We start from the raw sequence: 72,089 nt of genomic DNA, 5'->3' as shown, positions 1-72,089 counted from the left end.
ATGTAGTTTTTGGTAAGAATTTGCATTGTCGAATTGGAAAAACTTCAACAACAAAGGTCTGTTTACTGAACCATTCTTCTCTCCCTCTTTTGATGCCAGTGCGCCAACTCTTGCAAGCCTTACCATCCAAGCCTCTCACTCTCAGCAATGGTTATGTCCAGCAGAAACAGATGGGGGGATACCCTTCCTCCCCCTCTTCTCCCAAAAAGGAAGTGTTGCAGTCCATCAAAAGGTAAGACATCCGAATGTGTGGATCTAATACTGTTTTTCTTGGTATCCTTCTATTGTGCATTTCCAAGCCCAGCCTTAGGGTGGCAGTGTGGCGTTGAATCTACAGTCTGCACTGCAAACCTATGACCGGAGACATTTCATATCCCTCTCAATATCCTTGTTCACTCTTCACCCTCCCCCTCTTTCCACCTCTCGTCTTTTTCCTCTCCCTCTCACCTATTCTCCCCAACTAGGAAGAGCATGTCGACCGAGCGTCTGTCCACTGTCAGGAGAGAGATGGTGTCTGACAGCAGAAGCAGAACCACCTCGTCAAGCAGCTCCACATGTGGCAGGAGCAGGTGATTGTCTGATACAGCACAGACACCGCTAACCCCCTAAACACAGACACGGACACAGCAAACACTCCTGCTCCATCTGGCTAACTGAGAGAGCATAGAGCGTAGAGCATCCATGCATACCGTATACATCTGTGAAGTCTACCCAACATCTGAGAATGGGTATAGAGCTCATCTCTGATCTCTGAGGAAAATATCAAGACAGCTCGTCACGTCCTGAGCAGCCGTAACTGCCTCACTTGCCAGATAAAATACCCTTTCTATCTCCCTGTTCGATCAGACAGGTGACATATGGTGTGGGTCTGTGTTCTTCTCAGCTATTCCTCGGGCTGACATTGTATTCTGAGAGTAGAGGTGCCAAGGTCTCAGGGGTTTTTGTTGACGTCCAATTTAGGGCACTGATCAGTAGACCGATCGTTGTTTTTAACCCTCTCGCTGTTCAGATCAGATGACAAATGATCCTTAAAACAGTTGTGTAAATGCACCACTGATGCATTGCCGTGTAACACCGTGGTGTTGTATTTCTACGGAGAGAGCAGGTGAATGGACGCTGGATGTTTGACTGGCTTGAATCATTTAGACCCCTGTATGCGTAATGTCTAGGGAGGAGAGGAGACGGGTGGAGGTCATCTGACCTCTCTGTCTACATACATATAGAAATTCAGATCTACTGATGTGTTTAACTTGTACTTCCATAATTTTAGTCCGGTGCAGTGTTATGTAGGCTACTGTGTTTAACAGAATCAGTCGCTTAATAAAGGAAGATGGAACAGTGTATTCACAGTCAAATGCATGCATGGTTGCTTGTACCAAACAGAAACGCCCCACACCTGCTCATTGTTTGAATAGTAGATAACAAGATCTGATTGGTTTTATGGAGGTGCTATTAAGCTTTGAAAGACAGGTGGATACAGTCAGTCCATCCACTCCCTCTTCCCTCAATGAGCTCACTCTGCTGAGGGTGTCAAATTTAAGGGGCTTAGGTAACAGAGGTGTGGTTACTGAGCAGAAGGGAGGTCCAGCAGAGTCAGGAAGTGCCTCCCCATTGGTGGAAAAAGTGCCCAGACTCCGGACACAGCTAAAGTTAACTGAATCAACAAGGAAGCCTGTTAGTTGTCGACAGGGTTCTGTTGTGTGAACTGCGTTGCTGTTACCTAACGGAAAAGTTACCATGAAGAGATCACCCAGGTAAATTAATACGTAAACATTGTGCAGGTGATTGTTTGACAAGCCATTTTGGGGTCGATGGGTAGTTTAATCCAACAGGAAGCAGTAACTGTTTTTATCTTATGTAGGACCTTTTGATGAGTTATCTTTCAATGGGGTTTGGGGAGGGGCAGCAAAGAAACAAGGCCAGAATGATGCAAAGACCCATTTGTGATTTACAACAAACTAAAGCCATAACACATGACTACGAAATCAAAAGAAATGAAAGTAACGTTTCTTTCGTACTGTACAAAGACCTGTCTATTGTATCGTCTCTTTAAGAACATAAGTGTTTGCATGGGGGAGCTTTGCTCCTGGGAACCCAAGGGAGCATTCTGTCTTCTCCCTAGGGTTCTCAGCTGTAAGTATTGGCCATCAGCTGGGACCATGTGCACGGCAATTCCGACGCACTGTTTTAACGTTTAGAAACGTTAATTCTCGCTTGCGATACAGTTTCAGAAACTCTACTCTCACATCAAATTAATTTCACAAATACAAAAATATACACTTACTGTACGCTGTTTTAACCATTTGTAACAGTTGCAACCCACTGTATTTTTCAGTTCAAACACTATTCTGGCGTCCTCCTTCCGTTACTCACAGGTGTTCGGATGCGTGCTAGATAGCTAATTAGCGCAGGTAGTCGCCTCTGTCTTCCGGAAACAAGCGCCGTGTGGGAACCCTAGCCACAAAGGTGTGTAGTTAATTTAACCTTTTGTTTAAAATAATAATAATCTCACTGATATGAAAGATAAGGTCCTTATGCTTCCAAAACTGTACCGCAAGCGATGCATGCTAATGTTCAGACCGAGCGTCGAGGCTCTTGAAACCCTCCCTGAACGGAAGATACCGTTGTGAATATACACTAGGGTTAGCGTCTATGAATAGGCTAAAGGGAGCTATGTCCCATCCCAGTTTTAGGCAGATCCTTTATGAGTTTGCATTACGGATGTGTAAGTCAACAAACCAAAAAGAATGGCCATTTTTCTATCTGTGGTTGATTTCCCCCCCTTGCTGTTGCAATGTTTCATTGGGATTGTGGGTGGATGGGTAGTTTGTTTATCTGGATTACGAATTCCTCTTGCTCTGCAGAATGACTTGATTGGCACTCTTGCTCATCCACATGCATTAAACATCTCGACTGACGCACCCTGATTGCAGACTGGCTTGATGGGATAGCTGAGCCTGAGGACGAGGAACAGATTGCATGTATTTGAATGGCAAATTTGATTTGGGGGTCTGAGTGCATGCAAATTCTGATTGAGGAAGAGTGAATGATGGCCTGTTGGACCACTTTTCTATCTCTTGCTCTTTTTAAATGAGATGAAGCAGCAATCTGTACTGAAGTCGACTATGGATCTATTTGCATGTTTTTGTTCTCTGCATTCGGGTAGCACCTGGAATTTACTAGGTAGGCCTTATGATGGTAGGTTATAATGGGTACTATAGTATTTACTTCATAGATTTCAGCGGTAACGTTCTACCAAATGGTACAGAGTATTTCTTGTTTTGATGATTCTTAAAGAAATAAACTGCACTGTCAGAGGCTTTTCAAGCCACCCCATTATTTATCTCTCTGGCCTTCCTGTTTGCCAGTTGCCATCAAGCCTTGCTTTAATTAGTGGTTTTGGATCTTTCAGCGACTCCCATTGGACACAACAGGGCCTCTCCTCTTTTTGAAAATCCGCATGCAGGGAGACAAACAGGCCTTTATGTGGGTACTTTAAAGAGAGCCCTTCCCTGACTGTCTCTGTGGTTGGCCCACAAATACCCAGGCTCCAGATATAATACACTGTAGTGAATGAATGCTCAGCCAAAGACAGAAACATGAAAGCCTCTCTGTTTACTTGCACTTTATCCCTCATGTTTTCAGTCTGCCCTGCGATTAGCCAAACTGGTATTTGCCCAAATGTACTACTAATACGGTGTCCGTTTGAATAGCATGATTTATTGAAACAAGCTGTGAAAGAAAATAATCTGCAGCAGTATTGTAATTGTATCCAGTCTTCCTCCGAATAACCTACTGCTCTATACTCTCGGATTGGTTAAAATGCACAGATTGGCAATTCATGTTCCTCCTAGACTTTTCTCTTATCTTACGCACCATCACTCCTGTGACTATGTTGCCATGGTAATCTCAAACTGTCCTAGCTAGGCAACCTTTCAGTGGCTTTGACAGAAACTCATTGCTTTTCAGCTGATGTAGGGGAGTGCTGGAGAGGCCCCCCGACAGGATACTGACTGTCTGTGCTGTCTCAGTCACTCTCTCTTGCTCTTTATTTCATTCTCTATCACTCTCGTAACTGGCCTTATTTTCCATGTCATGGCACAGCACCAGTTGTATTTTCTATATCATGAATACAGTATTTTCCCGTCCGCATTGTTTGAATACTGTATTTAATGTTTGTTTTCTATATGCTCTACAGTATGAACTACTACTTTTAATATTGCAGACTATTTGGATAATGCTCACCGGGCATTGTGGCGCAGGTAGATGGGTTCTACTGTAGACAGAAAAGTTGGAGGCATGAAGGATGAGGTCACTGAATAATTTAGTCCATTGCAGCAATACCATGAGTTAAAAACGGCATCTCAGAAAATCACTCTTCTCTTCTTTCTTTTTTTTCTCATTTCAGCAAAGAATGCTCCGTCAATGCAGGTACGTCTTAGCACAGCAACAGGCCTGCGTGTGATTCCTTTACCATACCCGGCGCCCTTTTATACCCCACAGTTTGACTGAAGAATACAGTGTACAATATAATTCATTATATGCAAACAAAAACATAATTTCCAGGCACTGAGCATTTAGAAATACTACCCCCCCCCCCCCTCCCCGTAAAAAAAAAAAAGCATTGACCAGTGTACTACATGGGAATCCATGAAACATGTCCAATAAACAACAACCAATAGCCTGTCTGTTATTGTTGGGGCTATATTCATTTTTAACAAGCCAATTACCCTCATTTTCCCATGTCCTCTCTGAGTGCTTGGGTAGATGATTAGGGACCGCAGAGCTGCATGCTAAGAGCCAGAGAGGACAGCACACTGCTCCGTTAATGAGCTCAATTGACTCCCGTTATGACAGCAGCCGCGCACTATATAAACCATAACCGCAATTTGTTTTTAATATAACGTTATGTCATCCAAGAGAGACCGTATTATGGGGTACCCCCGAATTATTGTGGTGCCTCAATGTCATGTTTTTGTGCAAAGCTTCAGAACCGTTTGAAATAACATACATTATATCTTTTGCCATCATGCTTCAGTGATTCAACGCACAAATGCTTATGTTCAAAAGACTTACATTTCACTATCTACCGTTCATGCTAGCAAGGAGCGGTATAGATAGGAAGTGTTTCACCATTTAAAAAAAAATAAAAAATTCTCTCCCCCTCTCCTGTATCAGAGGATGGCTATGTGAGGATGTTCTTGAGGGGTCGGCCAGTCACCATGCACATGCCTGACCAGAAGAGGGACAGCTACAGACTGGACCACAAGGGGACGCTGCCTGAGCACAAGCTCAAACTGCAGTGGGTGTATCCTTCTGTCACTGACAAACAGAGAATAGTGCTGCAAGGCATACATACAGGTGTATTCACTACGAACCAAACGGAAAACAAACAGGGTGGAACCTACCTGAACTATTCCAATATAAGCTTGTTTTTGTTGCATTTTTCCCCCAGTTTCATAGGGTTGGAGTAAGGATTACACCCCAGATGAGGCAGGGAAAGCTTGTGGGGGACAATGGCTATAAAAGTATATTTAAGCAATAAGACATGGGGGGTGTATGTGTATATGACCAATATACCACGGCTAAGGACTGTTCTTAGGCACCACGCAACGCAGAGTTTGGCCATAAACCCCCGAGGTGCATTATTGCTATTATAAACTGGTTACCATTGTAATCTAACAGTAAAAATACATGTTTTGTCATACCTGTGGTGTACGGTCTGATATACCACAGCTTTCAGCCAATCAGTGTTCAGGGCTTGAACCACTCTGTTTTATAATGTGCATTTGTGAAAGAACATTTCAGTGTTGCAGTACTGTCATCACAAATGAATATAGTACACATTACTATTTTTTTTATAGTTGATTACTCGTGTGTGTGGCCTCTGGAGAGTAACTTCTTTGATTTGTGTTGTACTTACCTCCCATAAGTTCTGAGATGGCATCAGCCTCCTACTGTTCAACAGTATAATTGTTCAGACAGGATTACTGTTGTGGTCCTTAACCCTCGGTTGTCCAGGTATGGGTACAGGGGCAGAGACTGCCGTTCCAACCTCTACCTGCTCCCCACAGGGGAGATAGTCTACTTCAATGCCTCCGTGGTGGTGCTCTACAATGTGGAGGAACAGCAGCAGAGACATTACCTGGGCCACAACGACGATGTCAAATGGTAAGGCTAGTTGGTGTGCTTGGTTCAGCAGCTCCCACTACCATAACCTTTTTAGATGACTGGTGTAGGCATACAACTTTTCTTCTGAAATTTTTTCTTCTTCTTCTTAGCCTTAGCTTTGACTCCAGATGGTGACACCCCACTGCATTTAGTGCAGCAATGCACGTCATAAGCTTTGCAAAGGGCAAGATGTGTCATCTGGAATTGATTTAGCTAAATGTGATTGCACACTAGATGGCATTCACAGTTTTGTCTGATAATCATCAGCTATCACTTGATTTAAATCGGGGCAAGATAGCTTTGCATTTTCCAAAGGCTTACTGTGCCAAGAGAACTTCCTTAAATGACACATTAATTCAGAATAAACGTTATTTAAACGAGGTCTTGTTCGAGGCTCGGTGTCTCCTGTGCAAACAAAGGTTGGGCTGGTATATGTTAATGTCCTACTTGCACAGTATCATTTTCATACATGTTGGGCTATAGCTAACTCTGACATACCTGACCAGAATACTCTTTAATTTGTATTGTGGACTGTTTTAAGTGTGGCTATAAATTCTACATTATTATCTTCAAAATGTGCAAATGTGTTCATGAAAGTATTACTTATCATCACAACACTAATGCTTCAAGGGCTTTTCATACCAGAGTATTTGTTGTAGGGCCTGTTATTTGCTTTTTGAAGTATCATTGACAGTTTGTTTATTTCATGAGTCATTAAAGGGCTGAATAAATGAGTTGACTTTGACGGCATTTTAGCCCGTTGTATACAGAGACGGGGGGGGGGGGGAAACAAACAAGAATTCCCCAGAGGACAGTGGGAAAGGTTAGCTTGGCCTTATGACTCGCCACATCACTGTGACTGTTCTGTCTTCCCGACAGCTTAGGCATCCATCCAGACATGGTCACCATAGCCACTGGACAAGTCGCCGGAACCTCCAAAGATGGCAAGGTACATTTTTAAAATCAACAATCTTCTTCAATTCTGGAGGAATGACCTCTTATGGGAATCGTATTGTGGTTCACAGTAGTATGTATGTATGACTGCAGTGGTTCCAATTTCTCTCTCTCAGATCCACTCTTTCTCTCTCTTTCATTCATTTCATTATCAGCTGTTAGAGGGCAAGGTACATTTAAAATCAACAATTTCTGAAGAAATTACCTGTTATATCCTCTTATGGCCATCTTATATTGTATAATATTTATATTTAATTATAGCGCATGACTGCACTGTATCCAATTTCTTTCTCAAACCCACGCTCTCTCTCTCTCTCTCTCTCTCTCTCAGATGTTGCCTCCTCATGTGCGTGTGTGGGATTCGGTCAGTCTCAATACCCTGCATGTCATTGGGATGGGCGTGTTTGACCGGGCAGTCACCTGTGTGGCCTTCTCCAAGTCGGTAAGCCCTCCCCAACCTGCTTACAGACCGAACTTTGAGAAAGTCAGTCATTCATTAGTACTTTGAAAACATGTTCCATGACAATAGCCGGCATGTATATGTTAAATATCTATAAATTGTCTGAAACGAATAGAGCCATTTATTTACATGACACGTATGCCTCTGACTAACACCTGTCCTTCAACAGAATGGTGGTGCTCATCTCTGTGCCGTCGACGATGCCAATGACCACATCCTGTCTGTGTGGAACTGGCAGAAGGAGAAACAGCTGGCGGATGTGAAGGTGACGAGGCCTCAGACTAAACTACAGTATGCATGAGGAGAGCTGCTTTCCTTGGTATTGCATGGCATATAAAGACGAGTCATGATTGATCACTGATCATAAATAAAGAAAAGTGAAGGCGTTAGCAGTGTAGGCCTAGGTATGAATAAGTGTTGTAGTCTGTGGCGCAATCAGTCACCATCGTCTGCCAGTTCAGGGGTCTAATTCCTGCTGTCATCCCCTCCAGTGCTCTAATGACTCAGTGCTGGCCGCAGCCTTCCACCCCATGGACGCCAACCTGATCGTCACCTGTGGGAAGTCCCACTTGAACTTCTGGACCATGGACGGAAACACTCTCACCAAGCGCCAGGGGCTGTTTGAGGTCTGTGGATGAGCGAAAGACAACTTAACTTCTGCCTCCTGTTAACTTTTTAAAATTATAACGGAAGTGTTAAACCTTTTCTCCCAGAAAAACGAGAAGCCCAAGTACGTGCTGTGTGTGGCCTTTGCTGAGAACGGAGACGCCATCACAGGAGACTCCAGTGGAAACATCTACGTCTGGGCCAAAGGTCTGTTTAAAGACCGTAGCCTTCTCAGCCACTGTAACTCAGTGCTCTGCAACCAGTCGTTCAGTTCACACATCCATTTCTTATATGAAAGCAATTTATTAAGAAAAAAAAGCACACATCGCAGAAGTCCACCTCACATCCCTCCTTGAAGCATATTATTTGACAGTGGTTTGTGATTGACAGGTGGGAACCGGATCAGCCAGGTGGTGGCGAAGGCCCACGAGGGCGGGATCTTCTCCCTGTGTGTGCTGAAGGATGGTACACTGGTGTCCGGTGGAGGGAAGGACCGCAGGATGGTGCTCTGGGACCATGACTATAACAAGCAGAGTGAGATGGAGGTGAGAGAAGAGGGTGTGGATGACTCCGAAGGATGAGTAAACCTTATGCAGATAAGGACACGCTGTACTCTTTATGACTCAAAATCGAGACTGCTGAGCTCATAGCTTCCCTTGACTTTCCCCTTTAGCACATAACGGTTAGCAAGACCAAGCGTTTAACTGTATAGGTGTCCTTTGGGCAGCCGTAATTCTACCTGAGAATGACCGATGAGATGTATAGTTTTATGCTTGTTGCTGTCGTGTGTCCTCTCAGGTGCCTGAGGCGTTTGGGCCAGTGAGAGCCGTGACTGAGGGGAAGCAGGGGGAGCTGTTAGTGGGGACCACCAAGAACACCGTCCTTACAGGCTCTTTCCCTGAAACACTCAACCCTATAGTACAGGTACACCACCTGTAAATTGCCAATGGAACATATCAGTAGGAAGTATGGTTTTTACCTGTTTTATAACCCCCATATTTCTCTGCTCTCCCTTCCTCTTTTACCGTTCGTCCTCGTGTGTCTCCATTTTGCTTTTTCTGTACTTTCTCATCATCTCACCTCTCTCGCCTCCTCTTAATCTCTCAGGGTCACACAGATGAGCTGTGGGGCCTGGACATCCATCCTTCCATGGAGCAGTTTGTGACTTGTGGCCAGGACAAGCAGGTCCACCTATGGGACACCAACTCCCATCAGCCTCTCTGGAGCAAGACCACCGAGGTGCTCAATCTTCCAGCTCTTCTCTGTAGCTACTCTCCTTTTGAATATACACCAGCTTCAAGAAGAGAGTTGTACTTGGTCCAGATCCGCACTTGGTTACCTTGCTGTAATGACAAAGGCACTTGGAACATCTAGCTTAGTGAATTTTCATCAGTCCATAGTAGTTGTCTTGTATGCGATGGGCACCATGCAGCCCTGTTGATCCTCCATGTCTCCCTCCGTTCCTCCAGGACCCAGGGCGCTCTGCAGGGTTCCATCCCAGTGGAGCTGTGCTGGCAGTGGGGACCATGACAGGAAGGTACTTCAGATCCTCACGCACTGGCTTGACGATCATCTCTTATTGGACAGTGAAACGCTAACGGCACAATTAAATTGGACAGGATGAAGGATTTGCTATGTAATTTGATTACATGGTGTCAGTGTAATGACTCCATCCAATAACCTCTCCCTATACTTTCCTCATCCTGTCTGTAGGTGGTTAGTGCTGGACACGGACACACAAGACCTGGTGTACATGCACACTGATGGCAACGAGATCATCTCTAATGTCAAGTACTCCCCAGGTACCGTGCAAGAGTCCTTTCCGATATTACAAATCTCGCTTTAAATATACACGTTGTTTAATGGCGCCAATAAGGGAAATCTCAGAAAATGGCTGCCCATCTGTCTGAACTGAACGGTACAGGATTGTACAGTGTACTTATCCACCACCTCCTACAATCACAAATAACCTAACTCTCCTGCTCTCAGACGGCAACTTCCTAGCCGTGGGTTCCCATGACAACTTTGTTTACATCTATGCCGTGACGGAGAATGGCAAGAAGTACAGCCGCGTGGGGAAATGCACTGTAAGTAATAAAGACAATCCCATGGATGGGAAATTAAATCCCTGTTTTTAAAAACTATTACACTAACATTTTTGTTTATTTATTTTCCTCCTAGGGACACTCCAGTTTTGTCACCCACCTGGATTGGTCCGTCGACAGCCAATACATTGTAACCAACTCAGGAGACTACGAGATCCTATTCTGTGAGTCTGTTTTGTCCAAACGGGTAACTCTTGTCTGTAACTGTAGTGTTGTGGTACATTCTAGCTTATCTTCTGTTTGTGGTAAAGGGGAAGCTTCCAGCGGCAAACATGTGACCAGCATGGACCTAGTTCGTAATGTGGAGTGGGCAACCTCCACTTGTGTACTAGGCTTCAGCGTCTTTGGTGAGTCACCACTTCCTGTTTTCACTTGTGATATGGGGCAATGATGGCAAAACCAGACTGTAGCTTTATAAATCCAAGAAATGAAACTTCTATGCGCCAACTGTAACGGAGTTCTTTAAACAGTCGGTTCAGGTCACTCTAGCAATTGGTGATTGTGACAGCAGTCAATCATTTTAAAATGGAGCTGTTAGTCTTTGCAGTTGTATCAAGTGGGAGTCTATATTGTTTCCTGCCTCTGGTTTGGTTCTATCTGGTGGAGTAGTAGAGTGTTTACTTGCGTTTACCGTCTACCCACCTTTTGCGGAAGAATGCTTTGAAAGTATAAACACTTAAGCGTGACTTTTTTCTTCTTCACCACGACTGGCAATCAGTTTACCCAGCTATTGTTTCTTTACCACTACATCGCTGGTTCAATTTAGGTGTTTGGCCCGACGGTGCTGACGGCACAGACATCAACGCAGTGTGCAGGTCACATGACTCCTCCCTGCTGGCCTCTGCTGATGACTTTGGCAAAGTGCACTTGTTCTCCAACCCCTGCTCCCAGCCAAGGGTACGCTTGTTGTCATTTACATCTTATATGCTTTTATATTAGTGTTTTCTCATCCACTTAAATGAACTTGTTTGCATCTAAACAAAGTTAATCATTCAGGGGACATTTTTTACAGAAGTGGATGAATTATTAACCTTCTCTTTGTTTGTCTCCCTTCCTTGTCACGCCATGCAGGCCCCGAGCCATACCTACAGTGGCCACAGCAGCCATGTGACCAACGTTGCCTTTCTCCATGACGACAGTCACCTGATCTCCACCGGCGGGAAGGATACCAGCATCCTCCAGTGGGTGGTCGCCTAGACAACCCTGCTGCATCAGTCTCCACCGTCGCCTCCTGCCCACTAGAGGGCAGCACTTCTGTGCCTATAAAAACACCCACTTTAACCCTCTCCTCTCTGCACTCCTGTTTGTCTGATGGTACTGTCCTGAGGTGCCACAAGGTGGGGCACTGACTTCAGAGAATAAGCATGTCGAGCCTATTTAAGCCTATTTAAGACTATTTAAACACAGTTGTAGCTGCTATTTATGTTGCAAAGGTCTATAGAAGTATATCTGAGTGGCTGTGGTATTCTAATATTAACTGTAATGTGGTGTGGCACCTACAGTAGCACTTGAAACATATTTAGGACTGAGTTTAAGCTGTGCTTTGCCTTCATTTGTTTAATAAAGTTTCTAACCTGATCATGTTTGAATATTCTCTGATACTGTATTTAAAGAGCTATCTATCAGAGGCAGTGACTCAAACGGTGTACTCCGACTTTAAAAGGTAGCGCTAAAATAATCATGTTGAATGTAATGTAGAATTGCAAACATTTTGAGTTTTCTGACTTGCTTTGAAGCTACCGGTATGTAGTGGATCATCCACTACAGGCCTCCCGGTGGCGCAGTGGTTAAGGGCGCTGTACTGCAGTGCCAGCTGTGCCTTCAGAGTCCCTGGGTTCGCGCCCAGGCTCTGTCGTAACCGGCCGCGACCAGGTCCGTGGGGCGACGCACAATTGGCCTAGCGTCGTCCGGGTTAGGGAGGGATTGGTCGGTAGGGATCTCTTGTCTCATCGCGCACCAGCGACTCCTGTGGCGGGCGGGCGCAGTGCGCGCTAGCCAAGGTTGCCAGGTGCACAATGTAGCCTCCGACACATTGGTGCGGCTGGCTTCCGGGTTGGATGCGCGCTGTGTTAAGAAGCAGTACGGCTGGTTGGGTTGTGTATCAGAGGACGCATGACATTCAGCCTTCGTCTCTCCCGAGCCCGTACGGGAGTTGTAGCAATGAGACAAGATAGTAGCTACTACAACAATTGGATACCACGAAAACGGGTAAAAAATAAATAAAAATCATCCACTACAGTATACTCGAATCACTTCCTGTTCTCTGTAGACATGCTGACGACCATAACACCCATTTTAACCTATTTGAAGGCTCAAGGCCTAACCTGTTATTGGTCATGAGGCTGCTGTGGAGGTGACCTGTCAACACGTGCCTGATTAGCAAGGAAGAAGGTCATAGTAAACCTAAAACAGCATTAACGTCCTATTGTTTTGCCCTCTGGGGTTCAATCATGTGGCTGAAGTCGTGTTTTTTCCTGTAAATCCTAGGTAAACAGACAATGTCCTTGATAGTTGTCCATTTGCAATCCTATTTTACGCAGTACTTCAAAAAACTTAGTCATAGTTGGTGAATACACGTTCAGGTACTCTTTGGTGTTTTGCACCAAAAACCTCTGCACTCCTACTTACGCATCAAAGTAATTGCTGTCCCGCTTAAAATTAATCTGTCAGCTATTCAGAATACCTCATCATTTAACAAACATTGTGTGTTACTGAAAACAAACACAAATGGTGGTGCAAGTAGGTTGACTGTCTACATATAGCAAACGCTGCCGTACTGTATTATGTAAAACGGGTCTCTACAAACCCAAGCTCAAGCAGGGAGGTTAGTGGATTTTAATCTTCAAAGAGGAAGTGCATATCTTGGGTAATTGGTTGCTGGGCAACAGCTGGGTTGATGCTGCTGTGTTGAAGCCCTGGTGTGTGGGAACACTAATCTGCCTCTTTCCAGGCCGCCTCAAGCTGCTCCCTCCCTGGTGCTCACAGTCAGAGGTTGGGGGGTGGGGGTAATAATATCGACTTACTGGGGGGATATCAAAAGTTATACAAAATTACAAACATTCTTAGAGTGGAATTAGGCAGATGAGACTCCCAGCAGCTGTGCCAAGCAGCCACTTGTTGAGTGGCTTTTTTTGTGTTTTCACTCAAAGATTAAAGCCCAGGCTCAAAGTAGAACCACTTTAGTAATAGGAGGTCTAGATCTTTTACCCCACCTCTTCCCCTTGAAATTCCCTCTAAGATGGATGACAAAAATGTAATTCTTTGTGGTGTAAAGGATGATTGAGCAATTATGAGTCATTTGGTTACCATAAAGTAGGTCTAAATGTTTTGAAGTGATTGCTGCTTGTCAGAATCAAGTCAATCGAGACAATGAAGGTAAAATACATTGAAATAAGATTTAAATGACTTGTATTAAGCCTTTTTAAGGTTAAAAGAAGCCAAATGATCTACCAATGACGTTTAGATCATTTAGCTTGGCAAGAAAAGAAAAAACAAACGCGCAAAAAAAAAAAACAAGTGATGTATTACTCTATATAAGATTGCTTACATTTAACTTTTTGCAGTGTAAATAAATCTGAGTTGCTTTTCTCTACTGTCAGGACCATGGGCTCAGAAAGATTCATTAGCAACAAATATTTGTCCATATTAAGCTCTAAACAGTCTCTGATAAACACAAAATATTCCAGGTTTAGGCATGAATCCAAATCGTAAAAACTAACAGAGGAATACAAATATAAGAATGCAAATGTAATGCTACGCCTTTTTGTCTCAATTCACTGCAGTTGGCTTGTCCATGTTTCTTTTAAATTCTTTTGAAAAAGTGTATTCACAATTACACTGCAAGGTGCCTGGTGATGAAGAATTGATGGATTAACATTGGTAGACCTAAGAATGGCCACAAGGGGGTTATGTCTCCAGTCCAATATCTATAAAGTGTGGAGCCTGTAGGATGTCCAGTAGTAATTCAAGTCAGTAGCCAATTTGGAGGAGTCATTGATCAGGTTGTCTCTTGAAACATTCAAGACCAGAATATTTCTGATCTATATCTCTATATAAATGATTTATATCCCTGTATAAATAGAATTAGAATGAAATGAATCCTCTTAAAACAAAGTACATTTTATATTGGGAATAACTGTTTTGATGTTTACCCCTTAGAGATGGTGATTCAGGACAGAAAATAAGCAGATGGTCCAAAACAGATTCCAAGTAAAACCGCAGCGGGTGGAAGAGTTTGACTCCGGTCTCCCACAGAACATAAAATGACGCTAGACGTTATATGATTCTTTGACACACGTCTAGCCTGTGCTGAGTCTGTTTACCATACTTCTGATCACACTGTTCCCTTAGCCCACCACATGGAGAGAAGCCATCCCCCTTTCTCCTCTCAACAAGGACCATTTAATTGATCACTTTCCAATACACAAGACTGGGAAGGCTGATACTGCATGTCTTTCTCTCTGGTCTTGTGTGTAGTATTTATGTTGGCCAGCATGAATCAATCTCCAGCTGGATATGCAGAAGAGATACACTTTGATTCCTTTTCCATTTGTGGCTTGCATGTGAATTGTAGATACGCACTCACTTACTGTAGGTGCTCACTCACTTATAGCCCTGACATCCCATCAGACTGGATGAAAGACTAATTGGATCTCACACAATCACAGCATAAACTCATGTGGACAGATGCAGGGATGTAGGTTCTACAACACACCCTAGTGACCACTGATATGGAAAGTCTACAGTGGGGTCCGAAATTACTGACAGCCTTGATAAAGATGGGCAAAAATGACTGTTTAAAAGAAATCATTCAAATACTGAGTGATACCCTCAAAAATATTTGGGATTATATAATTCTATACTAATACAATTGCGCAGAGAAAGAGATTTTGTTTAACCTTTAACCTCTAAATTATTGTTAATCTAACTGCACTGTCCAATTTACAGTAGCTATTACAGTGAAATAATACCATGCTATTGTTTGAGGAGAGTGCACAATCATGAACTTGAAAATGTATGAATAAACCAATTAGGCACATTTGGGCAGTCTTGATACAACATTTTGAATAGCTATGCAATAGATCATTGGATCAGTCTAAAACTTTGCATATACACTGCTACCATCGAGTGGTCAAAGTCTAAATTGTGCCTGAATAATTCATTATGACCTTTCTTTTGCATTTCAAAGATGATGGTAAAAAAAAAAAAAAAGTTATTTATTTTATCGTTTACCAGATCTAATGTGTTATATTCTCCTACATTAATTTCACATTTCCACAAAATTCAAAGTGTTTCCTTTCAAATGGTATCAAGAATATGCATATCCGTGCTTCAGGTCCTGCGCTATAGGCAGTTAGATTTGGGTATGTCATTTTAGGCGACAATTGAAAAACAAGGGGGGGGGGGGGGGTCAGATCCTTAAGAGGTTTTAACAAGTGATATATTGTTTTTCTCAAAAAGGTAGGGGTCAAAATGATTGACACCCCTAAAGATTCTTATAAAATAAAGTAGTCAAAAGTTTAGTATTTCGTCCCATATCCCCACGCAATGACTACATCAAGATTGTGACTCAAACTTGTTGGATGCATTTGCAGTTCATTTTGGTTGTATTTCAAATGATTTTGTGCTCAATAGAAATACATGCTAAATAATATAGTGTGTTATTTTGAAGTCATTTTCATTGTAAATAAGAATATAATTTGTTACTAAACCCTTCTACATGAATGTGGATGCTACTATGATTAGGAATAATCCGGAATGAATCACGAATAATGATGAGTGAGAAGATTACAAGGGTCAAAGATCATACCCCCTAAAACACGAAGAGACACAAACACAGGCACAGACACATGCATACACACACACGATAACATACACACACGTACTCATGGATTTTGTGTTGTGGATATGTGGTAGTAGAGTAGTGGCCGGAGGGAACACAATTGTGTTGTGAAATCTGTTGCGAAGTACTGTAACATTTTAAAATTGTATAAACTGCTTTAATTTTGCTGGACCCCAAGAAGAGTAGCCGCTGCCTTGGCGCTACTTTTTTAAATGACGCTAACGTTTTATTCATCAATCATGACAGTCAGATTATGCTATGAAGTCATGGTCAGTATAGGCTGTTGTATCTCTGTACAAGATACTACAGCATCATTTCAACATGTGTTTTTTGTTGTTTATGATTACAGATGCTTGAAGGCATCTGGCTGATCTGAATCAAAGCATGGTAATGCAGCAGTGTGCTGTCCAACATGTTGTTTACAATTTGAGTGTGTTACTGGAAAACTGTACTCTTTTAACATGCCCAAAAAGAGCCTGGTTTTGGCCTGAGTCAAACCCCAGGCCTGAAAACAAAAAGACACAGCTAGGAATGTATGTCTAAAACAAAAAAATCACTGACACTACAGGGATCCATAAGTGCACAGGTGTGCTTTTGAAGTGGAATGTTGATGGGAGGAGCTCATATAGAATATGGAACATAACATTTATTTTTCTATGGTGGAAAAACTTGCATCAAGCAAACAAGCATCTGATCTGACGTGGAAATCTGCATAGGCTACAATGCATTTCTTCATAGGCTATTGTGGGTAGGTTACTATGACACCAGAACTGCATTTAACAAACCCCTTGCCGTTGTCTGTCTTGTAGATTCTAATTCTCTGGGCCCTGGCTATCTATCTCTGTGTCTCTTTGGAGGTTTGGTTGTATCAGAGCTGTTTGTGCTGTGCATTTGACACATTCCAGTTGCCACAGTAGTGGGTCGGCAGGGCAGCGTGGGGTACACACCTCCCGCTCTCTCTCTCTCTCTCTCTCTCTCTCTCTCTCTCCCGCTCTCTCTCTCTCTCTCTCTCTCTCTCTCTCTCTCTCTCTCTCTCTCTCTCTCTCTCTCTTTATCTCTTGAGTTCATCTGGTGTGGCACATGATGAATTTCTCTGAAATGGAGCTATGCACCGTAAAATGAGGAAGATGGCTCTTTTAATGGACTCTAATGACTGTTGTTGCTAGGATAGAAGCCTTTTAGTGTGATGTACGGAAAGAGGGGCCGTGATTTCAACATGTTTCGTTTCACATTGGATCCCTCTTTTGATGTTGACCATTACTTTACAATAATTGATGTCTTGTTCATGGCAGCAATTTAATCACTATCTCTCTCTCTCTCCCCGCCACCTCATTACATAAGTCTTGGGATAACAGCTTATTTTAAGTACCCCCCCCGTTGAATTGAACCTGTAAATATTCAAATATTATGAATATGTCAAGAATGTGAAGTACTGTTTTCATTTAAATCTATGCCCTGGGTTCCACCCTGAAACCCTATCTTGGCTGTGATGGTAACAGCTGATGTGTCCATGTTTAGTTGTTTTTTTCTCTGTTTATTTGAGGATTTTGTTCAGGGAACTTAAGAACTGAAACAATCGATGGCAATATATTTTGCCATATCGAGTCTTAAAATCAACCCAAACACTTTATAGTGTTAGAAATAAAAGCTAAAAGGTATTTCCAGCTCTCTAAAAACATCACACAGTGTAATTTCTCACCTCCACTGCTAGGATGGGGGCCTTTAAGTGGGATGTACAGACAGAGGGGCCATGATTTTAACACGTTTCATGGCAGCAATTGAATCTCTCTCTCGCACACACACACAATCTATCTCTCTCTCTCTCTCTCTCTCTCTCACACACACACACACACACACACACACACTCGAACCCACGCTCTCTCATATACGCACGCACTCTTTCTCGCGCTCTTTCTCTCTTCACTCTCCATTCTCGCTGTCAATAACTTTTTGGGGTTTTCCAGAGAAGTAAAAGAAATGTAATGTCCGATGATAAGCATCTGATGAAAAATATTAAGCATTCTGCCAGATAGAGACTACAGTGTGGCGATTGCAGACGCGTACCTTCAGTGCACTGTCCCAGTGGCGCCATCCACATGAGGTGAGCAAAGGAGAATTCGACACAGCGCTGTACTCAGAGGAGTGAGGATTACACAGTTTACTCAACGAATCAGTTGTACTATGGACAATATCGCGAATGTAAGTGTTTCACCGTGTATTTCATGTAAACTATAAATGCCAATTTAGACTTCAGAAGTGAGCGAGCCTGTTATCACCTGCATGACAAAGGATGAGCATTTATTTTAGGCGTATGTTTTGTACCATAACTACATTTATTGCCTTTTTTATTAAGCTCTCTGTTTTCTATCTATCTATCTATCTATCTATCTATCTATCTATCTATCTATCTATCTATCTATCTATCTATCTATCTAATCTAATCTATTTAGAGTAGACCTATCGAAAGTAACGTACGTAATAGTGTGAATTCCTGATAAGATAACATTTACAATTGTTGATGGGCCTAGTGAAATGTGAAAATGAAACTGCTATATTGGCAGCATTTATAGTAACTTCATTTAATTCAAGGTTTTACTATCTCTACCGCGCCCACTTATTTAACAGTAGCAAAGCAGATCATTGAATTGCTCTCCTGCTCATAAGAAAGACTATTCCAATGAGTTTTAATTGAGTCAATTCAATGCACATTGGGGGGGCGTTTTTTGTGAACATTCAGCGCAATGGAACGCATGTTCCCCCTTTCAGAATTTTCCCCATTGTCTGCATTGATGGTTGTAGTATTTACAGCATATAATCTCACCCTTTAAAGACTATCTGTATTGTGTTCAACTAATCCCCATTTCTGAACCAGTAGGAACGATCACTCTTTAACTGTTTGAGCTGCTGACCTTTAAGACTCACATATGACAATGTGGTTTGCTAAAAGCTCTGGAATTATGTACCCTGTCTTTTAGACAGTGTTTTCTTACCAAACTGCTGCAATTATCTGCGACTGCTCGCTTCCCTTGCTTTTTGTAAGCCATTTATTAAAACGTTCTAGGCCTGTAGAAGGGTATACTCTCCAGTAGTGGTGCGTGTGTAAAAACGGTGGGTAAGCCAAGCCAGAAAAAAAGCCACATTGCAACCTATGTGTTGTGATAATTGTGTTGTTTGCTCTAGAACCTGTTAGTTCATAAGCCTTGCAAGTTGCCACCTTGATATACAGGCCTAAGGCAGAGAATAAAAAGACACAGTGGCAGAATAAATTCAACCACACCTTTGTTTCATCACAAAACCGGAGAGCAACATCTGTCTGGTGGTGTCCACAAAGCATGCAGTTCCATGAAGCTTGCTGCAACCTGGTCTCAGAGCATTTTGTATTATTCTGTACGTAAATCTGTGATAATACATTTAGTATGCTTTGTTTCATTTAATATGGTATGTATTAATTTGTGGATGTCCATCGCCCATTTCACATGATATGTTACGAATGACAATTCAAAATATATGTTACAAATTTGCAAAAACATACTACAGTCGTGGCCAAACATTTTGAGAATGACACAAATTTTCATTTTCACAAAGTCTGCTGCCTCAGTTTGTATGATGCCAGTTTGCATATACTCCAGAATGTTATGAAGAGTGATCAGATGAATTGCAATTAATTGCAAGTCCCTCTTTGTCATGCAAATGTATTGAATCCCCAAAAAACATTTCCACTGCATTTCAGCCCTGCCACAAAAGGACCAGCTGACATCATGTCAGTGATTCTCTCGTTAACACAGGAGTGAGTGTTGACAAGGACAAGGCTGGAGATCACTCTGTCATTCTGATTGAGTTCGAATAACAGACTGAAAGCTTCAAAAGGAGGGTGGTGCTTGGAATCATTGTTCTTCCTCTGTCAATCATGGTTAACTGCAAAGAAACACGTGCCATCATCATTGCTTTGCACAAAAAGGGCTCCACAGGGAAGGATATTGCTGCCAGTAAGATTGCACCTAAATCAACCATTTATCGGATTATCAAGAATTTCAAGGAGAGCGGTTCAATTGTCGGGAAGAAGGCTTCAGGGCGCCCAAGAAAGTCCAGCAAGCGCCAGGACCGTCTTCTAAAGTTGATTCAGCTGCGGGATCGGGGCACCACCAGTACAGAGCTTGCTCAGGAATGGCAGCAGGCAGGTGTGAGTGCATCTGCACGCACAGTGAGGCGAAGACTTTTGGAGGATGGCCTGGTGTCAAGAAGGGCAGCAAAGACCCCACTTCTCTCCAGGAAAAACATCAGCGACAGACTGATATTCTGCAAAAGGTACAGGGATTGGACTGCTGAGGACTGGGTTAAAGTCATTTTCTCTGATGAATCCCCTTTCCGATTGTTTGGGGCATCCGGAAAAAAAAATGTCCGGAGATGACAAGGTGAGCGCTACCATCAGTCCTGTGTCATGCCAACAGTAAAGCATCCTGAGACCATTCATGTGTGGGGTTGCTTCTCAGCCAAGGGAGTGGGCTCACTCACAATTTTGCCTAAGAACACAGCCATGAATAAAGAATGGTACCAACACATCCTCCGAGAGCAACTTCTCCCAACCATCCAGGAACAGTTTGGTGATGAACAATGCCTTTTCTAGCATGATGGAGCACCTTGCCATAAGGCAAAGGTGATAACTAATTGGCTCGGGGAAAAAAACATCGATATTTTGGATCCATGGCCAGGAAACTCCTCAGACCTTAATCCCATTGAGAAATCTTTTTTTTGGGGTGCGCCAGGACCATTCACTGTTGAGCTCACTCAGTTTAGCTGAATGCTGATGGGATATTATTGTATAATTTTCTTATCAAGAGAGGCCAAATGCTCGCTGGCTTCCCTTGCATTCAATGCTACGGGCAGCAACAATATCATACTCTTTTTGACCAGACAGGATCAAATAGATACACATAGAGAGACAAAGGGGACAAAGGGGTGCTGTTTCGCTCATTCGGATGCTTTCTCCTCATTCAGCATCTTGTGAATTGAAGGACAATTTTGAAACACAGAGAGACAAACAATACATGATTTTCTTTTTTCTTTTATCTTGGTCAATTTTGTGGGAAAGCCTGGCTTCCCTGGGCATCCATGAATACACGCCACTAATACTCTCCGAAATACCTCATATTGTTTAATCGAGTACAGCCTTTCAAACCACAGGGATAGATCAGCGGTTTTGCTCATTTTTAAATTTGTTTCCTTACCTTGAAAGTGGTCTATGGACAACGAATGACTGCAATCCACAATGCAAACAATTAGCAACATGAGCATTGTGGGATTAATGTTGCAGTCACTCCTTGTCCATAGGCTGGAAACAAATATCTAAATATATAAAAATGCTATCCCTTTAAAGTACAGTACCCTTCTTATACACTCAATGTGTATTGGGTTGCATGCTGGCACCACCGTACCGTAGTGTAGTGTACTGGACCCACTGAACGGGAGCTATGGAGGGTTTTACTGTCTCATTGACTGCATTTTCATGGCATCATATTAAATCATGTCCACACACAATGGCTGGTGGATGATCTCTTCCAGGTCAACCACTCATGAGGGTTCAGTAGCAAGTCCTCCTGCCTCTGCATGCCAGCTTGCGCGCCTGTCTCTCTGGGCCTGGGTCCTCAGTATCCAGGGTCACTGAAGGGGGAAGCGCTCGCATGTTTAATCTAGCCGAGCTGGCGCCGCGTAATTGCTCACTGTCTCACACAGGGGATGTGTGATAAGCATGGACACTTAAAGCTGCAATATGTAACTTTTTGGGCGACCCAACCAATTTCACATCGAAATGTGTTTTATAGATATGTCATTCTCGTTGAAAGCAAGACTAAGAAGTGGTAGATATTTTCTATTTCTAGGTTTCCCGTTCTTAAGTTTCGTTTTTTGCGTCTTTTACTTTAGGTTTTGTACACCAGATTTTGTACACCAATATTTGTAGTAATGGAAAATATATTTCACAGCGGTTTAGATGGTACAATGATTCTACTCTACACTATACTTGCTTGTTTAGTCACATAAACTGAAATTAGGCAAACTATTAGAATTTTAGCAACCAGGAAATGGCGGAGCCATTTCTGCACAGTGCATCTTTAATATCCTGACAGGTGAAGTGGTTATAGCCCAATAATGAGCGGGGAGCCTCAGCCGACCCAACGACAGCTTGGTCTAATTGGATATTGTTTTCCAGGTAGAGCTGGATTGCCTGCTAAGGTGATGTCATTGGACTGTAGTCTCTAATTTGCTGTGCAAGTCACTGAGGTAGACGTTTCACTGAGAATATGCCATGAAAATACTTTTAGCATGTTTTTAGCTCTCTTGTGGAAGAAGTTGGATTTTCCGTTTAATGATGATGCATTGAAACCTTTCAATCCACATGCCTACTTGGCATCCTAACTATGAGCTCATATTTGCTGTACCCTCATAAAGCTAACTGAAATTTACATTGCAACAATCCATCTATTCACGTCTCCTGTGCTTATTTGCTTTACATTGGTAAGGCTACCAAGCAAATGTGTGTTTATTCAAATATCAAAGGACTAGCCTCCTTATGCTCATCTGGTTGAGGTGCATGTTTGCATTATGGCAGCTGTGACCAATACCATGCCATGTTTGACATTTTTAAGTCAGATCTTTCATATTAGATAAGTTATTAGGTTTCACTTGGTTTTCAGTCTTGATGATCTTTGCTGCTGTTTCTGACATTCTTGGTTTAACACCTTGGTAGGGGTCAATTCCATTTCAGCTCGCTCACTTTAGAAAAGTCATTAAGAACTGATTCAATTAACATTGGGATTAGGGATGTTAACGGTTAACTGTTAATCGGCCTGAAAATACATTTGACCGGTCATGCTTATCGGTTTATAGGTTCATTTGCATCATTTAGTGTCATTAAATTGTATTTTAGTTAGTCGTCATGTATCTTATTCATCACACGCGCACAACATACAGCATACATACAGAGCGTAGTTTGCGGAGAGGAATAGCCTATCACCTGCCAGACAGCACGAGAGTACCTTCTGAAAAAGATGGTACTGGAGTGAAACGTGCTTTTATAAGCCCAGTCATTGTACATTGTGCAACAAATAACTATTCTAAATGCAATCTTGTGTTAGAAACTGTTTTAATGGCCAGGATTAAAAAGAGCTACTTGTAATTCAAGCACACCTCCCATTCGCCATTCTAGTGTATAGTCAACAGTAGGCAGGCTATCCGCGCATCACCCACCACTTTGCAACGTGAGCTTGAGGAAAGGAAAGGGGGATACCTAGTCAGTTGTACAACTGAATGCATTCAACTGAAATGTGTCTTCCGCATTTTACCCAAACCCTCTGAATGAGAGGTACGGGGGGCTGCCTTAATCGACATCCACGTCATCGGTGCCCTGGGAACAGTGGGTTTAACTGCCTTGCTCAGGGGCAGAAGGACAGATATTTACCTTGTCAGCTCGGGAATCCAATCTAGCAATCTGCAGTATAATTGTTTGAAACCTGAACGATTTACTTTACTTCAAAGAATGAGGCATGTCTTACTTTGCTTCAAAGTAGCCTAGCGGAAATCAAACCTATAGAAACTTGGAGGCAATTATTTTATAAAGACTTCCTCATGCCATTAACCAGAATTTCTCTACTGTTCTATTGGTTTTCATATCAACTTTCTTTCATTGTCCCGAGGCACAATCCTAGCCATATTAGCAACCCATCCTAGTTGTTGCTATGAGATTGATTGGTGGAGTGCTGCAGAGATGGTTGTCTTTCTGGAAGGTTCTCCCATTTCCACAGAGGAACTGTGCTCTGTCAGAGTGGTCATCGGTTTCTTGGTCACCTCCCTGACCAAAGCCCATCTTACCCGATTGCTCAGTTCGGCCTGGGGGCAAGCTCTAGAAAGTTTTGGTGGTTCCAAACTTCTTCCATTTAAGAATGATGGAGGCCACTGTGATCTTGGTGACCTTCAATGCTGCAGACATTTTTTGGTACCCTTCCCCAGATCTGTTTGTGCCTCGACACAATCATGTCTCGGCGCTCTACGGACAAGTCCTTCGACCTCATGGCTTGGTTTTTGCTTTGACATGCACTGTCAACTGTGGGACCTTATGGCACACTTTGTGGCTACTTTGTGGGACAAACCTTACCAAACCGCACTCTGTCTGCACCTGCACCTTCCAAATCATGTCCAATGAATTTAATTTACCACAGGTGGACTCCAAACAAGTTGTAGAAACTTCTCAGGGGTGATCAATGATCGATACACCTGAGATCAATTTCGAGTGTCATTACAAAGGGCCATTTATGTAAATAAGGTATTTCTGTTTTGTTTAAATTTAAAAATCCTGTTTTCACTTTGTCATTATGAGGTATTGTGTGTAGATTGATAAGGATTTTTTTTAAATCAATTTTAGAATAAGGCAGTAGTGTAACAAAATGTGGAAAAAGTCAAGGGGTCTGAATACTTTCTGAATGCACTGTATATTGTTTGTATATACAGTGCCAGTCAAAAGTTTGGACACACCTACTCAAGGTTTTTCTTTATTTGTACTATTTTCTACATTGTAGAATAATATTGAAGACATCAAAACTATGAAATAACACATATGAATCATGTAGTAACCAAAAAAGTGTTAAAGAAATGTATTTTATATTTGAGATTCTTCAAAGTAGCCACCCTTTGCCTCGATGACAGCTTTGCACACTCTTGGCATTCTCTCAACCAGCTTCATGAGGTAGTCACCTGGAATGCATTTTAATTAACAGGTGTGCCTTGTTAAAAGTTGATTTGTGCAATTTATTTCCTTCTTAATGCGTTTGAGCCAATCAGTTGTGTTGTGACAAGGTAGGTGTGCTATGCAGAAGATAGCCCTATTTGGTAAAAGACCAGGTCCATATTATGGCAAGGACAGCTCAAATAAGCAAAGAGAAACGACAGTCCATCATTACTTTAAGACATGAAGGTCAGTCAAGCACTTGTCAGCACTTTCACACAGACATCACAGAGGGAATACAAGCCTCTGAGTGGTCTGCACTCTGTCTGCACCTGTTACCAGCACTTTGCCTAATCTGCAGGCCTTCGATTACTCAGCGCTCTGAAAACGTAAGTGCATGTGGATGAAATATCATATAGGAAGGAAGCCTTGGGGTTAGAAGAGGAAGATTTCTTCTTCTGTATTTGGAAAGTGCAGTCATAGCTCCAGGGTACTTTATCCATGAGCGCTGTTGTAACATACAAAATGATTTGTATTTTGAATGTGAGGGCCATTGGATTGGTATAGCAGATGGTTGGTTGAGTTTAGGTGAAAAAATAATAACTAAATCGAATTTAGAGACCATTTCTGTAGAGTCGAGGGCTATCCTTCCTGTCAGAGGTTGTTTTTATTTAATATTCATTGGCAGGGGGAACGCTGCTTGTAAACTGGAGGATTTCCTGACTTGGAGTGGTGTTTTAAACAACAGATGGGAAAAACACACAGAACAAAACATGCCAACTTGAGTTAGTACTGCCTCAGATTCCTTTACACTTCCCAGAAAACCTTTATGGTGGGCTAGGCCTCTTTCCTCCTTTTAAGCAGTAAAAAATGTGCCCTTTCTCACCCCTATTTTAACACAGTGAGGACAGAGGAAAGCTTGTTGGGGACTTGTTTTCTTGACCGTTAATGAAGTAATGTATGGTTAATTTGGGTACCCGTCCCGCATTTGGTAATAAAATCTCATTCTGCTTCGGAGCTTTCATGGGGATCACATAGCTTGTTACTAATACATACATACACACACACATACAAACTAGGGAGCACCATGCTCATCAACTCACAACGGAACCATAGTCTGTGTATTATGGTCGTGTCTCATTAGGTTTCATTCACAATACTGGTCACCAGCATTATGAGAAAGGACTGTCTTCACACAAACAGTATGAATTAGAGCTTTGATCTGCAATAATTTAGTTTGGTTTGACCTTTTATGACCTCATGGCAAGCTGCGTGTTTCCACCAGAAGAGTACTAATCAAGTAAAATAAACTAAGTTTGACAGAACAGGAAGTCACACAGGAACTGACAAATCCCAGCGGCACCCATACCTCCTCCACCCAGAGCCAGACCTCTCTTCATTGAAGTGATCTATTTGCACTCTGGCATTCACCTTGTAGCACTACCGTGTATTTCCTCTGGCAGGGCAGCTGTTTTTTTTGTTTAGGAAGTGTCAGTGGCATTCTTCCCCTGTGTACTCTGGGTCTGCTGCCACTTCAAGCCTGTCAACCAACAGGCTGATAAGAGTGACTAGTTGGACTTTGGCTCTGGGACTCTGCATAAAACTTCCTGGAGGATTGCGAAGCCTGAATTCAGACTCAGAAATAAAACAGACTGTCATAAAGTGCTGGTGTTTACAAAAATCCCACAGACCTTGTTTATCTATGGCAACTTGAATGCCCCAGTGTGTCCCTGGAGGTGACTGATACTTCAGCATCCTACCTCAGAGGGAGAGGGTGATACATCAGTTGTCTTGTAGGAACCTCGAAAGGGTCGACAGGTCAGTGTGGCCACTGTTCAACACTCATTCATTCATTTCCGGTGCAACAAGCTGATTGGGCCAAATTAAGGCTCAGCCAATAAAACCCTCCGGTGGGAATTTGAGTGGAAAATGTGGCACTTTTATTGAAGTCATTAATTTCCCCTGCAGGATGCCTGCCCTGGGCATTATAGAGACCCAAAGTTGGCTCTCCAGCCGAGCGTGAAATGAGCAGCCTGCTAGGCCAGGATTAAATACCTGCTCTTTGCTTAGGGCCAAGTGAAGGTTGCTTCGGCCGACACCGTACATGGGCTGGTCTCCCCCACATCAGTCACTGGCTGTATAAGTCACAGGGGTGATGCAGGGAGCTAAGGACACTGTGTGCTGCAATGGTTTGCAGTTCAGACGTGGAGGCCAAGGCCGATGGCAGTTGACCTTGCCCTTCATCTCATGGACAGTACAGTATTTCACATCATAATGTCTGTCGAATGGGATGCTAGAGCTAGTATAGGTAGTTGACCTCCACAATGTGTTTAAATTGCCAGTTTAAATTGCCAGACTTTGTCATGGTATGAAAGAACAGATTGCCACCAGCCAAATACAGGTTAGCATTCAAATAAAACCAAATGTTATTTTTCACGTGCTTTGTCAACAACAGGTGTAGACTAACAGTGAAATGATTACACTGGCCCTTCCCAACAATGCAGAGAGAAAGAAAATAGAGAAATTATAGAAAAGTAATAACATGTAATAATAAATACACAATGAGTAATGATAACTTGGCAATATACATGGGGTACCAGTACCGAGGTGCAGGGGTACGAGGTAATTGAGGTAGATATTGTTATGACTGTCCTGTGAGGATCACAGGTCAGATCAGCATGGCAAGGAATGGAAATGGTTGACAATAACCAGACATTCTCTCACCCACAGAAGAGGCCCAGGGAACTGGGCCAGTTTGATAGTTCACACCCTGTTATAAATTGCAGGAGAAGGGAGCTCTTTCTCCCCCTTCAGTAAAATCCACCAGAAGAATATCTTTGTTAACAGACTTTTCCCGCCGAAACTATAACACGTTCAAATGTGGATACTGGAACAATAATTCTAACATAAAAATGTGGGGAATGGTCAGTGGTGAGCTAAATAAAACTAATGTCATGTTGTTTTTTATTTTGTGATGTCATTAAAAAGGTTATGAAGGAAATACTGTAACTTGAAAAGTATTTTCAAAACACTAGTTGTGAAGTCTCCACCCTTAACGTTGTATATGAAATATTAAAAATGATGAAAGTATTTTAGTTAAGATATGAATGTGATTTTAGGAGGTATAAGAGAATCTATCTCCTATAAACTGTGCATAGTAAGTAGCCACACCTCGAGTGCGGTCGGAGAGTGTGTCAGACTGACGGAACCGTCCCATTTGGCCAGAGTGCATAAAAGGATTGCCCACAGAGAATAACATCGGACCAGGAAAGACGAGGAGTTGCAGCCCACATCTGAAGTGGTTTAAACGGTGAATCTCAGAGAACAGGAAACGTGAGCTACACGTTTGAAATGGTTGGAACTTTAAATCTCAACATGAGCCGATGAAATAAATAGGAATGCACAATATATTGGAGAACATATCGAAATCGGCCAATATTAGCTGAAAATGCCAACATCAGTATCGGCCCGATGTTTAGTTTAACGCCGATGTTAAAAACTGATGTCAAAGCTACCATGCATACCTATATAACGTAGGTACATGACGTAATAATGCCACATAAAATGTTGCGCTACACATGCTACACAGCATTCCTAACCTAACCCACAATGTCTGCTGTGTGGATCGAGCAGTCAACAAGTCGAGTAGTCATTTGAAAGAGTAAGACATTTTCAGTGAGACAACTCAAAGGCGAAATCCATTAAAGCCAAGATAATGGAATTCATGCCCTTGACGATCAACCGTTCTCTTTCGTGGGTGATGTTGGCTTTCTCCAACTGGTCGAGCACTGGTACACACTACAGAGTGAGCTATTTTTCAGATGTTGCCCTACCGATTTACACAGTAATAGCGTCACTGCTATTAGCTTCATGACATACCTACTATGGAACGCCGTTTGGGTCTTTGCGCGTCAAAAAAGATACGGTAGCACTGTCAAAGCTGTACAAAAAAAGTCTGCAAACAAGCAAACACCGGCCACGAACGATGTGTTTTACAACACCGCGTTGGTAATAAAGAATAATTTGTTTGATTACAACTTCTGGGGTAGCTAGCTTTAGCTTGGTACCTAGCTAGCACCAATACAACCAGCCTGAAAACAATGACCAGTAGAAACTGCAGTCATTTTCATTATTCTTAGCAATGATATAGGAATCATTGTGAGTAAGTGTTATCTAGGCGTCCACTTGTTGTTCGCCTATTGAAATTGAACTTCAGTTCATGAAAATAAATAGCTAGCCAGCTACTTAACCCAGTTGCCTAAAGCTAACATTATAAGTAACCAGCTAGCTTCATCAGTCTAGTGAGGCTCGACCAGACCGGGTTATGTGTTTTGATTTGATTTGATGATTTGACTATTGTACCTAATCCTTATTGTGGCTAGCTTCACATAAATGGGTCTGACCACCATTTATCAAATAAGAACTGTCTTATAAATTAGGGTTATTTTAGATGATGACACCTAGCTATATAGTTAGCTAGCTAACTATAATTACCGAAACAGATTATGCCATGTTATTTGACACGTCAAATAGTGTTATTTGATGTATATCTTTTTTGACACGCAAAGACCCAACGGCGTTACAATAGAAGTCCTGGTTGAGAATGAAACGACTGAACAAATGAAAAACAAAACAGCCCAGCAAGTAAGTGAAAGAAATAGATTTTGATGATGTTTTACTGGTAATGGGGACATACACATGTATGTGTCTGTGTGTGTGTGTGTGTGTGTGTGTAAAACCTTTATTTAACTAGGCAAGTCAGTTAAAGAACAAATTCTTATTTACAATGACGGCCCGGACAATGCTGGGCCAATTGTGTGCTGCCCTGTGGGACTCCCAATCACGGCCGGATGTGATACAGCCTGGATTCTAACCAGGGACGTTAGTGATGCCTCTTGCACTGAGATGCAGTGCCTTAGACAGCTGTGTCCATGTGTGTGTTAACTATTTAACTGTACTAGAATGCTTAAAAGGCTGCTAATATTTTAAATATCGATTATCGGTAAAGTTTTTTTTGGCAAGGAAAATATCGGATATCAGTATCGGCCAAACATGTAATATCGGTGCATCACTAGAAATAAACTCACCTTCCTTTAGACCAGAACATTGGCAGGTTGTAGCTGTGCATGTAAAGTGGTCTGAATACTGAACCCTCAATAATCAACATGAGGTGTAGGTGAGAAGCTCACCTCCCAGACAATCACTGGTATGGCGGATTAGCTGTCCTAAGTAAGATATCGAGAAAAGCTCATCTAAGTAAGACTATCCTACTACGCTCATCACCAATGGGAACCGTCGACACGGCTGGCTATCTCACAGCTGGCTATCTTCCAGAGTGAGTAGAAGAGACGGGCCGGACCATTCCGGAAAATCAGAGCTTTACAAGCGTCCCTCTGAAAGGCCAACCCACATCCTTCCTAAGAAGGCCTGGTTCCACCAGAGATAAATGGCAAACAAGGCACTCACACGTAAATACATTCATGATTTCTTATTCCAAATGGGCAGCAGTTCATGTGCAAAGTATATGATTAATGTGAGAAAAGTTCTAAAATGTATCCACGATTAGTGTTCCTTTTTCTCTCTCTCTATCTTCCCCACCCTTTTTCATTTATTGTGTACAAGCCGCCATATTTTATCACTCCACTAGGGACCTTTGTCTCATGTAAAGGGTGTATGTTTATTCTGTGTTATTATTTAGTTAGCTAATACATTTAGTTAGCTAATTAGTTAGCTAATTTGCATAGTACTGAATCATGAGTAAGGCTGGGTTTTTTGCAGATGCATGAGGTTACGACTGTTCAGAATGATGATATGATAAGAGGTAATGATTACTACATTGACTGTTTTTTGGATGTGATCGGTAAAGACCTTTAGAGTTTAATTTGGGAGATGGTAACTCTTTAAACAACCTCTTCCGTGGTGCCCCAAATCCTAATGAGTTAATTGTTACATGATTAATTTAATTGGGTAACAATTAAACATATTTAGTTGATTAAATTAATAACAGTCATCAGATTAATGAAAGTAATGTCATGACAGTATGTACATGAAACTAGGAATAAAGTGACTAGACAACAAGATAGATAAACAGTAGCAGCAGTGTACAGTGCCTTGCGAAAGTATTCGGCCCCCTTGAACTTTGCGACCTTTTGCCACATTTCAGGCTTCAAACATAAAGATATAAAACTGTATTTTTTTGTGAAGAATCAACAACAAGTGGGACACAATCATGAAGTGGAACGACATTTATTGGATATTTCAAACTTTTTTAACAAATCAAAAACTGAAAAATTGGGCGTGCAAAATGATTCAGCCCCTTTACTTTCAGTGCAGCAAACTCTCTCCAGAAGTTCAGTGAGGATCTCTGAATGATCCAATGTTGACCTAAATGACTAATGATGATAAATACAATCCACCTGTGTGTAATCAAGTCTCCGTATAAATGCACCTGCACTGTGATAGTCTCAGAGGTCCGTTAAAAGCGCAGAGAGCATCATGAAGAACAAGGAACACACCAGGCAGGTCCGAGATACTGTTGTGAAGAAGTTTAAAGCCGGATTTGGATACAAAAAGATTTCCCAAGCTTTAAACATCCCAAGGAGCACTGTGCAAGCGATAATATTGAAATGGAAGGAGTATCAGACCACTGCAAATCTACCAAGACCTGGCCATCCCTCTAAACTTTCAGCTCATACAAGGAGAAGACTGATCAGAGATGCAGCCAAGAGGCCCATGATCACTCTGGATGAACTGCAGAGATCTACAGCTGAGGTGGGAGACTCTGTCCATAGGACAACAATCAGTCGTATATTGCACAAATCTGGCCTTTATGGAAGAGCGGCAAGAAGAAGAAAAAGAAGAAGAAGAAGAAAGCCATTTCTTAAAGATATCCATAAAAAGTGTCGTTTAAAGTTTGCCACAAGCCACCTGGGAGACACACCAAACATGTGGAAGAATGTGCTCTGGTCAGATGAAACCAAAATTGAACTTTTTGGCAACAATGCTAAACGTTATGTTTGGCGTAAAAGCAACACAGCTCATCACCCTGAACACACCATCCACGCTGTCAAACATGGTGGTGGCAGCATCATGGTTTGGGCCTGCTTTTCCTCAGCAGGGACAGGGAAGATGGTTAAAATTGATGGGAAGATGGATGGAGCCAAATACAGGACCATTCTGGAAGAAAACCTGATGGAGTCTGCAAAAGACCTGAGACTGGGACGGAGATTTGTCTTCCAACAAGACAATGATCCAAAACATAAAGCAAAATCTACAATGGAAAGGTTCAAAAATAAACATATCCAGGTGTTAGAATGGCCAAGTCAAAGTCCAGACCTGAATCCAATCGAGAATCTGTGGAAAGAACTGAAAACTGCTGTTCACAAATGCTCTCCATCCAACCTCACTGAGCTCGAGCTGTTTTGCAAGGAGGAATGGGAAAAAATGTCAGTCTCTCGATGTGCAAAACTGATAGAGACATACCCCAAGCGACTTACAGCTGTAATCGCAGCAAAAGGTGGCGCTACAAAGTATTAACTTAAGGGAGCTGAATAATTTTGCACGCCCAATTTTTCAGTTTTTGACTTGTTAAAAAAGTTTGAAATATCCAATAAATGTCATTCCACTTCATGATTGTGTCCCACTTGTTGTTGATTCTTCACAAAAAAATACAGTTTTATATCTTTGTTTGAAGCCTGAAATGTGGCAAAAGGTCGCAAAGTTCAAGGGGGCCGAATACTTTCGCAAGGCACTGTATGTGATGAGTAAAAAACGTTAGTGCAAAAAGGGTCAATGCAGATACAAGGCAGATAGTTAACTATTTAGCTAACTATTTAGCAGTCTTATGGCTTGGGGGTGAAAGCTGTTCAGGCTCCTGTTGGTTCCAGACTTGGTGCAACAGTACTGTTTTTCGTGCGGTAGCAGAGAGAAGAAACTATGACTTGAGTGGCTGGAGTCTTTGACAATTTTTAGGGTTTTCCTCTGACACCGCCTGGTATAGAGGTCATGGATGGCAGGGAGCTCGGGCCGTACACACTACCCTCTGTAGCACCTTGTGGTCGGATGCCAACCAGTTGTCATACCAAGCGGTGATGCAGCCAGTCAAAATTCCCTTAATGGTGCAGCTGTATAACTTTTTGAGGATCAGAGGTCCCATGCCAAATCTTTTCAACCTCTTAAGGGGGAAGAGGTGTTGTCGTGCCTTCTTCACAACTGTTTTGGTTTGTGTGGACCATGATAGATCCTTAGTGATGTGAAATCTGTGGAACTTGAAGCTCTCGACCCTCTCCACTACAGCTCCATCGATGTGAATGTGGGCATGCTCGGTCCTCCGTTTCCTGTAGTCCATGATCAGTTCCTTTGTCTTCCTGAGGTTGAGGGAGAGGTTGTTGTCCTTCTCCCTGTAGGCTGTCTCATCGTTGTCTGTGATCAGGTCTACCACCATCGTGTCGTCAGCAAACTTAATGATGGTGTTGGAGTCTAGCACGGCCATGCAGTCATGGGTGAGTAGGGAGTACAGGAGGGGACTAAGCACGCACACCTGAGGGGCCCCCATGTTGAGAGTCAGCATATTTAAATCACAAGTCACCATTATGAACGTATAAAGGTTGGTCAAATAGATATAACTGTGAACAATAAATCACAGTTATATTTGATATGATCAAATAAATAGCTTACAGTGTTACTCCTGTAGCTTAGCTTCAGCTTCATCTGACCACTTCCGTATTGAGCTGGGACTGTACTTCCTGTTTGAGTTTTTCCTTGTAACCATTTGCCAAATGGAGGACAACGGGGAGCTTTGTATGCGTTTCTGTGTGTGGAGTAAAGGTGATCTAGAGTTTTGTCGACCTCTAGTTGCAAAGGTGGCATGCTGGTAGAAATTGGGTAAGACAGATTTCGGTTTCCCTGCATTCAAATGAATTCTGTTTCGTAGGTACGATAGTAGCCTAGGAGAGACAAATTGCGACAATGGTGAAGTAAGTTTGTGTGCTTGTGTGTGTGTGTGTGTGCGCTCTGCATAGGATATGTTTATGTTTGCTCTTAAGACCTTTACCAAGACAAAATCCCGACATAATCCTAATTAGGGGGCTAGGTGCATGTCGGCGACTGAGCACACCACATAGTCTAGACGGTGATAACTGCCCGTGACACCTCGACTACCCCTATGGTTAGCAAGGCTGTAATGGTCTACTGTGTGGTCATGCCTCCAACTCCCATTCTGAGCTGCTTTACATCGATGAACTAGGAACTGAAACCAGGGTGTCTGTTGAGCAGCAAGCATTTTGCTTTCTGAGATCTTATAACAGAGAAACAGGATCTCTTGCACCTGAAACACTTATGCTGACCCTATTGAGCCCACGTTTCAGCTGACCAGTTAATCGGATGAAACAAAAAGAAACAGATGAGACCATGATCAAAAGCCAGCCTCTGTAAAGTAGAGCGGGGCGTTGTTTTTGTCAGAAGATTAGAGACTGGCTGGGTAATGAATGTGTCCCTGACTTGGTCTTAGCGCCTCTTATCCATCTCCCTCTGTTCCTCGCTAAATTTAATTTTCTCGCTCCTGGTTGGGTTGGGGCACTTCTTATCTTGATATTTTCACCAACCACCTCATCTTTGATTGAAATTTCAAACACCCACATATTCACACACACACACACACACACACACACACACACACACACACACACACACACACACACACACACACAAAGCTTTGGTCTTATGACAGTCAACAACTCATACTTAAAGACAGTGCGGTCAGAGTGAGTGACGATAATTATGATTATCATATATCAAGCATGATAACTATCTCTTGCCCACTGTACTGGGTTTGGATTGCTGGTTTTGCTACTTATATTTTGGTCATGACTCTGTTATCATGCTTGTGGTTTTGTTTGGCCATGTACTGTACATTTTCAACAATCTCTCTTATGAGTGCATTTTTCAGTTCCAGCTAGTGTACAGTTGTGGCCAAAGGTTTTGAGAATGACACAAATATTAATTTTCACAAAGTCTGCTGCCTCAGTTTGTATGATGGCAATTTGCATATACTTCAGAATGTTATGAAGAGTGATCAGATGAATTGCAATTAATTGCAAGTCCCTCTTTGCCATGCAAATGAACTGAATCCCCCAAAAACATTTCCACAGTGTTGACGAGGACAAGGCTGGAGATCACTTTGTCATGCTGATTGAGTTCAAATAACAGACTAGAAGCTTCAAAAGGAGGGTGGTGCTTGGAATCATTGTTCTTCCTCTGTCACTCATGGTTACCTGCAAGGAAACACGTGCCATCATCATTGCTTTGCACAAAAAGGGCTTTACAGGCAAGGATATTGCTACCAGTAAGATTGCACCTAAATCAACCATTTATCGGATCATCAAGAACTTCAAGGAGAGCGGTTCAATTGTTGTGAAGAAGGCTTCAGGGCACCTAAGAAGGTCCAGCAAGCGCCAGGAACGTCTCCTAAAGTTGATTCAGCTGCGGGATCGGGGCACCACCAGTACAGAGCTTGCTCAGGAATGGCAGCAGGCAGGTGTGAGTGCATCTGCACGCACAGTGAGGCGAATACTTTTGGAGGATGGTCTGGTGTCAAGAAGGACAGCAAAGAAGACACTTCTCTCCAGGAAAAACATCAGGGACAGACTGATATTCTGCAAAAGATACAGGATTGGACTGCTGAGGACTGGGGTAAAGTCATTTTCTCTGATGAATCCCCTTTCCGATTGTCATCCGGAAAAAAGCTTGTCCAGGGAAGACAAGGTGAGCGCCACCATCAGTCCTGTGTCTTGCCAACAGTAAAACATCCTGAGACCATTCATGTGTGGGGTTGCTTCTCAGCCAAGGGAGTGGGCTCACTCACAATTTTGCCTAAGAACACAGCCATGAATAAAGAATGGTACCAACACATCCTCCGAGAGCAACTTCTCCCAACCATCCAGGAACAGTTTGGTAATGAACAATGCCTTTTCCAGCATGATGAAGCACCTTGCCATAAGGCAAAAGTGATAACTAAGTGGCTCGAGGAACAAAACATCAATATTCTGGGTCCATGGCCAGGAAACTCCCCAGACCTTAATCCCATTGAGAACTTGTGGTCAATCCTCAAGAGGCGGGTAGACAAACAAAAACCCACAAATTCTGACAAACTCCAAACATTGATTACGCAAGAATGGGCTGCCATCAGTCAGGATGTGGCCCAGAAGTTAATTGACAGCATGTCATGGCGGAACATCAGCGGTCTTGAAAAATAATATTCAACACTGCAAATATTGACTCTTTGCATCAACTTCATGTAATTGTCAATAACAGTCTTTCACACTTATGAAATGCTTGTAATTATACTTCAGTATTCCATAGTAACTTCTGACAAAAATATCTAAAGACACTGAAGCAGCAAACTTTGTGGAAATTAATATTTGTGTCATTCTCAAAACTTTTGGCCACGACTGTACATCTATATACAAGCACAGCTGGTAGGATCTAGGATGTATCCAAACACCTAGTTATCAGTCATCTAAAGGATGCATCATCAAGTATGTAAAGATGGTAGCCTAACACTTGAAATATATTCCTTGTCAGCTCTGGTATCCAGTTAGACTAGATGTGATAAGTCCATCATCACCTATACATTAAGAAAGGAATGCATTTGTGCTGGAGTCTGGCCTAGTGGTTAGTCCCCAGACTCTAAACCATATATTCACTGGCGATGTGGGTACAAATCCTGTCTCTGTCCTTCCTCTCTGTATCTGTCTCCCTTTTAGCCTACATTTCCCGACCATCACTGTCTATAAAACAATAAAATATGAAAACAATTCTGGATAACAGTTAAGTACCTTAGTGTAATTGTTTTCAATAAAAATTGAGATTAAAAAAAAATAGAAATAGCTTCTTAACACGGAATCCAAACCGGCTGCGAGCGTGTGCCATCGTGCATCATCGTGCATACATTTATTTTGTCCCCCCACACCAAATGCAATCACGACACGCAGGTTAAAATATCAAAACAAACTCTGAACCATTTACATTAATTTGGGGACAGGTCGAAAAGCATTAAACATGTATGGCAATTTAGCTAGCTAGCTTGCACATTCTAGCTAATTTGTCCTATTTAGCTAGCTTCCTGTTGCTAGCTAATTTGTTCTGGGATATAAACATTGAGTTGTTATGTTACCTGAAATGCACAAGGTCCTCTACTCCGACAATTAATACACACATAAAATGGTCAACCAAATTGTTTCTAGTCATCTCTCCTCCTTCCAGGCCTTTTCATCTTTGAACTTATATGGTGATTGGCATCAAAACTTTCATAGTATTATCACGACGACCGGCAAAACAGTTTGTCTTTCAATCACCCACGTGGGTATAACCAATGAGGACATGGCACGTGGGTACCTGCTTCTATAAACCAATGAGAAGATGGAAGAGGCAGGACTTGCAGCGCGATCTTCGTCAGAAATAGGAATGACTTCTATTTTAGCCCTTGGCAACGCAGACGCTCGTTGGCGGGCTATAATTGAATAACATGGATTTCTAAATGTATTTTGCAACTCTCGCTCAGTGTCCGGTCTGGTCAGCATGTTAGCAAAGAGCAATTTCTAAAGCAAGAATTTTGCCAGGACTGTCTGGGAGTGGTCTGAGTGGGCAGGGGAAACTGAAAACTATCTGTTATTGATAGAGAGGTTTGGAACTCTCTTTCTTATTAGTCTAACTAATTTACCCCCTGGTGATGTCACCAGACAGGCCAAAACTCCATCCCACCTAAACAGGTTGAAATTTCAGGTGGTCTTTTCAAACAGCTCCTACACTAAAACGGCATTATCATTTTCACAATTTCACAGTGTTATTAAATAAGCAATGCTCTTTTATATACAGTTCCAGTCAAAAGTTTGGACACACCTACTCATTCCAGGATTTTAAAAAAATGATTTGCTATTTTCAACATTGTAGAATAATAGTGAAAACATCAAAACTATGAAATATCACATGGAATCATGTAGTAACCAAACAATAATTTCTCTGCTTTTCTATTGGTTTTCATAACAACTTTCTTTCATTGTCCAGAAGTCAAAGGCATAATCCTAGCCATATTAGAAAACCATCCTAATTGTTGCTATGAAATTGATAGGTGAAGTGCTGCAGAGATGGTTGTCCTTCTGGAAGGTTCTCCCATCTCCACAGAGGAACTGTGCTCTGTCAGAGTGGTCATCGGTTTCTTGGTCACCTCCTTGACCAAGGCCCTTCTTACGCGATTGCTCAGTTTGGCCTGATGGCAAACTCTAGAAAGTTTTGGTGGCTCCGAACTTCTTCCATTTAAGAATGATGGAGGCCACTGTGTTCTTGGTGACCTTCAATGCTACAGACATTTTTTGGCACCCTTCCCCAGATCTGTGACTCGACACAATCATGTCTCAGCGCTCTACGGACAATTCCTTCGGCCTCATGGCTTGGTTTTTGCATTGACATGCACTGTGAACTGTGATCAATTTTGAGTGTCATTAGAAAGGGTCTGAACACTTATGTAAATAAGGTATTTCTGTTTTTTATTTTTAGTACATTCGCAAAAAAAAATTTAAATCCTGTTTTCGCTTTGTCATTAAGGGGTTTTGTGTGTAGATTGATAAGGATTTTTTAAAATCAATTTTAGAATAAGGCAGTAACATAACAAAATGTGGAAAAAGTCAAGGGGTCTGAATACTTTCTGAATGCACTGTATATTGTTTGTATATGCAGTGCCAGTCAAATGTTTGGACACACCTACTCAACGTTTTTCTTTATTTGTACTATTTTCTACATTGTAGAATAAGACATCAAAACTATGAAATAACACATATGGAATCATGTAGTAACCAGAAAAGTGTTAAAGAAATAACATTTAAAAAATAATTTGAGATTCTTCAAAGTAGCCACCCTTTGCCTTGATGACAGTTTTGCACACTCTTGGCATTCTCTCAACCAGCTTCATGAAGAATACTTTTCCAACAGTCTTGAAAGAGTTCCCACATATGCTGAGCACTTGTTGGATGCTTTTCCTTCACTCTGTGGTCCAACTCATCCCAAACCATCTTAATTGGGTTGAGGTTGGGTGATTGTGGAGGTCAGGTCATCTGATGCAGCACTCAAAGATTCTCGTTCTTGGTCAAATAGCCTTTACACAGCCGGTAGGTATGTTTTGGGTCACTGTTGAAAACCAAATGATAGTCCCACGAAGCACAAACCAGATGAGATGGGGTATTGCTGCAGAATTCTGTGGTTGCTATGCTGGTTAAGTGTGGCTTGAATTTGAAATAAATCACAGACAGTGTCACCAGCAAAGCACCCCCACACCATCACACCTCCTCCTCCATGCTTCATGGTGGGAACCACACATTCGGAGATCATCCGTTCGCCCACTCTGCATCTCACAAAGACACAGTGGTTAGAACAGAAAATCTCAAATTTGGACTCATCAGACAAAAACACTGATTTCCACCGGTCTAACGTCCATTGCTCGTGTTTCTTTGCCCAAGCAAGTCTCTTCTTATTATTTGTGTCCTTTAGTAGTTATTTATTTAGCAGCAATTCGACCATGACGTTCTGATTCACGCAGTCTCCTCTGAACTGTTGATGTTGAGATGTGTCCGTTACTTGAACTCTGTGAAGCATTTCTTTTGGCTGCAATTTCTGAGGCTTGTAACTCTAATGAACTTATCCTCTGCAGCAGAGGTAACTCTGGGTCTTCCATTCCTGTGGCGGTCCTCATGAGAGCTAGTTTCATCAAAGCGCTTTATGGTTTTTGTGACTGCACTTGAAGAAACTTTCAAAGTTCTTCAAATTTTCCAGATTGACTGACCTTCATGTCTTGAAGTAATGATGGACTTTTGTTTCTCTTTGCTTATTTGAGCTGTTCTTGCCATAATATGGACCTGGTCTTTTACCAAATAGGGCTATCTTCTGTATACTATGCCTACCTTGTCACAACACAACTGATTGGCTCAAACACATTAGGAATGAAAGAAATTACACAAATTAACTTTTAACAAGGCATACTTGCTAATTGAAATACATTCCAGGTGACTACCTCATGGAGCCGGTTGAGAGAATGCCAAGAGTGTGCAAAGCTGTCATCAAGGCAAAGGGTGGCTACTTTGAAGAATCTCAAATATAACATATATTTTGATTTGTCTAACACTTTTTTGGTTACTACATGATTCCATGTGACATTTCATAGTTTTGATGTCTTCACTATTATTCCACAATGAAAATAGTACAAATAAAAACAAAATATTTACAGTATATTTAAACACCAGGAAACCACATTTTTTGATTGCAGTGGGCCTTTTAAATGACTTATTTTGAGAATGAAAACATGAAGCATTATTTAATATACTTCCTGTTACCTAGTCACCTTACACTGTTCTGAAAAAGGCAAAGTCAAATTTGTCACTACATTAATAGTTTGAATGTGAACATTGTGAGGCTTGTATAGTTGTGCACTGCTCTGATTCCTTGTGAAAAACCAAACTACGTGCTGTGAGCAGTTCTTAATTTGAACAGATGTTGTGTTGACCATTACAAAAAGGAGAACATTAGATCACTTCAAAGCCATCACCAGGCCAGTGAGGCCACACAAAGTGCCTGTGTCTTCACATCTGAGTTTGGCCTCTGGCAAACATATTCCAAACAGTGGTGACAGGGACTCTTGAAAACAGATGCCCTCGACAGTCATCTAGCTCGGTTCAGTTGAGTTCGGTACAGGACATTGTGTGACACCAGAGACTCAGCACAGTGTGGCCTCTCCACCAGCTGGAAGAGCAGGATTCCCCGGAGAGCACAACAACATATGAACTCAAATGTGTTGAACCTAAAGAAGCTTTCAACTCTTATCCACATTCTGTAGATAGCATTGCTGTGTTATGGTACAGTACATTAAGAAATTAACAAATACAATCAAATGTATTTATATAGCCCTTCGTACATCAGCTGATATCTCAAAGTGCTGTACAGAAACCCAGCCTAAAACCCCAAACAGCAAGCAATGCAGGTGTAGAAGCACGGTGGCTAGGAAAAACTCCCTAGAAAGGCCAAAACCTAGGAAGAAACCTAGAGAGGAACCAGGCTATGAGGGGTGGCCAGTACTCTTCTGGCTGTGCCGGGTGGAGATTATAACAGAACATGGCCAAGATGTTCAAATGTTCATAAATTACCAGCATGGTCAAATAATAATAATCACAGTAGTTGTCGAGGGTGCAGCAAGACAGCACCTCAGGAGTAAATGTCAGTTGGCTTTTCATAGCCGATCATTAAGAGTATCTCTACCACTCCCGCTGTCTCTAGAGAGTTGAAAACAGCTGGTCAGGGACAGGTAGCACGTCCGGTGAACAGGTCAGGATTCCATAGCCGCAGGCAGAACAGTTGAAACTGGAGCAGCAGCACGGCCAGGTGGACTAGGGACAGCAAGGAGTCATCATGCCAGGTAGTCCTGAGGCATCGTCCTAGGGCTCAGGTCCTCCCGAGAGAGAGAAAGAAAGAGAGAAAGAGAGAATTAGAGAGAGCATACTTCAATTCACACAATACACCGGATAAGACAGGAGAAGTACTCCAGATATAACAAACTGACCCTAGCCCCCCGACACATAAACTACTGCAGCATAAATACTGGAGGCTGAGACAGGAGGGGTCAGGATACACTGTGGCCCCATCCGATGATATCCCCGGACACCCACCCACACATTCTTATGGCTCCTATACAATACATGTAATAGATACCAACAGTTTGACAGGCATGCTTCCCTTATCAGGGTTTCATCTTGTACAGTATATGTTGTGATGTCACAAGAACTATTTCCAATGGCAGTTGGACTTGAGATGGCCATGTGTTGCCCTCGTGTACAGCTGCATCCTGTGGGTTTAGAATCAGTGAAGCAAGTAATCCCTCTAAAGACAATTATTATCTTACGACTTTCAATTCTTTTGTTGAATAATATGTGTGATTCATAGCTAGGTGTATGAGTGGCAGCATCTGTATTATGTTGGTTAGATATTATTTTTCCACCCCACCAGTTATTTTGTCAGCAGCAGCTGCTAGCTTGAGATATCTAATGTCATTACCTACCCAGCCGGCACACACTGGTTGAATCAACGTCGTTTCAACGTAATTTGTCAATGTCTTGTGACGTGGAATCAATGTGGAAAATACATTGGATTTGAAAAAAGTTATCAACCAGCACTGTTTTCATCTGATTTCAACCTGTGTTGTAAACATTTAAATTGGGGTAAAACGTCAACTTAAGTATATTGACTTAACCTGACTAACATGTTGTTACATCATTCTAATTTCAACATAATCATCAGAACTATGTATACGTTGAAATTCCATGTAGAAACGTAAAAAATATTTTACATCCTATATTCAATATACACTGAGTATACAAAACATTAAGAACACCTGCTCTTTCCATGACATATACTGACCAGGTGAACCCAGGTGAATGCTATGATCTCCTTATTGATGTCACTTGTTAAATCCACCTCAATCAATGTAGTTAAAAAATGATTTTTAAGTCTTGACACAATTGAGACATGGATCATGTATGTGTGCCATTCAGAGGGTGGATGGGCAAGACAAAATATTTGAACGGGGTATGCTAGTAGGTGCAGGCGCACCGGTTTGTGTCAAGAATTGCAATGCTGCTGTTTTTTTTCACACTCAACAGTTTCCCGTGTGTATCAAGAATGGTCCACCACCAAAGGACATCCAGCCAACTTGACACAACTGTGGGAAGCATTGGAGTCAACATGGGCCAGCCTCCCTGTGGAACGCTTTCAACACTTCGTAGTGTTCATGCCCCGACGAATTGAGGTTGTTCTGAGGACAAAAGGGGGGTGCAGCTCAATATTAGGAAGGTGTTCCTAATGTTTGGTATACTCCGTGTATAATGAGATGGTTGGAAGTATGTAGAATTTCACATTTTATTAGACATATTTGATTTAAGTTAGAGGAGTAACTTTCAACGATTCAATGTTATTTAAGGAGTCTACGCAAATGAGTATGGAAGCTGATCAATTTCTAAACGTGTTGACATGATAGCTCAGCTTAATCAAACACACCTTGTTTCCATAGATAAGCAGGGTACATAGAGGAAGGCATCTGGATGGTGGACTAGTTCCCATTGAACTGCATTGCCAGTAGGAGTCAATGTTCAGGCTGGAATTGTTGAATTGTGTCTTCACATTTTATGTCAATATACAGTACCTTTTTATTTAGGTTGATGGCATGATGTTAAAACAATGACGTTGATTCAAACATAGCATTTTATTATCGACATCGAAACAAGATCAAATAATGTGTCTAATCAAAATAAAAAATTTAACACAATCTCAACCAATCTCAATCTCAATCTCAATAGGTTGACAAATTACATTGAAAACGTTGATTCAACCAGTGTGTGCCCAGTGGTATAGGCGCCTGAGCAATGGAGCAAACGAAGCAGCTGCACCCCCACTTTCAAAATGAACATGATCCAGTGGGTAATTTTTGTTATTTTTGAATGATTAGTAATGTTTTGAGCTAATCTGTTTTACAATAGATATGTCCATTTTATATATGATATAATAATGAACAGATTGCATTATGCACCCGTCGTCGCCTTACGATGAATGGTTTTGACCATTCTAAAGTTTTGCTTCGCTCCAGCGCGCCACTGTTTAAGTGCAGTTAGAAAGCACTAGTTTCATCACTGGTGTTTAAAATGAAAAGGCACCTGCCTACATATATATTTTGTTGTGCTGTTGTATCGTTGTTTAATTTTCCGATGCGCTCAGGGTGTTGTTACATATCATTTTAGTGGCGTGCACCAAAAGCAAATTCATTGTATCGTTTCACTTCGCCTGTAAGAACTATGATGAGCCTGGCAGCCTGGCATGTTTGATTAGGCTTCGCTGAATCGCTGCCTCTGACTCTGGGTAGCCTGCCCTTCCATCAGCCTACCAGAAAACTGCATGCTCAGTAGTTGGTGTCTGTATGCGCCTATGCACAAAAGGGAAAAGTACAGGATATTTGTATCTCTATAAAACAGCTCTTCTTGGCTTGGTAAGTAATATCGACCAAATTAGCCATTTCTATTCTCGTTGCATGAAATGTGTATGCTGCTGAGACAAGTTAATTTGAAACATTGTCATGGTGACACTGTAATGTGACAGCACTTCAAACAACAGCACAAAACAACGATGTCGGGGGGAGCAGGATGGTCATTTAATGTGCTTGCTGAGACTACCCTTTGGTTATTCCTCATACTTTTCATGATTATTCTGTTTCTTCACGATTTGTTGTCAACTATGTAGGCTACTGTGTTGTTTAAAAGGCCTTTATTAAACAGAATTACAATTAAAAAATAATTGGAGAATAATTTATAGTCCTGTAACTGCATGCTACATATTTGTTCAAATATAAAACCCTTTCATTTCCTCATCTTAAAATGGCAATATTTATAAGGTAGGCTACAGTAAAATTATTTTTGTTCAAATTGTGTGGTTTTAAGAACCAAAACACAATTACAGTATGCAGTGCTGTTCATTGTTTCTATTCATCAAATCAGGCCCACACAATAACAAAATATGCAGGCTGTATATGAGTAGCATGGTAAAAAAAAAAATGGTATGAGGTTGGTTGGAGACCCCTGCTCTAACCCAAACCGTTGACCCATATTGCCAGAACTTTATTATTTCTATTGCAGATTCAGGGCAGCAATTTGTGTATATATATATATCTGTTTAAAAAAAATCACATTTTATAATGATAAATTCATAATACGTTAAAAATAATATTACTATGTGACCAAATTTAAATGCAACCCTCTAGTTTGCATTTTAAAGTTGACAGTTCTTGTTCAATGCCCGACCAGATAACACTGTGTCACGTTCACTGTCTTCAAACTCCCTGTCATAGATGAGCCAAGGCGCAGCGTGCATATAATTCCACATCTTTAATAAAGTGAAACCTTTACTACAAAAAAAACCCAGGTAGACAGAAACCGAACGTGACGCAACCGTGGCACACACAGAAAATAATAATGACCCACAACATCAGGTGGGAAAAAGGCTGCCGAAGTATGATTCCCAATCAGAGACAACCATAGACAGCTGCCTCTGATTGGGAACCACACTCGGCCAAAAACAAAGAAATAGAAAACAGAATGCCCACCCAAATTTCACCCTGACCTAACCAAATAGAGAAATAAAACGTCAGGGCGTGACACACTGCCATATTGAGAAAGACACATTTTGAAAGATACATCAACATTCACATCTCTAATTGTACTACATTATTGTGATTGCATTATTTTGTGACAATAAGACAATGTGCAATTTAACAATGTATTTTCTTAAACTACCAAGTACAGTACATCATTCTAATTCTTATTGGGTAAAACATTGTTATTACTCCCATTTTCAATTTAATTTCCTCATTGTCTTGCGTTATCCTGACCACATTTTAACAGTTTGGACTGTCAATCTATTGCTGTGGGTGGGATTGTCAGGGAAGGAGCAGGATATTTGTGAGTCACAGGGTTGGTAGAGTTTCAGACCTGTCAATTAATTATGGAGGGTGGGATTTTCAGGGAAGGATTAGTAATCTAGTCATTAAAACGTTTTTTCAAAATAATTTTTTGGTCCCCCAGACCCCCTGCCTAACAAGTGGGTAATCAAGTATATATTTGGGGAATGAAATTACACATACCAGAATAATGTACATTTCATGTTTTTAAGATTTATATTTTTTGCACTTTGATTGATTATTTGAATGCTTATCATCTCACAATCATAACTATCTGATGAACCCATGTCTTAATCACAGCTGTGGAATGAATGCATTCCCATTAGAATACAAAGTCAAAGTTATTCAGAAACCAGAGTCAGGGAGGTGCAGTCAACATGATCCCTTTATCCCTTTGACCTTTCCCTGTGCCTTATGCATTCAGTTGAATACAAATACACCTTAGCTGACCCCTCTGTTTGTTACCTGTTTAGGAGACCTGCCAAGCCCTCTCGTACTGTAGTATCCTCTCACTAATCTGCCCTAATGAATGAATAATCAAGCAGCTCAATTTTAGACCCGTCATCCTATTTCGCTCTCTCTCTCTCTCGCTCGCTCTCTCTCGTTAAAGTGAGGGGGAAACAGAAGCGCCTCTCTCTCTCCCGGGCATTGCTGGTGGCTGATTTTTTAATCTGGATGCCAGGTTCGTGCTCACCACCCCCACTGTGTTTATTGTTATGAAACTGATTCAATAACTCAGGGTCTTTCCCACCAGACCTAAGGGAGTTGACAGTGAAGGGTCCTCGCAGAGGCCATCGGGAAGCCTATGTGTTTAGACTCATTATTAAACTGGGACCAACTGGGCCGTCCACTGGGACGCCTGTCCAAAACACAGACTTGCGAATGCCTGTGACACTGTCCAACTTGTAATGTCACTTGTCCAACTGGCTGTGTTACAGGAAGGGAACAACCCTCCTTACCATTGCTAATATTAAGTGATGTTGGGTCATTATGGTGACGGTATAGATTGCCTATCGGCACTTATCTGGAGTGAGGTCGATCTACTTTTGAGGTAAGGATTGGACTAGGAGAAATCTGATCATAGAATCATATATTACCTGGAGTGTATTCCCCATGTCACTTGTGCCAAACTAAGTATTCTTTAGACAGTACAGAAGTTTATCACAATCTCAAAGTTTCCTTATGAAAACAAGTCATAAGCGAAATAAATTGTTTATGAACTGTCTATTGTGGCGCTAGCTTCTCAATTGTCCGTTCACCATAGGGTTCACCAAAAGGGTTACTCTTTTGTCTGTCAGAAAAATAATCGTTTGAGTGGTTGCTGTGCGACTTGGACAGCCATCACCATGGGAGTTAGACCTGTCTGAAAGAGGCTCACATCATTGTGTGCTTCCCATCCCAATCCAAGCAGCACTGACAACTTCTCCCGGGCTGAAATAGATCAAATGATGATATTATGGTAACTGGTTTTCAGGCTTAACAGTGTTAGGCAGTTTTAAGTACAGTGCCTTGCGAAAGTATTCGGCCCCCTTGAACTTTGCGACCTTTTGCCACATTTCAGGCTTCAAACATAAAGATATAAAACTGTATTTTTTTGTGAAGAATCAACAACAAGTGGGACACAATCATGAAGTGGAACAACATTTATTGGATATTTAAAACTTTTTTAACAAATCAAAAACTGAAAAATTGGGCGTGCAAAATTATTCAGCCCACTTAAGTTAATACTTTGTAGCGCCACCTTTTGCTGCGATTACAGCTGTAAGTCGCTTGGGGTATGTCTCTATCAGTTTTGCACATCGAGAGACTGACATTTTTTCACATTCCTCCTTGCAAAACAGCTCGAGCTCAGTGAGGTTGGATGGAGAGCATTTGTGAACAGCAGTTTTCAGTTCTTTCCACAGATTCTCGATTGGATTCAGGTCTGGACTTTGACTTGGCCATTCTAACACCTGGATATGTTTATTTTGGAACCATTCCATTGTAGATTTTGCTTTATGTTTTGGATCATTGTCTTGTTGGAAGACAAATCTCCGTCCCAGTCTCAGGTCTTTTGCAGACTCCATCAGGTTTTCTTCCAGAATGGTCCTGTATTTGGCTCCATCCATCTTCCCATCAATTTTAACCATCTTCCCTGTCCCTGCTGAAGAAAAGCAGGCTCAAACCATGATGCTGCCACCACCATGTTTGACAGTGGGGATGGTGTGTTCAGCTGTGTTGCTTTTACGCCAAACATAACGTTTTGCATTGTTGCCAAAAAGTTCAATTTTGGTTTCATCTGACCAGAGCACCTTCTTCCACATGTTTGGTGTGTCTCCCAGGTGGCTTGTGGCAAACTTTAAACGACACTTTTTATGGATATCTTTAAGAAATGGCTTTCTTCTTGCCACTCTTCCATAAAGGCCAGATTTGTGCAATATACGACTGATTGTTGTCCTATGGACAGAGTCTCCCACCTCAGCTGTAGATCTCTGCAGTTCATCCAGAGTGATCATGGGCCTCTTGGCTGCATCTCTGATCAGTCTTCTCCTTGTATGAGCTGAAAGTTTAGAGGGACGGCCAGGTCTTGGTAGATTTGCAGTGGTCTGATACTCCTTCCATTTCAATATTATCGCTTGCACAGTGCTCCTTGGGATGTTTAAAGCTTGGGAAATCTTTTTGTATCCAAATCCGGCTTTAAACTTCTTCACAACAGTATCTCGGACCTGCCTGGTGTGTTCCTTGTTCTTCATGATGCTCTCTGCGCTTTTAACGGACCTCTGAGACTATCACAGTGCAGGTGCATTTATACGGAGACTTGATTACACACAGGTGGATTGTATTTATCATCATTAGTCATTTAGGTCAACATTGGATCATTCAGAGATCCTCACTGAACTTCTGGAGAGAGTTTGCTGCACTGAAAGTAAAGGGGCTGAATAATTTTGCATGCCCAATTTGTCAGTTTTTGATTTGTTAAAAAAGTTTGAAATATCCAATAAATGTCGTTTCACTTCATGATTGTGTCCCACTTGTTGTTGATTCTTCACAAAAAGATACAGTTTTATATCTTTATGTTTGAAGCCTGAAATGTGGCAAAAGGTCGCCAAGTTCAAGGGGGCCGAATACTTTCGCAAGGCACTGTATATGTGCCTTTTGAACATTGGCCAGGGGACCCTGCTAATTCAGTTGAACAAATGCACCTACAGTATTCATGTGCGGTAAAATGGGGATTGTTGTTGAATCTAAAGATCGCAAGTCACCATTATGAAACATTTGAAGGTTGGTCAAATAGATGTACAGTAACTGTGAACAATAAATCACAGTTATCTGATATGTTTAAAATAAATAACTCACAGGTGTTTGGAGGTTGCTGTTCTTCCGCTGTGTGAACCCTGACTAACCTGAAGCTAATGCTCCACTAACCTAAATTAACCAAGGAAACAAAGAAAGGCCAATGTGTTTAGTGAGTTCAATACTGTGCAATCTCTGTTTTCATTGGCATTAGGATTAGTTAAACTAAGCTAACCAAATAGATGCTAATCTCAATAGATGTATCCTAGTGTTTTTCCTATGGCTACATATCATGTTTAACTCTTTCATGATGGTACAGTATTGAGTCTAATGAGTTAAGATTAAGACGACTATGTCTAGGTCCCTTTGTCCTGGATTTACTTGTGTTGTTGTGTTTATGCATTGAATTATTAGGAGTAGCAGTGGTGATTTTAGCATGTAGGGCTTGGTGGGGCAAACAACCCATTTTTTAAGATGTGTGCCAGCAAAGCCACTGCACAACTCCAAACAATACATGAAATGCATTATAACTGTTACAAACAGCGACCACAAACATTTAGGGTCTACATCAAGCTGTCCCAAGAGTGGAGCTTATGGCTGACTTGCTTCAATAAATATGGATAAAAGCCGCATTCTCCTTCAATAATAATGAATGTCGACATGAGTTTTGATTTTTGAACCATACTCAAACATTATTACATTCACGTTCACAGTGTTCGTTCTGATATAATTAACACTTAGCTCTAAGTATAAGCAAGTGCAAGCAAACGAGCTGCGAAGAGTTAGGCCTATTCGTTCAGCAATTTCGAAATGGACAGCGACCAAAATTCAGATAGATGTTGAGGCCTTAACTTTACTCTTCTTTAAGTCACCAGAGAGAGAGAGAGAGACCCAGACTCGGCTATTAGCCTACCATTTGAAGTATTTTATTAGTCCTATGTGGTCTAAAGGAAGGACAATACAATCACAAGGATCCACTTTTGTAGACAACATATAGACGCACTGACAGCGTATTGCGCAAACAAAACAGCCCTCGCAATATGAACTGGAATGACATGGGTCTATTACTGAACTTTTTGCTGAACAAAAGTATTTGAATGGGAAGAGACTGTCACTGGCAACCATGGTTACAGGGAGGGGATACTGTAATATAATGCTGTTGGGTCTATAACTTACCACCCTCCTCGCGGAGAAAAGCACCAGAGCTAACTATAACACACAAAGTAAGAAAAACAATGAAATGCATCATTCTAACATAGTAATGAGATAGACCTATATAAGCAATATAACAATGCCGATGTACAAACTATGACGATAAGTGATTAAGAGACAAGCCGTAATTTCGATTAAGACGTGCGCAAGCTGAGACGGATGTAGCCTATATGCCACCTATTTGTTCAGCACTTTTGAAATGGACAGCGATATACAGTGCCTTGCGAAAGTATTCGGCCCCCTTGAACTTTGCGACCTTTTGCCACATTTCAGGCTTCAAACATAAAGATATAAAACTGTATTTTTTTGTGAAGAATCAACAACAAGTGGGACACAATCATGAAGTGGAACGACATTTATTGGATATTTCAAACTTTTTTAACAAATCAAAAACTGAAAAATTGGGCGTGCCAAATTATTCAGCCCCCTTAAGTTAATACTTTGTAGCGCCACCTTTTGCTGCGATTACAGCTGTAAGTCGCTTGGGGTATGTCTCTATCAGTTTTGCACATCGAGAGACTGACATTTTTTCCCATTCCTCCTTGCAAAACAGCTCGAGCTCAGTGAGGTTGGATGGAGAGCATTTGTGAACAGCAGTTTTCAGTTCTTTCCACAGATTCTCGATTGGATTCAGGTCTGGACTTTGACTTGGCCATTCTAACACCTGGATATGTTTATTTTGGAACCATTCCATTGTAGATTTTGCTTTATGTTTTGGATCATTGTCTTGTTGGAAGACAAATCTCCGTCCCAGTCTCAGGTCTTTTGCAGACTTCATCAGGTTTTCTTCCAGAATGGTCCTGTATTTGGCTCCATCCATCTTCCCATCAATTTTAACCATCTTCCCTGTCCCTGCTGAAGAAAAGCAGGCCCAAACCATGATGCTGCCACCACCATGTTTGACAGTCGGGATGGTGTGTTCAGGGTGATGAGCTGTGTTGCTTTTACGCCAAACATATCGTTTTGCATTGTTGCCAAAAAGTTCAATTTTGGTTTCATCTGACCAGAGCACCTTCTTCCACATGTTTGGTGTGTCTCCCAGGTGGCTTGTGGCAAACTTTAAACGACACTTTTTATGGATATCTTTAAGAAATGGCTTTCTTCTTGCCACTCTTCCATAAAGGCCAGATTTGTGCAATATACAACTGATTGTTGTCCTATGGACAGAGTCTCACACCTCAGCTGTAGATCTCTGCAGTTCATCCAGAGTGATCATGGGCCTCTTGGCTGCATCTCTGATCAGTCTTCTCCTTGTATGAGCTGAAAGTTTAGAGGGACGGCCAGGTCTTGGTAGATTTGCAGTGGTCTGATACTCCTTCCATTTCCATATTATCGCTTGCACAGTGCTCCTTGGGATGTTTAAAGCTTGGGAAATCATTTTGTATCCAAATCCGGCTTTAAACTTCTTCACAACAGTATCTCGGACCTGCCTGGTGTGTTCCTTGTTCTTCATGATGTTCTCTGCGCTTTTAACGGACCTCTGAGACTATCACAGTGCAGGTGCATTTATACGGAGACTTGATTACACACAGGTGGATTGTATTTATCATCATTAGTCATTTAGGTCAACATTGGATCATTCAGAGAACCTCACTGAACTTCTGGAGAGAGTTTGCTGCACTGAAATTAAAGGGGCTGAATAATTTTGCACGCCCAATTTTTCAGTTTTTGATTTGTTAAAAAAGTTTGAAATATCCAATAAATGTCGTTCCACTTCATGATTGTGTCCCACTTGTTGTTGATTCTTCACAAAAAAATACAGTTTTATATCTTTATGTTTGAAGCCTGAAATGTGGCAAAAGGTCGCAAAGTTCAAGGGGGCCGAATACTTTCGCAAGGCACTGTAATTCTGAATATGGGCTGTTCTTAGAGTATTCTGAATGTACACCAAGTCCGAACCGTAGGATAAATAACGGGGGCACATAGGGCAGACAATGAAAGCTATTACAATGGGGGCAGGTAAGCATGCAATGAAATCTGTTGCAATATTCAATGATGACATTTCTCTAAAACTAGCTATAGGCTAGATGTGCACCACCAAGTCAGAACAGTAGGCTAAGTTCGAAGGAGGGAAGGGACCAAATTCTTAGGGTGAGACACATAGGCTACTAACTACGTACTACGCAACATACTTAGTATTACTTTCTTAGCTACAGTATACATATCTCCCTGGCATATTACATCACTTATGTAGCAGCATACTAGACATATTTATGGACTCATCATTGTTGTGCTGTGCTGTCTTGAACAGGAAGTTGGCAAGGCGGTCCTTCTCGTGGGCAAACTTCTCAATTAGTTAGTCATCAAAGTCTGGCATTCTCTGGATGAAGTCATGCTGGTTTGACAGCATGGCCCAATGCATTTAACCTTTTCTCGCCCATGGAGTTGCGAGTTGTTTTGATCTTTTTAAGGGGGGAAAAGTTTCTCTCTGACTCGGCGGTTGTCATCGGTGGTGATGATGATTTTGAGAAGAGAGACCCATCTCAGACAAGGCCTCCTGCAGGTTGTTCTCGTTGAGTGATTTAAGTAAAGAAAGTGCTGTCTTTCCAGTGTGCAGCTCAGGATGCCGGTAGAGAGTGAACAGCTCCGTTTTCAACTTCTCCTGGTTGCCCAAAGGCCATAGATTGGTAGCACACTGGAGTTCTGCCGTCAGAAAGCAATAAACATACTGGGAGAAAAATGAGCTGTCCACCAACTTTGCTGCAATTAAGTAGTTCTTTTCAGAAAACCTTTCTTACACGAGCAGCGGTTGTGTCGCATGCCTCCTTCATCACGGGTGCAGGGTTAAGTTTGCTCCGCCTTGGCTCAGTGGCATCAACATGTCCTTTGACCAGTGCATTAGTTTGCTCGCAAATATTTTGAATGTTCACCTTGAAGTTATTGATTGCTCTGGCGATTCCTTCTGCATCAATGTTTCGTTTCTGCATTATGTTGTACAAAACGTCCATCTCTGGCATGACCAAGGAAAAGAACTCGAGCAGTTGCAGAAATGTGGGATTCTTGAGTTTCATGGGCAGGCCATAAGCCTCGCTGATGATGATCTCATCCCATCCAGGCTGCGTGTGGATGTCCTCCATGCACTGGGCCAGTGCCCCACGCTCCTCCCACACAGCATTGACGGTTCTGCTTTTGAAGTTCCATCGTGTACCCAGTGGCCTGGTGACCTGTTCGTTGATTCAGCGAGAGCAGAGAGTCTTTTGGGTGGAAAAGGAGGATTGGTCTGCCAAAAACACTAAGCACACTCACTCTCCCTGCACAAAGTTGCTGAAGTGCTAGATTCAGTTGGTGTGCCGAAAAAGTGCACAAATTACGCGTTTGGATAAGTCTCCTTCAGTAGCATTTGGACACCACGTACATTTGTGCAACCAGCTTCTCCTTGACATTCAGTGGCGCTAGGACTTCAAACTTCAAAAACCTCTCCACACACACTGTGGTCTGGTAACATGTAGCGCAGCACTATTACCATCTATGATTTACAGGAGACATCAGTGGTCTCGACTGCCTGTACAGACGCAAAATGAGTCTCAGACACCTCCTTAGCTATAGCTTCTCTGTACTCTTCATACATACAATCCAAAAGTGTGTTTTGGATCGTGCTTGATGTAACCTTAGAAATTGGTTGGTCGTCATAATGCCTTTGTAGCCTGTAATCTCCTTCACGCATGGTCTCAAAAATACACCTGAAAACGCCTGGGCTCAAGGAGCCGGCCGACTCGTCATGGCACCGTAATTGCCACACAATTTAATGCATGCTAGAATTCTGTCAAGCGTGTACCTATTCTCCTCCGTTTGTTGGTTGTGAAGGTTGATGGCTCGTTTATATGCAGTGTCTAGCTGAGCCACAACGTTTGATTTCCCTAGTAATCCCAGTTTAACAGCGTTGTTTATATGTGATGCACAATTCTCATGTTTTGAAACCCTTTCAGACAGACCTTTTTAAATCCTTAAACTCAGACTTGGACCAAACACCCTCTCCACTGAATAGCAGGCAGGGGAAGCAATGATTACTTTAAGATGCTTGCAGTTAGCCACTGCTTCCTTCCAAACCACTCATTGTTGAATTTGCGATTTCTGACTAGTTGTGTAATGTTTATGTACAACGGCCGATGAGCACCGAGACATTTTATATCTAATTTCTCTTCATATGACAAGGATTGAAAAGGATTTGCCAGTAGATTGTCGACTTGATTCTTGATGATGACAGCTAGCTTGCTAGCTAAGATTGATATATTGTAGATATCATTCTTGGATGGGCACAACTAATGCCTTCTTGGATGGGCACAACTAATGTAACTCTCTGGCAGCACCCAAAGGGCTTGAATTTTTGAGCTCTCCCCGCAGATTTTGCGGTGACGTAGTGTCCCCATGAGTGACAGAACACTGAGCCAATCACGGCGCAACTAGAACATTACCAAACCTACGCTCTGTATTTCCGCTGGCTGCCCCACCACCACAGAAAGCATTTAGCTTGTAACGGTATTCGTCGTCTGAAGAAGAGGAAGAGGACTCATCGGACCAAATCACAGCGTGGTAAGTGTTCATGCATTTTATTGGAACTGAACACTATAACAAACATAACAAAGAGAATAACCGAAGCCGTCCTGTAAGCTACAAAACACTAAACCGAAATTATCTACCCACAAAAACCATGTGGGAAAATGCTACCTAAGTATGGTTCCCAATCAGACAGCTGCCCCTGATTGAGAACCATACCCGGCCAAAACAAAGAAATACAAAAACATAGAAAATAGAACATAGAATGGCCGCCCAAATCACACCCTGACCAAACCAAAATAGAGACATAAAAAGCTCTAAGGTCAGGGCAAAAGGTGCGGACTCCGGCCGCAAAACCTGAACCTATAGGGGAGGGTCTGGGTGGGCATTTCTCCGCGGTGGCCAGGGAGTGACAGAGCTAGGCTGAAACACCTGCATTTTGGAGTTGCCTTACTCAAGATAGCAAAAAAGAGACCATGTTTGTATGCGGCTTTATTAACTAAATACATTGTTTGCAAACTTATATGTGACACGTATTATTACCAAAATAACATGCAAAACGTGAAATGACACTTCGCCACAGAGGAATAGTACTTTTACTCCAGTGTTTCACTGTCAACCTGAGTCTTTGGCTAACCACCACCCAGTTTCTGATGCTCCAGAAAACATTGTAATCTTGTGTCTGAGTGAGAGCTTTCTCCCTATGTTAGGTCCTTTAGCTTTTGTTTTCATGGTTAAACCACTCTACATCCAGAAATGCTCACTGGGAAGTTCTTGTAACGTTTGAACTCTTTGTTAGAGCACTTAACTCTTTGTTAGAGCAGTCTTTGTTAGAGCACTTAAATCTTTGTTAGAGCACTCTTTGTTAGATCAAATCAAATCAAATGTATTTATATAGCCCTTCGTACATCAGCTGATATCTCAAAGTGCTGTACAGAAACCCAGCCTAAAACCCCAAACAGCAAGCAATGCAGGTGTAGAAGCACTTAACTATTTGTTAGAGCACTCTTTGTTAGAGCACTTAACTCTTTGTTAGAGCACTTTGTTAGAGCAGTCTTTGTTAGAGCACTCTTTGTTAGAGCAGTCTTTGTTAGAGCACTCTTTGTTAGAGCAGTCTTTGTTAGAGCACTCTTTGTTAGAGCAGTCTTTGTTAGAGCACTCTTTGTTAGAGCAGTCTTTGTTAGAGCACTCTTTGTTAGAGCAGTCTTTGTTAGAGCACTCTTTGTTAGAGTACTTAATCACAGTGTGAGACCTGTGGTTCTATGGAAAAGTCTGGACTGTTATTCATTCATTATACAGGGTGACCTTCATGTGTCCCAATTACCAGTGTACAATGGCACAGACCAACAGCACTCTGTGTGAGTTAGGACATCATGATAACTTCTACACAAAGGTGACACCAAGATCGTGGTGGGGCTCACAATGACATTGTGAAATTAGACTTAGTTAAGTTGGGATCCATCGTTCATCAAGGATCCACATGAATGTTTTCAATTAGTTTCAGTTACACACTGTATTATGGTGTGAGAACACACTCTCACACAAACTATAGCTGAATATACACAGGGAAAGGCATCCTACATATACCCCCTTGACAATGGACACCTGTGACACAAAAACAAACGAGCTACAGACTAAAATCAGTTGAACGGAAATTACATTTGTAAGAGTGAGCAAAAAGTGTGAGCTAAGCACATTTATGGGAGCGGAGGGCAAATGCGTTGTGCGGGGCTGCTGGGTGCGACATCGGGGCTTCGATAATCAAACGCCACGCTTTTTTGCACGATGTGTTCCAGGTTAGCACAGGCTCCCCTAGTTCTCCCTGCTGCTCTCACTGGAATCTAAAGGCTGCATGGCCAACAACCAGTCCTCACAAACTACTGGCTAGTGTAACGTTCCAATATGGCACAGGTTTATCCAGAGCACAATTCCATGTGTCATCCAGCCAATCAGGTCTCTGGGCTTGACTGACCAGGTATGAGGACACAGGACAAAACACCCTTCTGATGAGTTACGTCATACAGGCTGAGGCTCATAAGCCAAAAGCGAGCTGTTGGCAGATGTTGAACCTGATGAATGTCATCAGTACGCCTGCAACCTTCAAAAGACTATCGCAGGTGTGCTGATAACATCAGTGTGGTCACTGAGCCATGAAGGAAGAGTTGTCAACACAGTCTAAGTAATATAATAATAACACAGTCTAAAATACAATAATAATCACCAGGGTGTGTAACCTACTGGCTTCATTAAAGAACATTAATAGAATAACCTGTGCATGATTAACTTCAAAGTCAACCAAACACTAAGCATGTTAAGTCCAGTTTGTCCCAGGGTCAGGTAGAGTTCACAACTACATTATATTGTAGTTGACATTGCAGTGTTACGATTCCTCCCTCGCATGCACAAACTGAGATAAGCATTTGAAATTGACTGTAGGCACAAACCACATTCTTTAGTGTCAGTGTTCATATTTGTTTCCTAGAAAGAAACCAGATCAACGTAAGCTTTAAATCTGTGAAAACTTTGAAACAAGACCTAAAATAACCCTAAAATAATGAATCGAACCTGTAAGGCCAACGAAACTCGCATGTTGACTAGCGTAAACATTCTAGGACACTGATTTCCCATGGAATAATCAAGCAATTTTAATTGGATGAACAGACAGACAGTGTACACAATGACTTCCCAAAAACCGCACATACAGCAACTAATTTGCATGACATCCAGGGATGCAAACTAGTCACCTTTCGGCGGAATTTGCCGTTTTGATTCCAAAATAGATGACCTACGTGATTCGTGTAGATCCGATGAGAAAAGTTTGGGTGAGTTGGGGATTTGGATCACTACTGGCTGTAAACGAGCGAGTGATGCATGTTTGGAGCAATGCTGGCTTAACGTAACAACAGAATGCAGCACACGGCTGCAGAAAGAAGAGACAACCAATTTATTAGTTACAGCATCAGCGCGCGCTCTGGAAATGAAGCTTGCCAGTTACAGCAGCCTGTTCCCTGAACGATAACGAAGGTGTAACATTAACTGAGAAGCCTGACCACAGAGGTGGGGGTGAGAATGTGATTAAGCGTACTTCATGAGCTGTAAATGAAAAACTACTGGTATTTTGAAAGTTTGAGGTGAGGGAGAAAGTGTGGTGGAACAAGTATTAACATTGTTAAGTATCTTGTTAGCTGGATCAAATTCTTTGTTAGCTAGCCAGAGAAATGTTAAGCAACATTAGCCAACCTATATGATCAAATAATTGAGTTCATGATGTAAAAATTTGCTTGCTAATAAAGTCCGACAGCTAGCTAACGTTACAACATCAGATGAGCTAACATTGGTAACATAACCAATTCACTTTAGTGTTAACTATAACTAATGCGTTACGTTGGTTGCTTACTGGATCCTGGCAATCTGTGTGAAATGTTAACTAGCAAACCAACTAACCTGTTAACTAATGTTTTCCCTCTACAGTATGTGGTTAATTTTCAGAATGAGAGAATTAGGTGTAAATGAGGCGTTGCTTGTGTAGCTGGAGCAGGGCCTGGCTTCAGATAGATGTCACTATAGAGGTGAAAGGAACACCACACACTATCCCTCTTTCTCACTTTTGCTGGCACATTGTAGAACAGATGTCCACAGGCAGAAAGTGTACAATGTAATAATGTGCAGTGTAGCCCAAATATATTGTTTTTGTTGTGTTGAACTTGACAGTAACACGTGTGTGTGTGTGTGTGAGTGTGGGGGGGGGGGGTATATATATTTTTAACTCGGTGAGCGTTATTTTTGCACACATGTAGCCTTGTGCACTTGATCGATGTCTATAGTGGCCAGTATAATAGAGCAAAAATAGAATGCCTGTTTGTTTCATTCTATTTCTACTTCCAGATGTTTTTTCCCCCAAGTGCAATATTCACGTGTGTGGTCACTAGTGTTCTGTTATAAAGGCTGTCATGGCTAACTGCAATATTAGTGTATTGTTTTTTTTCTCAAGACATGAGTGTCACTTGCAGTAAAGTCTAGGCAACAAATACCATTGGAATGCTTTCTTTACATTTTATTTTAGCTGTGACTTAGGTTCACATGAACCACTTTTTATTTTACACACAGACTGATCATGTCGATAATATTATTTGTTGTTGAATTAGTTCAAATCTGCATTTCCCCCTAGCAGGGATTTTTTTGCACGTTTCAGTGCAACAACAAAAAAGTGTCACCTTTTTAGGCCCTCAGCAGTTATCATCCCTGAACATTGTGTGATAGGCTGAGAGACTTTCAATTATGTAAAACATTACGTTACCCCCTTCTTAAACTGAACACACCCTGTTTAATAACCTGGACAAACACACAGAAAATACCCTCTGAGAAGTATCCAGTAATCAAACACATTCAGAATGCTTTGACCGTGTGACATCTCAAAACAGGCCTCCTAATAGTTATTTTGGGTCTAACCACCATGACCCATGTGATCTTCTCAAAGGAGACACTTTCTCTTGCAGGTGCACGGGGCAACTCGGTGTTCACGTCCGTTTGTGTGGTATGAGTCTCTCTGTCGTTGACTGAGCTTTCAGTCCTGACAGTGCCCCGTTCCACTGAGGTATTAATATCCCTTGGAGCCCACACTCTCACAATGTCCACCATCCTTCTCCTGAAGGGTAACCTAGGCAACATTGGTTGCTTTTTCCTCAGAGCATCCGGTTTCCTTGAGAGCTAGTATGACTGATTAGGCACAAATGAGTCAATGCTCAACTCAGTATCTTGTCCCGTGCCAGGGACCTCATGCTCTGAAACAACCCCAAAGTAAGGTTTGAGCCTGTTGTACTGTACCACGGCATGATAAGGTCCATTTAAGGTCCATTACACTGTACTACTTCATACAGCACATCTGACAGTTTTTTTGCGATTTTGAAAGGATCTTTGAGTTTCTTTATCAGTTTGGGTGACAACCCCTTTTTCCTCTGGTAGTCTCTAAGTCAAACATATTCATTTTCTTCGTACCTCTGGGGTGTCACATTCAGATCAAAGTATTGCTTTTGTTTACCTGTGGCTTTTAGGTGATTTCTCTTTACAGCTTCCCTTACAGTGCTAAAATACCCTTGCACCTTTTGCACATACTATATACAATAGTCTATATACAATGTGAGCAAATGAGGTGAGAAAAGGGAGGTAAAGGCAAAAAAAAGGCCATGGTGTCGAAGTAAATACAATATAGCAAGTAAAACACTGGAATGGTAAATTTGCAGTGGAAGAATGTGCAAAGTAGAGATAGAAATAATGGGGTGCAAAGGAGCAAAATAAATAAATACAGTAGGGGGAGAGGTAGTTGTTTGGGCTAAATTACAGATGGGCTATGTACAGGTGCAGTAATCTGTGAGCTGCTCTGACAGCTGGTGCTTAAAGCTAGTGAGGGAGATAAGTGTTTCCAGTTTCAGAGATTTTTGTAGTTCGTTCCAGCCATTGGCAGCAGAGAACTGGAAGGAGAGGCATCCAAACGAAGAATTGGTTTTGGGGGTGACCATAGAGATATACCTGCTGGAGCACGTGCTACAGGTGGGTGCTGCTATGGTGACCAGCGAGCTGAGATAAGGGGGGACTTTACCTAGCAGGATCTTGTAGATGACCTGGAGCCAGTGGGTTTGACGACGAGTATGAAGCGTGGGCCAGCCAACGAAAGCGTACAGGTCGCAGTGGTGGGTAGTATATGGGGCTTTGGTGACAAAACGGATGGCACTGTGATAGACTGCATCCAATGGAGGCTATTTTGTAATGACATCGCCGAAGTCGAGGATCGGTAGGATGGTCAGTTTTACAAGGGTATGTTTGGCAGCATGAGTGAAGGATGCATTGTTGCGAAATAGGAAGCCAATTCTAGATTTAATTTTGGATTGGAGATGTTTGATGTGAGTCTGGAAGGAGAGTTTACAGTCTAACCAGAGACCTAGGTATTTGTAGTTGTCCACATATTCTAAGTCAGAACCGTCCAGAGTAGTGATGTTGGATGGCGCAGGCAGGTGTCGTCTGTCTCATAGTTTTGACTATTAAGGCATAACACCTTATTATTCACATGTAATGCCCCTCACACTTGTTTGAAAGGCCTAAACTTTGGCTCCGATTGCAACTCCACAGGGAGCTCTGCTCTACCCTCTTGTTTTCCATGTCTTTAACTGGAAGACCACTGGGTCTCTATCCTGTGCTTCCAAATGGAAAGCTGCATTTCTGGATCCTGCCTGGCTTGTTTGAGCTCCAGCTACAGGCTCAATGGGGACATCCTGAGGCTTGTTTACGATGGCTCTCAGATTGACAGTGGCCTCCTGTGAGACAGCTGTGTCCACACTCTGTCTGTGTGTGTCGGCGTGACACACCATCAGCATTACTGTGCAGTCTCCCTGGCCTGTGGACAATATCATAGTCAAACTGACCCAGTTTCTCTAACCATCTCGCCAACTGTCCCTAGCCAACCTCAGTGAGCTGTGATCAGTTTTCAGTAGAAATTTCCTCTCCAGCAAAAAGTGTTGGAAACACTGCCACAGCAAGAAGCTCCTTCTTCGTATTTGAATACTTAATCTCCTGTTTTGACCGTGCCCGACTGGCATATGCTACTACTCTCTCTCTCTCTCTACCCTTGTATTTCTGGGAGAGGACTGCCCCCTATGCCTGTGTCACATGTGTTGGTATCCATGATGAAATCTAGATTTGGGTCCCGGGAAAGCCAGTATGGGGGATGTGGTAAGCTTGGACTTTTCCCCTTATCTGTTAACCTGTACAAAGGCTCCGCCATAGCTGCAAAATCTGTTATGAACCTCTTGTAGTATGACGCCAGGCCTAGAAAGCTTCTTGCCTCTGTCAGCGACTTGAGGCTAGGCCATGACCTGACTGTCTCTGTTTTCATGGGGTCAGTGGACACTCCCTCAGCCCGAGATGATGTGTCCCAGGTAGCTCATCTGCGACCTGAACATGTGGCACTTAGATGGCTTCACCTTAAGTCCTGCCTGCTCCAATCTGCTGAAAACCTTGTCTAAACGCTTCACATGCTCTTGGAATGTACGACCAAACACTATGAAGTCATCTAAGTACACCAAACATGTTGTCCACCCTAAATCAGACAACACCAGGTCCATGAGACGCTGGAAGCTGCTTGGAGCATTTGTCAACCCAAACCCCATGACCTGGAATTCGAAAAGCCCTCACTTTGTTCTTTCACAAAATACGTTTTTCAACAATCCTCTGGGTGCATCTCGACTTGCCAGTACCCATACAAACACACACACGTTCACATGGGCGTACTTGTGAACCGATGAGAATGATTTACATTATTGGTCCCTCGCCACCATGACTGTGTCATTTTATCTCTCCTATTGTGGGTACTAACAGGAGCCGTAACGCTAAGCACTTTTTATTATGGCTTGCTGACTATGTGCTTTGTAACCCAGTTATTCTGCTGAATATCAGAAGGATCGTTCCCATTGAACTGCATTTGACACGGTCACCATAGGAGTGGCCCATCCTTCCTTTCACAACAAAGACTAGCATGGTATCTTTCATGGTCGTAATTACTGTTGAAACCACTGAATATTATACTACTAGGGATTGGTGCAGTTTCCATCAGAATTGGGACTAATTGGACCAATCATGACAGGTGGATTAGAAAGGGCTGTCCCTTGTGTCCGTCAGTATTTCTGTTCAAGAAGGAGAACCTTGGACTGTGGTTACGGTGATTGCTGTGTTTTCAATAGAAAAGTAAACACTTTCGTATCAAATATGTTTTTATACTCTTGTGTAATGCATACACTATGAGTGAAAACATACGAGTGTGAGAGACTGTTGGTCAGATTGGAATGATCTAAGAATAAATCATTATGGCTTCAACATGAAAACAAGCAGAGGCGAGGAGTATTGTAAGTTCAAGGTTAGAGTAGATACCAGAAACAATAGGTACAGAAAGCTGATATAGAGTAAGGATCTGACCATTCAATCCAAGTGCATAAACATCAACTGTATGTGAACAACTAACTGGGTTGGAAAACTGAAACGAATTGAAATGGGCAATACACACTCTCACACACTCTCCTTTCTTCTGTTTTAGATGGGCAGTGCCGAAGAGGCCTGTTAACAGATCGCCTGCTGCTGCTGTGTGCGTGGCACAGATCGTCAGTGACAGTCTTGGAGGAAGGGTGTGTTCTTTGGCGTTTGAAGAGCTCTCATCCAGCAGAAGAGCTCTCATCCCCCTACACCCCATCAACCTCCCCACCTCCCCACCTCCCTCTCCACAGCTAGCGACAGACCTTGGACAATAATCTCTCCAAGATTTATGATGTCCTTGTGCCGGAGTGGAGGCCTGGCTCTTTGTTCATAAGAGGGGTTTTATTTCACCACTTTTTTTTCTCTCATCTTCTTCCTCATTCGAAAAAGGTGTGGGACCAGCCGTGAAATGGGAAACATCTGTTTGACATGTGAAGCCCATCTGGAGAGAAAGTGTGCTTTCAGGCCTGGATATAAGGAATTACTTAACAACAAAAAGGAAACGTCACTTAACGGAATGTCGTTTTCCCTCTTTCCTTCTCATTAACAACAACATGTCGGATTGTCCCGGCCCTTTAAACGCTTAGTCACAAAATAAACAATGCACCTACAGAATATGAGGACAATGTGCAACATTTCCTTCTGTAATGTGGACTCGAAGATCGACCAGTACTTCCAGCCTACGCTGTACATAATTGTCATCGTCCTGGGCCTGCCGACCAACTGCATGGCTCTGTGGGCAGCTTACTTGCAGGTGAAGCAGAAAAACGAGCTGGGCATCTACTTGATCAACCTCTCCTTGGCTGACCTCCTCTACATCGGCACCCTGCCCCTATGGATCGACTACTTCCTCCAGCACGACGACTGGATTCATGGCCAGAATTCCTGCAAGCTCTTCGGCTTCATCTTCTACACCAACATCTACGTCAGCATCGCCTTCCTCTGCTGCATTTCCATCGACCGATACCTGGCCGTGGCCTACCCGCTCAAGTTCGCCAAGGTCCGGCGGGTGAAAACTGCCGTGCTGGTCAGTTCCGTGGTGTGGACCATCGAGATAGTGGCCAATTCTGCGCCACTCTTCCACGACGAGCTCTTCCAGGACCGTTTCAACCACACCTTCTGCTTCGAGAAGTACCCCATGCAAGACTGGGTGGCGGGCATGAACCTTTACCGGACCTTTCTGGGTTTCCTGGTGCCCTGGCTGATCATGCTGGGTGCGTACCGGGGCATTCTGCGGGCGGTGCGCGGCAATGTGTCCACGGAGTGTCACGAGAAGGCGAAGATCAAGCGCCTGGCGCTGAGTCTAATCCTGATCGTATTGCTGTGCTTCGGGCCATACCACTTGCTCCTGCTGTGTCGCAGCATCCTCTTCCTCCAGAAGCCCTGCGACTGTGGCGCAGAGGAGGACCTGTTTGCAGCCTACCATGTGGCGCTGGCGCTCACCAGCCTGAACTGTGTGGCTGACCCCATCCTCTACTGTTTTGTTAACGAGGGCGCACGACATGACGTCGGTCACGCGCTCACCACCCTGCTGGGTGTCTTCAAGCGGAACTCGCCCGCGCCAGCTGATGCACTGGCAGCCGGATCTTTCACCTTGGAGACACCACTGTCCACCAAAAAGCAGCTGGGCCTGTACAGCGAGGTCAAGGCCAGCACCTACAAGACAGAGCTGGTGGCCCTCAAAGAGGAGTGTCTTCAGATGACCATACTCAGTGTTAAGAAATGAACAGCCATCCTGATCCGCCATGAGAAAAACCCAAGACTATGAGGAAGTGGGTCAGTTTATGTTGCATAGAAAATGGGAGAGGTTTTATTATGTGTAATGTTTTAGCTGTTTTATTAGTTTTGGGAATGACACCTCATATTATGTACCTCATATGGTAAACTGTGATTGAAATGTGTTTGATATAGACAAATATAATCAAATCAAGATGGACCATGGATACATTGTGACAACCGTAAGAAAGACTATAGTATGTTCAGTGGCATAGATGTGATGCAATGTGAAACAAAGGATGTTTGCCATCAAACGGTTTCTTTCTCCTCCTCGTGATCTATAGTAGGTTTGTGTTCTAGTTGGGACAAGGTTATCTAACCATGGATTCGACATGTTTACATTTCTCTTTCAATGAGCTCCAGATGCCTCGTAACAGCTCCAAAAATCCCAAATGTGTTCTGTCAGCCAGAGAGCGAAGCACAATAATACTTGTTTTGTTCGACAATTTCACTGGGAAATAAATTATATCATTGTTTCAATTGTGTTGTGTCTGATGTAACAGTACTTTGAACAAATATAATGTCAGGAAACCGAGGGGGGTCAACTTTATGGTTGATGTGTTGCCGTAAAAGCATTAGTGTGTTGACCATGGACCTGGTAACAGTGTTGTGTCCTTCTTCAATGTTCATTGTCATACTCTTGAAACTACTGTATGTTGTCTTGCAGTTGGTACCTATTTGAATAGATAGAATAACAAACACTTATGATTAATGTCCATCAACATTTCTTGGGTCTTGTCTGTCATATCCGAAAATCAGACATAAAACTCCAAATTACTTTCACACCGCTTATCACACCATTCACTGATGTGATAATGAGGATGATGGGTAATTCCACTGGGGGGGGGGGGGGGCGGTCCTGTGGCTGACGGACCACGATATTGATGGTGTGTCGATGGGACTGTCACATTGTTCCAGTGTGGTAGTTCTTGAGATGTCAGGGAGACAACTCCTCCCAATGAAAACAGTGCAGTGTGATCTGGGTCCACACTACAATGGCATTGCAAGTCCTGCATGATGTGCCTATTTAAAGTAAGCAGGGTACGGCAGCTATCACCCTCATCACCACTAATGAGCCAGTGAGATTCCTAATCAGATGTGATCACAGCTCTGCCTGTAAAATGTTTCCCAGATCAGATTGGGGCCATCTGCAGCCTCTCGCTCTGCCTCCATGGGTTAAGGCTGTTGCTCAATGACATGGAAAGGATCAAGGTCAATAGTTCAAATACAATGGGCTTCTTATCTCCGAGAGGCAGGTTATGTTTTCATTGATATTAAGGGGTTTAAAGCGAGCCTCGTGACCTACTTTGTTATGACAATATGACAACATACGAATGAGTATTTGAATTAGATGAAGTTATTTCTTCAAATGGATTCTGAATCACCTAATTGTGGCAGCTTCAGGAGGAGGCATAAACAAGTGACACACACTAGGTTTGCCTGGAGTCTGTACAAAATGTTATTTCTGAAGGAGATCTTGTCACAGAAAGAACGACCAGTGAAATATCACAGCCCTAGCCCACTGATGTTTGTTGTTGTTGTTGTTGGCGTAGGGCTCTTAATCAGATATAATAATGGCCATGCTGTAACCAAAACAGTCCTTTCTCTATTATTACGCTTGTGTAATCTTAGCATGACAGCCCACACTTTGCTTTAGTGAGCACCGCTTAGAATCTGCGGAAACAAATCACACTGCATCTTACCACAAACAGGTCTCTCCAATGCACCCTGCCAACCTACAGATAAAACACAAACTGCGGAAACAAGGCTTTCCCTTGCTAATTCATTGGCATCATCAACCCATGTTCATTCTGAACTGAAATTTCCTCTAACGTTTCCCACAAACCAAATCACTGGCTTGACACTGACACAAAATAAGAGAAACTATCTCGAGGCATTTTGTTTGATTGATATCCTCAGTGATAAGACAAGGTGTTAGTGTGCCCCAATTGTCCTATATCAATCAGAAATAACTAACACTGTGAGTAATGACCTTTGTCGTGCATTACTACTGTACATTTGGATTGTCATGCAAATTATCATTGGTATACTATATTACTCGCTGATGAACCCAAGCTTGAAATTACTGTAAGCTTTTACCCAAATGAACACATTCATTTGTATGGTACAGTAAGATACTGTTCATTCTATCACAATGATACACAGTGAATACACTGAAAGCAGTGACGTGTGATACTGTGAATTTTCAGGCAGAGCTACAAATAACTTCTTATGTAATTACTATCTCATTGTGCTGGCGTTTTCATTCACACAATCATCATCTTCTTTACCACAGTATTTTGTGGTATCCTCTGTAAAACAAAAATGTGGCTTGAGTCTCGCACATCAATATACTCCAGAGTTTTGGTTCCTGACACGTGCTGTTGAGAGGATTCTGGCAAAAGATAACAGTCCCGTATTTATGGAAACTGTTGTTTTCAACAGATGTCCATTCATTTCATCGAAGGTTTCATGTTCATATCCATTCCATGAAATCTGATATCCAACTAGAATACCTTCTCTTTACACAACTGAAATGTGGAATAATTTTAAGTATAAAATATTCACAGTACCAGTCAAAAGTTTGGATACACCTACTCATTCCAGGGTTTTTCTTTATTTGTACTATTTTCTACATTGTAGAATAACAGAAGACATCAAAACGATGTAATACCACATATGGAATCATGTAGTAACCAAAAAAGTGTTAAATAAATCTAAATATCTGTTATATTTGAGATTCTCCACCCTTTGCCTTGATGACAGCTTTGCACACTCTTGGCATTATCTCAACCAGCTTCATGAAGTAGTCACCTGGAATGTATTTCAATTAACAGATGGGCCTTGTTAAAAGTTAATGGAATTTATTTCCTTCAAAATGTTTGAGCCTATTAGTTGTGTTGTGACAAGGTAGGGGTGGTATACAGAAGATAGCTCTATTTGCATAGAAAACAACTCCATATTATGGCAAGACCAGCTCAAATAAGCAAAGAGAAAGGACAGTCCATCATTACTTTAAGACATGAAGGTCAGTCAATGCAGAACATTTCAAGAACTTTGAAAGTTTCTTCAAGTGCAGTCACAAAAACTATCAAGCGCTATGATGAAACTGGCTCTCATGAGGACCGCCACAAGAAAGGAAGACCCAAAGTTACCTCTGCTGCAGAGGATAAGTTCATTAGAGTTACAAGCCTCAGAAATTGCAGCCCAAATAAATGCTTCACAGAGTTCAAGTAACAAACACATCTCAACATCAACTGTTCAGAAGAGACTGTGTGAATCATGCCTTCATGGTCGAATTGCTGCAAAGAAACCACTATTAAAGGACACCAATAAGAAAAAGAGACTTGCTTGGGCCAAGAAACACGAGCAACGGACATTAGACCGGTTGAAATATATCCTTTGATCTGATGAGTCCAAATTTGAGATTTCTTGGTTCCAACCTCTGTGTCTTTGTGAGACGCAGAGTATGTTTGGCTCCCACTGTGAAGCATGGAGGAGGTGGTGTGATGGTGTAGAGGTGCTTTGCTGGTGACACTGTCTGTGATTTATTTAGAATTCAAAGCACACTTAACCAGCATGGCTACCACAGCATTCTGCAACGATACGCCATCCCATCTGGTTTGCGCTTAGTGGGACTATCATTTGTTTTTCAACAGGACAATGACCCAAAACACAGCTCCAGGCTGTGTAAGGGCTATTTGACCAAGAAGGAGAGTGATGGTGTGCTGCATCAGATGACCTGGCCTCCACAATCACCCGACCTCAACCAAATTGGGATGGTTGTGGATGAGTTGGACTGCAGTGAAGGAAAAGCAGCCAGCAAGTGCTCAGCATGTGGGAACTCCTTCAAGACTGTTGGAAAAGCATTCCTCATGAAGCTGGTTGAGAGAATGCCAAGTGTGCAAACCTGTCTTCAAGGCAAAGGGGGGCTACTTTGAAGAATCTAAAATAGAACATATAGTTTGATTTGTTTAACACTTTTTGGTTACTACATATGTGTTATTTCATAGTTTTGATGTCTTCACTATTATTCTTCAATGTAGAAAATAGTTTAAAAAAAAGAAAGAAAAACCTTTGGAATGAGTAAGTGTGTCCAAACTTTTGACTGGTACTGTACATATGGCAGAATATGTAGTTTTCTATTTAATATGACATGTTAGAATGGAACCTTTAGCCAGTAATATAAATTGCTTAATTATTTCTGCCTGCTTCATTGTGATCTAGTTTGGTGGTTCCTATTCAAATCAAATCAAATTTATTTATATAGCCCTTCGTACATCAGCTGATACCTCAAAGTGCTGTACAGAAACCCAGCCTAAAACCCCAAACAGCAAGTAATGCAGGTGTAGAAGCACAGTGGCTAGGAAAAACTCCCTAGAAAGGCCAAACCTAGGAAGAAACCTAGAGAGGAACCAGGCTATGAGGGGTGGCCAGTCCTCTTCTGGCTGTGCCGGGTGGAGATTATAACAGAACATGGCCAAGATGTTCAAATGTTCATAAATGACCAGCATGGTCAAATAATAATAATCACAGTAGTTGTCGAGCGTGCAGCAAGTCAGCACCTCAGGAGTATATGTCAGTTGGCTTTTCATAGCCGCTCATTAAGAGTATCTCTACCACTCCTGCTGTCTCTAGAGAGTTGAAAACAGCAGGTCTGGGACAGGTAGCACATCCGGTGAACAGGTCAGGATTCCATAGCCGCAGGCAGAACAGTTGAAACTGGAGCAGCAGCACGGCCAGGTGGACTGTGAACAGCAAGGAGTCATCATGCCAGGTAGTCCTGAGGCATGGTCCTAGGGCTCAGGTCCTCCGAGAGAAAAAGAGAATTAGAGAGAGCATACTTAAATTCACACAGGACACCGGATAAGACAGGAGAAGTACTCCAGTTATAACAAACTGACCCTATCCCCCCGACACAAACTACTGCAGCATAATTAAATTAGCTAAATGCGCTGTATGGGCAAAAATGTAATATAATTTTGTACAAATGTAGAAGAGCATTAGCAGAGACCTTGGAAGCAACATAACATCAAGACAGACTGTACACTCTTAGAAAAAAGGTTATACCTAAAACCTAAAAGGGTTTTACGCAGTGGCGAACCATGGCTATTGGACGTAGGCCTTCAGTGTGGGAAAAAAATCTTCCAACACGTAATACCAAACAAAACCAAAAAAATCTACCCAAAGCAAGTAGGTCCCAATCATAAGAATACAAAAACAGCCATTGGCTAGGGCCTCAGAAGCTACAGTGCCTTCAAATAGTACTGACCTTTTCCACATTTTGTTATGTTACAGCCTGAATTAAAGCATTTATTACATTGAGATTTTGTGTCACTGGCCTACACACAATGTCCCATAATGTCAAAGTGGAATTATGTTTTTAGACATTTTTGCTAATTAATAAAAAATGAAAAGCTAAAATTTCTTGAGTCAATAAGTTTTCAACCCCTTTGTTATGGCAAGTCTAAATAATTTCCGGAGAAAAGATTTGATTAACAAGTCACATAATAAGCTGCATGGACTCACTCTGTGTGCAATAATAGTGTTTAACATGATTTTTGAATGACTACCTCACCTCTGTACCCCACACATACAATTATCTGTAAGATCCCTCAGTTGAGCAGTGAATTTCAAACACAGATTCAACCACAAAGACCAGGGAGGTTTTCCAATGCCTCGCAAAGAAGGGCACCTATTGGTAAATGGGCAAAAAAAGCAGACATTGAATATCCCTTTGAGCAGGGTGACTCTTGAAAACCTATGGCAAGGCTTGGAAATGTCTGTCTAGCAATATTTGAGCAATTATTAGTACATTTGCAAAAAATATGTTTTCATTTTGTCACTATGGGGTATTGTGTGTAGATGGGTGAGAGAGAAAAAATCAGGCTGCAACACAACAAATTGTGGAACAAGTCAAGGTGTATCAATACTTTCTGAAGACACTGTCGATAGAAGGCATCCTACATTCAACTTTATTAGGACAGGATTTCTGAGTGACAGTGGAATCAACCAATCACAGTTTGACTTATGGGTGGGACCGTTTTTACAAAAACGTATGGAATCGTCTGCCTTCTAGAAGGCAATAGCGAGTACCAGTTTTCTCACGGTCTAGCTAGCTAGCGGCTGCAGTAGGTCACAATACCACATCTGCGGACTTTTTGGAGTGAACCTCCGACTCCTTCAAGTCACTTATTTTATCTCCCCGGAGACCATCAAAGAAAAATCCTGATTGGATCTTTTTTTTTCTCTTCGGTGTTAACCCTTTCCTTTCCAACACAAACTAAAGAGATTAAATATGAATATCATTGAAAATAATAATATTATTAGAATATCATAAAAATATTATTGAAAAGATAAATCCTTAGGCCTCACTGTTCCCAACTGGGCTATCCCCATGAGAGAACCCCTTGAAGAACCATTTTGGGTTCCATGTAGAACCCTTTCCACAGAGGGTTAAACTTGGAACCCAAAAGGGTTCTTCAAAGGGTTCTGCCACAGGGATATCTGACATCTAATAATATTGTAATACAGTTTTTCTCAATTGCTAAAACACAATTTCTGAAACCTTGCTCCATTTCCTGAAAACATTAAACACAAAACCTCATCTCATCAGTGGAAACTGACATTGTCCCACACTATCACATAGGTGGGAATGGGATTCTCATTTAGCTCTGCCCCTGCTGCTCTTGAACCTGCTGCTCAAATAAAATATATCTTAGATTGGCAATAAATCTTAGAAGGTGCTGGGTGTTATATGGCCCGAGTGTAACATGGTGATGTAGAACACCATGGTTGCTAATTGCAGCACAGATTGTGACATTACCACCTCGTTGACCACGGACTTCAACAATGGCCCGCTGTCCAATCATGTTTTTGCCTCTCCTTCTCCTCTTTGTTAGATTGAAGCCTGCTTCATCGACAAAGATGAACTCATGGGGTCTGTCCAAGGATTCCAAGTCAAATATTGTCTGTGTAGAAATTCAATATACTGTATGTAGGATTTTGTAAGTCGTACAGAGACAGTGCTATACTGTAGAGTACAATTAGGCTTCTGATTCACATACCTTGTATGTACTGAAGAGTAATGTAATTCACATAGTATGTGTTAGTACTGTATACAATCTGGATTACAGTAAATGTTTCTGAATGTACACTTACTTGCACATACTGAGCTCGCAGTTCTTTCACCCTTGGTGAGTTGCGCTCAAAAGGTACTCTGTATACTTGTTTCATTCGCATCCTGTTACGATGGAGGACACGGTCAATTGTGGAAATGCTCACACTGTCGATTCTCTGGAAGTGTGTGTTGTCTTGTATCACTCGTTCCTGGATTTCTCTGAGTCGTATTGCATTATCTTGAAGGACCATGGCAACTATAACGGCCTCTTGCTCCCGAGTGAATATAGCGGTCCTTCCATCTGCATGTGGCAGCCTTGCAATTCTACAAAAAGTAGTGCAGTTACAAAACATATTCATGCAGTACAATACATACAGTGATTAACTTTACAACTGTCTATTGAAACAGCTGCATATAGTGTAGTACAGTAAATTTGCAATTACAAAAATACAGTGGTATACTATACCTGTTCTCTTCTCTGAATGTCCTTACTATGGTGGACACAGAAAATCGGCTCAAATTGGGTTGCACTCTAAGTCCTGCTTCCCTCTGTCAGTCCATGGACAAGAACATGGTCTTTAACTGTTGCTCGAATTTCATCAGATATTTCCACTCTTTGTCCTCCTCTTCCTTGCCCTCTTCCTCCTCGTCGCCCACCTCTCATACGCACTCGTCCTCGTCCTCTCACATTGTTTCTTCTATCCATTCTCAGACTTTCTCCTTCCCACCTTCAACAACCTGTTTGCTCTCTGAACTGGCTTATATTGGTTGTGTCGCATCATTTGAAACAGGTTAAATCAATTTGAGTGGTTGT

General features: G+C 42.1%; 3 protein-coding genes across 4 annotated transcripts in view; all 3 read left to right on the top strand.

The window, feature by feature from the left end:
• Positions 1 to 573, top strand: part of LOC139385402 (echinoderm microtubule-associated protein-like 1) — a 9,170-nt gene extending 8,597 nt beyond the window's left edge. The window contains exons 3-4 of the mRNA XM_071130466.1: positions 100 to 232; positions 465 to 573. Of these exons, the coding sequence (XP_070986567.1) occupies positions 100 to 232; positions 465 to 573 (242 nt within the window). The remainder of the gene's footprint in view (positions 1 to 99; positions 233 to 464) is intronic.
• A 1,037-nt stretch (positions 574 to 1,610) lies between these two features.
• On the top strand, positions 1,611 to 11,874 carry LOC139385515 (echinoderm microtubule-associated protein-like 1). 2 transcript variants are annotated; one of them, XM_071130637.1, is made up of 20 exons: positions 1,640 to 1,754; positions 4,409 to 4,431; positions 5,179 to 5,308; positions 6,022 to 6,171; positions 7,051 to 7,120; positions 7,281 to 7,295; positions 7,457 to 7,567; positions 7,755 to 7,850; positions 8,077 to 8,211; positions 8,299 to 8,398; positions 8,582 to 8,736; positions 8,990 to 9,115; positions 9,299 to 9,430; positions 9,661 to 9,728; positions 9,905 to 9,993; positions 10,181 to 10,278; positions 10,373 to 10,460; positions 10,548 to 10,643; positions 11,063 to 11,193; positions 11,368 to 11,874. In XM_071130637.1, the coding sequence occupies exons 1-20, from the start codon at positions 1,738 to 1,740 to the stop codon at positions 11,491 to 11,493; spliced, it is 1,956 nt and encodes a 651-aa protein (XP_070986738.1). In that variant the 5' UTR covers positions 1,640 to 1,737; the 3' UTR covers positions 11,494 to 11,874. The 2 variants fall into 2 exon arrangements, with proteins under 2 accessions (XP_070986739.1, XP_070986738.1); XM_071130638.1 differs by lacking the exon at positions 7,281 to 7,295 and having other exon boundaries at positions 1,611 to 1,754.
• Positions 11,875 to 18,031: 6,157 nt separating this feature from the next.
• LOC139385998 (G-protein coupled receptor 4-like) lies at positions 18,032 to 64,633 on the top strand. Its single transcript, XM_071131315.1, has 2 exons — positions 18,032 to 18,337; positions 62,444 to 64,633. The coding sequence occupies exon 2, from the start codon at positions 62,981 to 62,983 to the stop codon at positions 64,103 to 64,105; it is 1,125 nt and encodes a 374-aa protein (XP_070987416.1). The 5' UTR covers positions 18,032 to 18,337; positions 62,444 to 62,980; the 3' UTR covers positions 64,106 to 64,633.
• Positions 64,634 to 72,089: the final 7,456 nt, after the last annotated feature.

The sequence above is a fragment of the Oncorhynchus clarkii genome, chromosome 27 (genome assembly GCF_045791955.1).
Source record: "Oncorhynchus clarkii lewisi isolate Uvic-CL-2024 chromosome 27, UVic_Ocla_1.0, whole genome shotgun sequence".
In the NCBI taxonomy this organism is placed as follows: Eukaryota; Metazoa; Chordata; class Actinopteri; order Salmoniformes; family Salmonidae; genus Oncorhynchus; species Oncorhynchus clarkii.
Note: the sequence above shows the minus strand (reverse complement) of the source record. Positions and strands in the feature narration are given on the sequence as shown.

Excerpts from the sequence above, each read along its gene's own strand:
- LOC139385515 (XM_071130637.1), top strand. Across the intron at positions 8,737-8,989 it reads ACAAGCAGAGTGAGATGGAG|GTGCCTGAGGCGTTTGGGCC; the intron begins GTGAGAGAAGAG and ends GTGTCCTCTCAG. Across the intron at positions 10,461-10,547 it reads AGACTACGAGATCCTATTCT|GGGAAGCTTCCAGCGGCAAA; the intron begins GTGAGTCTGTTT and ends TTTGTGGTAAAG.
- LOC139385998 (XM_071131315.1), top strand. The coding sequence starts at position 62,981 with ATGCACCTACAGAATATGAGGACAATGTGCAACATTTCCTTCTGTAAT.